This window comes from Arachis hypogaea, chromosome 15 (assembly GCF_003086295.3).
Source record: "Arachis hypogaea cultivar Tifrunner chromosome 15, arahy.Tifrunner.gnm2.J5K5, whole genome shotgun sequence".
Lineage (NCBI taxonomy): Eukaryota > Viridiplantae > Streptophyta > Magnoliopsida > Fabales > Fabaceae > Arachis > Arachis hypogaea.
Genome location: NC_092050.1, coordinates 93,947,679 through 94,018,800, shown reverse-complemented (window position 1 = coordinate 94,018,800; position 71,122 = coordinate 93,947,679). Strand labels below are relative to the sequence as shown.

The 71,122-nt window shown below is 36.5% G+C and overlaps 5 protein-coding genes, 1 long non-coding RNA gene and 2 other non-coding genes across 17 annotated transcripts; 2 read left to right on the top strand and 6 right to left on the bottom strand.

Moving 5' to 3' along the window:
- Positions 1-13,883: 13,883 nt before the first annotated feature.
- Positions 13,884-13,991, bottom strand: LOC112753059 (small nucleolar RNA R71). The gene has a single exon (XR_003177460.1). It is a non-coding gene; the product is annotated as a small nucleolar RNA R71 (small nucleolar RNA).
- A 6,371-nt stretch (positions 13,992-20,362) lies between these two features.
- Positions 20,363-24,339, top strand: LOC112747079 (omega-6 fatty acid desaturase, chloroplastic-like). 2 transcript variants are annotated; one of them, XR_003174759.2, is made up of 8 exons: positions 20,363-20,964; positions 21,398-21,561; positions 21,757-21,840; positions 22,086-22,133; positions 22,236-22,290; positions 23,037-23,089; positions 23,474-23,698; positions 23,866-24,339. XR_003174759.2 is itself a non-coding variant. In XM_072216441.1 (7 exons), the coding sequence occupies exons 2-6, from the start codon at positions 21,402-21,404 to the stop codon at positions 23,038-23,040; spliced, it is 351 nt and encodes a 116-aa protein (XP_072072542.1). In that variant the 5' UTR covers positions 20,363-20,964; positions 21,398-21,401; the 3' UTR covers positions 23,041-23,089; positions 23,866-24,339. The 2 variants fall into 2 exon arrangements, 1 of the variants encoding a protein (XP_072072542.1); XM_072216441.1 differs by lacking the exon at positions 23,474-23,698.
- Positions 24,340-26,137: 1,798 nt separating this feature from the next.
- Positions 26,138-28,978, bottom strand: LOC140179263 (cyanogenic beta-glucosidase-like). Its single transcript, XM_072217944.1, has 9 exons — positions 28,924-28,978; positions 28,660-28,734; positions 28,480-28,557; positions 28,027-28,114; positions 27,721-27,908; positions 27,312-27,386; positions 26,885-27,043; positions 26,557-26,737; positions 26,138-26,455 (listed from the first exon to the last, which is right to left on the bottom strand). Exons 1-7 carry the CDS (start codon positions 28,976-28,978, stop codon positions 27,039-27,041), a joined length of 564 nt encoding a protein of 187 aa, XP_072074045.1. The 3' UTR covers positions 26,138-26,455; positions 26,557-26,737; positions 26,885-27,038.
- Positions 26,355-27,019, bottom strand: LOC112750418 (endonuclease 1). The gene is made up of 3 exons (XM_029292952.1): positions 26,885-27,019; positions 26,557-26,737; positions 26,355-26,455 (listed from the first exon to the last, which is right to left on the bottom strand). Exons 1-3 carry the CDS (start codon positions 27,017-27,019, stop codon positions 26,355-26,357), a joined length of 417 nt encoding a protein of 138 aa, XP_029148785.1.
- LOC112750417 (L-Ala-D/L-amino acid epimerase) lies at positions 28,660-36,224 on the bottom strand. Of its 9 annotated transcripts, none has more exons than XM_072216437.1 (5): positions 35,754-35,995; positions 35,043-35,261; positions 34,155-34,292; positions 33,900-33,982; positions 28,660-28,734 (listed from the first exon to the last, which is right to left on the bottom strand). In XM_072216437.1, exons 1-4 carry the CDS (start codon positions 35,847-35,849, stop codon positions 33,977-33,979), a joined length of 459 nt encoding a protein of 152 aa, XP_072072538.1. In that variant the 5' UTR covers positions 35,850-35,995; the 3' UTR covers positions 28,660-28,734; positions 33,900-33,976. The 9 variants fall into 9 exon arrangements, with proteins under 9 accessions (XP_072072538.1, XP_029148884.2, XP_029148886.2 ...); XM_072216438.1 differs by lacking the exon at positions 28,660-28,734 and adding an exon at positions 29,322-29,653; XM_072216435.1 differs by lacking the exons at positions 28,660-28,734; positions 33,900-33,982 and adding exons at positions 36,022-36,052; positions 36,153-36,224 and having other exon boundaries at positions 34,029-34,292; positions 35,754-35,922.
- A 5,941-nt stretch (positions 36,225-42,165) lies between these two features.
- LOC140179519 (uncharacterized) lies at positions 42,166-42,787 on the bottom strand. Its single transcript, XR_011873006.1, has 3 exons — positions 42,684-42,787; positions 42,354-42,479; positions 42,166-42,274 (listed from the first exon to the last, which is right to left on the bottom strand). It is a non-coding gene; the product is annotated as an uncharacterized lncRNA (long non-coding RNA).
- Positions 42,788-51,037: 8,250 nt separating this feature from the next.
- LOC140179262 (uncharacterized) lies at positions 51,038-53,649 on the top strand. Its single transcript, XM_072217943.1, has 4 exons — positions 51,038-51,360; positions 52,736-52,924; positions 52,997-53,416; positions 53,583-53,649. The coding sequence occupies exons 1-4, from the start codon at positions 51,038-51,040 to the stop codon at positions 53,647-53,649; spliced, it is 999 nt and encodes a 332-aa protein (XP_072074044.1).
- Positions 53,650-58,325: 4,676 nt separating this feature from the next.
- On the bottom strand, positions 58,326-58,433 carry LOC112752992 (small nucleolar RNA R71). Its single transcript, XR_003177396.1, has one exon. It is a non-coding gene; the product is annotated as a small nucleolar RNA R71 (small nucleolar RNA).
- Between the last annotated feature and the right edge of the window lie 12,689 nt (positions 58,434-71,122).

Below are 71,122 nucleotides of genomic sequence, written 5' to 3'. Positions count from 1 at the left end.
GGAGTAATGTGCTATCATTAGAACAAAAGGGGATTCATAGGCTCAAAGGGGTTCACAAAGGTGAGTGCAAGGGTTGGCCATATAGGTTAGTGAGTTTATCATCAAAGATGGCCTCAATCATGCTAAATGCATCCAAACACAAATACAGGACATAAAGAATCATGCAAATCAATGATCACAATAGAAAAGGAGTATAATCACACACAGGAACAACATTATGGTTGAAAAGTGCAACCATCTATTAAAACTCAAATCTCACAAGGTATGTTGTTCTAGCTCGTTTCCATGTTCTACAAACAAAATACTCCAAGCAAGTTGATAAACAAATTTTTCTTCAATTCAATCAATGGTATGCCCTTAAAAAAAATTTCATGGGAATTCCTTGGTATTTCACTAACTTATTCGTTCTATCATGCAACATGCAAATTTTAACTACTAAATATCCATAAACGATAAAGCTAAGAAATATTTATAGTAAACCAAACAAGATGCAATAGAAGTAAAGCTACTCAAAATAAAGAAAAAGTACTACAAGAAACATTGCAAAGTGTCTTTAAGAGAGAAATTTTTACCCTCTTGAAGTCATTGATCCTCCCCCACACTTAATTTGTGCACGGTCCTCCGTGCATGCTCACGATCTGGGAGGATGAAGAGGGGACCACCTTCAGCTGGTGGGCTCAAGAGTGGGATGGTCAACTACGTCATGCTCCTCCCCAGCTAGCTCGGATGAAGCTCTAGGAATCGGGCCGGGGTCTTTTCCTTCTAGCTTTGCCGCTATCCACTCAAAATGTTTGCGCTCCAAATGCTCCATGTGGTGGATATCGTGCAAGATGTCTCGGAATAGATCCAGAAGAGGTCGGAGAAAGGGTAAAGCAGTTGATGAAGTTGGTAGAGTTGATGGTAGTGCTGTGGGTGTCTTCCTCTTGGAGGGTGTAATGTTTGTTGATCTTTCCAAATCACACCTCGGAATGAATTTGTTCCCTCTAGGAGTCCAAAATATAATGTCCATTGGTCGCCTCTCTACCCCCGCTGCGTTTGCTAAGCGCATCACCATCGACGGAAATGGAATATTGATATTCTTTTTCTCAACTAATTTCCAAATCGATTTGCACAATAAAGGAAAGATGGCTATATGCTTCCCTTGCATAATAGCCCAAAGTAGCAAAGCAGTTCTAAATCTCACATGGGTAGTGTGGGTGCTCGGGATGATGTAGTCCGCCACAATCTGCTGCCATATACGAGCTTCGGCAATCAAATCAGAGTATGCAATACTAGTGGGAACAGAATTTCTCTCTTTGCTATACTCCTAAGATGCACCAGGACAGCCTATTCTCTCAAGAATGGGAGTCAGAGATACTCTTCCTTTGAAGACATCCACTTTTATCTTGGAGTATTCATCGTTCTCAAGTGGAATGTGGGGGATGTTCAGAATAGCTTCTAGAGCTTGGTTGGATGTATCCAACATCTTTCCTCGGAGGAAGACTGACTTTGCTTCCCAAGCTTGGTAGTTTGCATAAAATTCCCGCACCATAGTCTCATTGACTTCAATGGGTTCTTGCTCGAGAAACTCCCAATGAAGCGAGGCAATCCTTTGGTGAATCGTCACCTTGTATTGGCTTGGAACCTTCAACGGCCGCTCCAATGGATTGTACGCTTCTTAATAGCCTTGTATTGACCGTCGGCTCTTCGGTTAGCCAAGGTATCCGGTCTATGACCTGGGCAATCCAACCAAATGTGAGGAGGGCAAGTGGTAGTTTGCTCAACCGGCGCAGCAACCGGTTTCTTACCCTTCTTCCTCATCCTAAAAATACAAAGAAAAGAGCTTCGAGATCATAGGACAACAATGAAGTAAAATCAATGAGGAAGCACTAACAATGTTAAAAGAGCTTATGGAAGTAGTGTGATTTACAAGAAACACGGTATGTATATTCCAATGATGCGCGCAGTTGGAACACACACACCGGCCGGATATCACGGCAATCACACCCTTAAAGCAATTCACAGCTCAAAGCTTCACGATTTAGTGCTCAAGTTGCAAATATAAAACAGAGAAATGCAAACAATTTCAAGCAAGAACCAAAAAGGGATTGTCAATTGTTCATCCTCAAGAAGTAGTGATCACACATACAATGTACTCAATTGGAAGTCTAAAAGATGTTTGATCAAGACATCATCAAAAGTTGAACATTTGTAGAGTGGTTACTCAATGTAAATTCCCAGATGAACAATGAAACTTAGATTACACCAACACAATGCATTTACAACCGAAATTTCATATCAACAAACAAGGAAATGCATTGGTGATTTCAATTTTCTAGCATCAAAAGTCATAATAGAAGTTGCACCATTCATACAATATGCCTAACAAGAGTAAATTAAACACATATGATGGCCAAGTCATATGAATCAAACAAAATGTTCATTAAGGCATTTTATCGAACATGTGGTATGCAATGTGCAAGTTCATCACAATTAAGCTTAAATTTGATCATCACCAACCCAACAATCAAGCAACAACACTTTGCAATACAAAGAAACAATAAAGAAAGCAACTAAAGAAATCTAAGCAACATATAAGAAATGAAAGCAATTGCAAAAATATTAACATAAATAGAAAGGAAAAGCAAGAACCTAAGGTATGAAGGTTGAATAGGACAAGATTAAGGGAGGAACAATGGCACTCCTTATAGCCACTGTGAAATCACGACGTTTGGGTTCGTCGGAAAAAGAAGCACCAGAAGAGAGAACTCACCGGTGGTTGATAGAGAAAAAAAAAGGGAAAGAAAGAAAGAAAAGAGAAGAGGAGTAAGAGAAAGAGAGAGAGAAGGGTCACCGGCGGTGGGCTAATGGCGGCGGTGACTGACGGCAGAGACCGGCGGAGCTGGGCAGACAAGAGGGAGAGAGAGCAGCGAAGAAGAAAAAAAGAAAAGAAGAAAGCTGCCTCTCAATAGGGTAGGTTGCCCTGTTATTGCCCAGAACGCGTCGTGTGCGGAAGCACAAGGGCCTGTGTGGACGCACAGATAGCGCAACTAAGAAAGGTTGCGAACGCACACAGCGTGCGATCGCTGCGACCAGAGAGGTTGCAAAAGGACGTGCGGACGCACAAAGACGTGTGACCGTGCAGACAGGATTTTTTTTTAACTTGAGGACAAAATCATATGTGTGTGCGCACACAGGTCCGTGCGCACGCACAGGGGCTAGAAATGGGAGAGGTTGAGCATGCACACAAGCCGTTCCCTCGCTCCCACCAGAGGGGCTCTCAAGTTGTGTGTGGATGCACACGTCTGTGCAACCGCACATATGAAGTATGAGAGGGGTTGTGTGCATACACACGCGGTTGTGCGCATGCACAGATCACAGAGAACAGGGCAGCGTGCACGCACAAGCTGTGCTGGCGCTACGACCATAGGGCATATTAAGTCATGTGCGGACACACAGGTGCGTGCAGCCACACACGTGGCGAAAAATACAGTTTTGTGCGCACGCACAGATGCCCTGTTTCAGAAAATTCTTTTCTCTTCAAAACTAAGGTTCCTACCCTTAGCATATCAACATACCAACCCCAAATCATTCAAACAAGCAAAATTTCATGGTGCACAAGTAATTTAACTCATTCAACTCAAAATTATCAAACCAAACCTAAACTATTCATTATATCACAAGAAAGCAAATAATTCTAAAGGCTATAAACAAGAGATAAAATTGAAACAATGTTACCATGGTGGGGTGTCTCCCACCGAGCACATTGGTTTAGAGTCCCAAGTTGGACTTGCATGGCTTCATTTGTCACTTGGAAACTTCGCCAAGGAGGAAAATCTCCAACTCCTTGGCATTCTTGGGTTGAGTGTGATAAAGCTTCACCCTATGACCATTGACCTTGAACTTAACTTCATTGGGAGGGTGAATCACTTCCACCACCTCATAAGGATTGACATCTACCACTCTAAACAGCCCGTCCCATATTGATCTCAATTTTTCGGGAATCAATCGCAATCTTGAATTATACACAAGCACTTCATCACCTATCTTGAAGTTCTTCCTCCTGATATTCTGGTCATGGAATGCCTTAGCTTTTTCCTTGTAGAACTGGGCGTTCTCATACGCTTCCAACCTAAGACATTCTAATTCCTCCAATTGAAGCTTACGTTCCATTCCCGCCCCCTTTAAGTCATGATTGAAATTCTTCACCGCCCAATAGGCTCTATGTTGGATTTCAACGGGAAGGTGACAGGGCTTCCCAAAAACAATACGGAAAGGGCTCATTCCAATTGGGGTCTTGTAAGCGGTCCTATAGGCCCATAATGCATCTCCCAATCTAGAACTATAATCCTTCCTCTGTGGATTAACCACCTTTTCTAAGATTCTTTTGATCTTCCTGTTGGATACTTCCGCTTGCCCATTGGTTTAGGGGTGATAGGCTGTAGAAACTTTGTGAATGACCCTATACTTTTCCATTAATGCCTCAATTTTCCTGTTACAGAAATGGGTTCCTTGGTCACTCACGATTGCTCGTGGTGACCCAAATCTACAAATAATGTTATTTTTCAAAAATGAAGCAACAGTATTAGCATCATCGCAATGGGTAGGAATTGCTTCCACCCACTTAGAGACGTAATCCACTGCTAACAATATGTACACAAACCCATTGGAATTTGGAAATGGCCCCATAAAATCTATGCCCCAAACATCAAAAATCTCATAAAAAACCATCGGTTGTTGGGGCACCTAATCTCTTTGTGAGGTATTTCCAGATTTCTGGCATTGATGACAAGATTTGCAAAATTGGTTAGCATCCCTAAATAAAGTAGGCCACCAGAATCCACAGTCTAAAACCTTCCTCGCTGTTCGCTGCAGGCCAAATGACCCCCACTCTCAGATGAGTGGCAAAATTGAAGGATAGACTAGAACTCAGATTTCGGCACACATTTTCTAATTACTTGATCCGCTCCACGCCTCCACAGATGTGGATCATCCCAAAGATAATACTTAGCATCGCTTCTCAATTTATCTTTTTGATGCTTTGAAAATTGTGGGAGAAAAATGTGAGCGACCAAGTAATTAGCTATCGGGGCAAACCAAGGGGTGCTTTGGGATATTGCTTGCAAGGTATCTAAAGAAAATGAGTCATTGATAGGAGTGGGATCCAGAGTTAAATGTTCGAGCCGACTCAAATGGTCCGCCACTAGATTTTGGGATCCACTTCTATCTTTGATCTCCAAGTCAAATTCTTGCAAGAGTAATATCCACCTAATAAGCCTAGGCTTTGACTCCTTCTTCTTTAGCAAATACTTCAATGCGGCATGGTCCGAATACACCACCACTTTAGAGCCTAGCAAGTAAGGTCGAAACTTGTCTAAAGCAAAAACAATGGCTAGAATCTCTTTTTCGGTGGTGGTGTAATTCGATTGAGCCGAATCCAAAGTTTTTGATGCATATGCTATAGTGTATGGAGCGTTACCATCGCGCTGTGCTAGTGCGGCACCTACGGCGTGATTCGAGGCATCACACATGATCTCAAAAGGTTGACTCCAATTTGGGCCTCACATAATAGGGGCTGTGGTTAACGCTTCCTTTAACTTGTCAAAAGCCTTTTTGCAATCTTCATTGAAATAGAATTCCACATTCTTTTGTAATAGGCGAGAGAGAGGTAAGGTGACTTTGCAGAAGTCTTTGATGAACCAACGATAGAAGCCTGCATGACCAAGGAAGGAACGGATCTCCCTCACCGAGGAATGGTAAGGTAAACTCAAAATGACATCGATCTTAGCCGGGTCGACGGAGATTCTGTCTTTAGAGATAATATGACCCAATACTATACCTTGCTTCACCATGAAGTGGCACTTTTCAAAATTCAAAACAAGGTTAGTATTGGTGCATCGCTCTAGTACCCTAGCTAAGTTCCCTAAACAAGCATCAAAGGAGCTATCATACACACTGAAATCATCCATGAAGACTTCCATATAATCTTCCAAAAGATCCGAGAAAACACTTGTCATACATCTTTGAAACATTTCTGGTGCATTGCATAAGCCAAATGGCATTCTCTTATACACAAACGTTCCAAAGGGGCAAGTGAAAGTAGTTTTCTCCTGATCCTCAGGAGCTATGTGAATTTGAAAGTACCCTGTGTATCCATCTAAAAAGCAATAATGGGATTTACCTGCCAAACGATCCAACATTTGGTCAATGAACGGCAATAGGTAGTGGTCCTTCCTCGTTGCTTGATTTAGCCGACGGTAATCAATACATACTCGCCAAGTATTCTAGACTCGGGTGGCCACAAGCTCTCCGCTCTCCGTCTTCACCATTGTTACCTCGGACTTCTTCGGCACTACTTGGACCGGACTCAACCATTCACTGTCGGAAATGGAGTAAATAATGTCCGCTTCCAAGAGACGAGTTACTTCCTTCTTGACCACATCAAGGATTGTAGGATTTAGCCGTCTTTTCGGTTGTCGGACCGTCTTAGCGCCTTCTTCTAAGAAAATCCTATGGAGGAACACTTGTGGACTTATTCCCAAAATGTCACTTAGACTCCATCCAATTGCCTTTTTATACTTCCAGATAACCTCAAGGAGTTGTTGCTCTTCTTGATCGGAGAGATCGGTTGCCACTATCATCAGAAACTTATGTTCCTCATCAAGGAACACATATTTAACATGAGGTGGTAGTGGTTTCAAATCTTCCCTTGCTTCTTAGTGAGGTAACTTATCCTCTTGGTTGTGGAGACTTGGTGGTTCACTTTCATCTTCTTCATCACTTAAACCTTTTGGAAGCTCATGGTGGCTATCTACCTCAAGGTCATCCTCTCTCCCATCTTCAATGAAATTTTCACCCTCATCAATAGTTTCCTCCTTCGAAAGAGTGGATTGAGGGTTTATCTCATTAAGCGGCTCACTTCCTTTCGGAGTTATAGCACCAATGCTAGATTTTGGGTTTGATGGGTGTGGCAAGGGTGGAGGAGCAAGGTTACTAGGGGTGGAGTGAGAAGGTGCTAGACGTGACAAAGCCTCGGCAAGAGTTGCCATGCAATTCTCTTGCTTTCTTTGAAATTCTCTTTACTCTTGGATGAGGGCTTGAAAGCTAGGTTCTCCATAAAGGAAGTTAATGGGGATGGGATGGTAGTGGAAGCTAGGTTGTCCCAAGTGAGGCGGTAAATAGATGGGTGGGGAGGAAATTGATGGTGAAAAAGGTGAAGGAGCTTGAGGGTATGATGGTTGCATCTCTTGTCAAGGGTATGGAGCATGAGCATATGGATGGGCAAAAATTGTAGTGAGGACATGTTCCACTAGGTGTGAGAGGTTGATAGACATTAAGATCATAGGGCCCTTGCAACGGTCCTTGTTGCCAAGAGTTGATTGCTTGTGACCCTTCCTCAAATTGACATCCCATACCTTGAGGTGGACCAACGGTGGAATTGCTACCCCTTGCAACATGATAACAACTAGACTCCAAGCCAAAAGGGTGATAGTTCATGATGAATAGGAAAAATAAAACGCAATGATATCAACAAAAGCGATGAACAAATAAGTATCTATGTTCTAATTATATCCACTCATCTAGGGCTAAACAAACAAAAAGTGTTAGTTGCTATCAAAACTAAGATAGAGGCGCCTCCTACCAGTTAGTGCCAAATAGCAAACCAAAAGTCAAATATTCACACTACTCACATATTTACAACAACCAAAATTGTAGCACTCATTGCACTTAAAGTGAAATCCCCGGCAACGGCGCCAAAATTTGACGTTGGCCAAAAGCATAGGGTTGGATTTTTCACACTAAAAGTAGGATTGACGTTGCAAGCATAGTCTAAACCTACCATTGATCATCAATCAAATTGGAGGTTCACAAGATGTGTCACAATTCAAAAATAATTCAAAACCGAGAGTATTTGACTCCCGAGTCGTCTCACAAGGAGTACTTTAGAGCAATGAGTGTGCAAATCCGGTTGTAGTGATCAAGGGTTTGTCATTAAAGAAATGAACACATAAAGTAATAAAAGAACATGCAAAATTGTAAGGATTGAACTAATAAAAAAATTAAAGAACCGACTATGTAATATAAACAAGTAAAGTATAAAAGAGATTAACATAGAAATGTATGAAAGATTGAAAGCATCAAAAAGAGTCTTGGCTTGGAGTAAGCTAAGGGCCCTTTCCTTGTTGGAACCACAACTATAACAATTATGATGGATTAATCTCACTTGATCAATCCACACATCGGAAAGTAAGTTAAATGAGCATAAGTGTTCCCAACCCACAAATCCTAAATTGCTTGCTAATTGCCTTAGCAACAACTTAGCGTTAGTGGGAACGAAAACAATTAACAATCCAAGAATTGAAACTAAATGTTGGACATTCCAACTCTAGAAACCCAATTGCTCACTTTACCCAAGCCAAGAATAAAAAATTTAGCCTAGAATGTTTGACATTTTGTCAAACACTTGGTGGGCATAAACCTTAAACATGGAGAAAATGAGAAAAGGCTTGAAACTAAAAGCAACAATTAATCTCAATCAACAAGAATAACACAAGGAAGCATGAAACAAACATCAAACATCAAATTCATCAACAAGAAATTAAAATTGCAAGAGAGAAGCAAAATTGAACTATAACTTGAATTAGAAGAAAGAGTAATAACAATGTAACTATAAAGAGTAGTAACAAGGGAATACTTACAATGAAGCTAGCAAAATCCAAGATCAAAAATGGAAATGGCACTTGAATGTAAAACCCTAATATAAACCCTAATAGAGATGATGAAAAACTTAGAGAAAAAAACTAACTAAAACTTCCTACTACTACTTCTAAAACTACCTAATAATATGCTATATTATGTCCCTCATTTCACTTCCAATATGAGCTAGAAGACTTCAGAAATGGGCCTCCAAAGCCCCCAAATTGCGAGTCACGTGCTATTTTAATGTAGTCATGTGCGGACACCTGTGCGGACGCACAGATGCATGCGGCCGCACACCTAGCGAGAAATCCAGTCCTATGCGTACGCACAAGTAGCCATGCGCACGCATACTAGGCGGAGCTTGACTGGACGCGCGACGCGCTCGAAGCAATCCACACGCTCTGATTGGGCAACTGTGCATACGCACAGGTAGCCGTGTGCACGCACACGTCTCTGAGCTCATCTCCTTTGATTCTTCATGTTTCCTCCACTTTGCATGCTTTTCTTCTATTTTCTCCAACCCATTCCTACCTTATACACCTGAAATCACTCACAAACAACATCAAGGTATCGAATGGAAGGCAACCGGAATAAAATAGATTAAATTAGGCACAAAAGAGCACATTTTCATAATCAAGCGCAATTTAGAAGGAAAGTTTAAAAGCATGCTATTCAAGGGAATAACTGCAAGTTTATATGATGAAAATTCATTCAATTCTAACCAAAAAGCATCATCAAATATGGATTCATCAGTCACCGCCTAAAACCATGACCATAGACCTTTTTTAGGTCACTCTTTTGTAAAACCATGACCATAGACCGTTTTAGTTCACTCTTCAAAACCGTGACCATAGATACCTTTCGTGGTCATAAACTCCTTTTAGGTCACCTTTATGTAAAATCGTGAGCATAGATCCTTTTAGATCACCTCTAAGACCGTGATCATAAACCCCTTTTAAGTCATCCTCTAAAATTGTGACCATAAAGCCTTTTAGGTCACCCGTTTTCAAAAAATCGTGACCATAGACTCTTTTAAATCACCCTTTTTAAAAAATCGTGAGCATAGACCCGTTTAGGTCACTTTTTAAAATCCTGATCATAGATCCTGATGAGCGGATAATTTATACGCTTTTTGACATTGTTTTTAGTATGTTTTTAGTAGGATCTAGTTACTTTTAGGGATGTTTTTAATAGATTTTGTGTTAAATTCACATTTCTGGACTTTACTATGAGTTTGTGTGTTTTTCTGTGATTTCAGGTATTTTCTGGCTGAAATTGAGGGACTTGAGCAGAAATCAGATTCAGAGGTTGAAAAAGGACTGCTGATGCTGTTGGATTCTGACCTCCCTGCACTCAAAGTGGATTTTCTGGAGCTACAAAACTCGAAATGGCGCGCTTCCAATTGAGTTGGAAAGTAGACATCCAGGGCTTTCCAGCAATATATAATAGTCCATACATTGGCCAAGAATTGACGACGTACACTGGCGTTCAACGCCAGCCTTCTGCCCAATTCTGGCGTCCAGCGCCAGAAAAGGATCCAAAACCAGAGTTGAACGCCCAAACTGGCACAGAAACTGGCGTTCAACTCCACAAATGGCCTCTGCACGTGTAACACTCAAGCCCAAGCCCAAGCACACACCAAGTGGGCCCCGGAAGTGGATTTGTACATCAATTACTTACTCATGTAAACCCTAGTAGCTAGTTTATTATAAATAGGACCTTTTACTATTGTATTTGACATCTTTGGACGCCTGGTTCTTAGATCAGAGGGGCTGGCCACACGGCCATGCCTGAACCTTTCACTTATGTATTTTCAACGGTAGAGTTTCTACACTCCATAGATTAAGGTGTGGAGCTCTGCTGTTCCTCAAAGATTAATGCAAAGTACTTCTGTTTTCTATTCAATTCTTCTTATTTCTCTTCTAAGATATCCATTCGCACCCAAGAACGTGATGAAGGTGATGATTATGTGTGACGCTCATCATCCTTCTTCCTTATGAACGCGTGCCTGACAAACACTTCTGTTCTACATGAATTAAGCTAGAATGAGTATCTCTTAGATCTCCTAACCAGAATCTTCGTGGCGTAAGCTAGAATGATGGCGGCATTCAAGAGAATCCGGAAGGTCTAAACCTTGTCTGTGGTATTCTGAGTAGGATTCAATGATTGAATGACTGTGACGAGCTTCAAACTCGCGATTGTTGGGCGTTAGTGACAGACGCAAAAGGAGGGTGAATCCTATTCCAGCATGATCGAGAACCGACAGATGAATAGCCGTGCCGTGACAGGGTGCGTGAGCATATGATTCACTGAGAGGAGGGAATGTAGCCACTGACAACGGTGATGCCCTTGCATACAGCCAGCTATGGAAAGGAGTAAGACAGATTGGATGAAGATAGCAGGAAAGCAGAGGTTCAGAGGAATGAAAAGCATCTCCATTCGCTTATCTGAAATTCCTGCCAATGAATCTACATAAGTACCTCTATCCCTTTTATTGTTTATTTTAATCTAATAAAAATATCATGTTTAAATCCGCCTGACTGAGATTTACAAGGTGACCATAGCTTGCTTTAAGCCAACAATCTCTGTGGGATCGACCCTTACTCACGTAAGGTTTATTACTTGGACGACCCAGTACACTTGCTGGTTAGTTGAACGGAGTTGTGTCCACACATAGTAAAGAGCCATAATAATGATTCCATACAATAACAAAGAGTACTACATTAATGTGATCACAATTTCGTCCACCAAGTTTTTGGCGCCGTTGCCGGGGATTGTTTGAGTTTGGACAACTGACGGTTCATCTTGTTGCTCAGATTAGGTAATTTTCTTTTTGTTTTCTTTCCAAAATTTTTTCAAAAATCTTTCAAAATTTTCTGCTTTGTTTTCGAAAAAAAAAAATTGTTTTCAAAAATAAATTATTCTATGGCTTCAGAATTTTTAAGAATGAATTCTAGTGTTTCATGAAGCATGATTGAAGCCTGGCTGGCTGTAAAGCCATGTCTCAATCCTTATACCCAAGAGAAGAGCTTCTTTATCTTTCTTAGCCAATTGGCTGTTGAATGTAAGGAATGTCAGGCGTGTCATGTCTGAGTTACATACTAAAGCTTGGCTGGCTATTAAGCCATGCCTGACCCTTTGATTGGAGCTTTAGAGCATAAGATTCCTGGAATTCATATTAAAAATTTTGAATCCATATTTTTCTTTTTCAAAATAGTTTTTCGAAAAATATAAAATAAAAATCCAAAAAAAAAATTAGAAAATCATAAAAATCAAAAATATTTTTCTATTTCTTGTTTGAGTCTTGAGTCACATCATAAGTTTGGTGTCAATTGCATGTGCATCTTGCATATTTCGAAAATTTCATGCATTCATGGTGTTCTTCATGATCTTCAAGTTGTTCTTGGTAAGTCTTCTTGTTTGATCTTGATGATTTTTTGTTTTGTGTCTTTTCATGTTTATCATATGCATTCTTGAATTCTTAGTGTCTAAGCATTAAAGAATTCTAAGTTTGGTGTCTTGCATGTTTTCTTGCATTAAAAATTTTTCAAAATTGTGTCTATGATGTTCATCTTGACATTCATAGTGTTCTTGGTGTTCATCTTGACATTCATAGCATTCTTGCATGCATTCATTGTTTTGATCTAAAAATTTCATGCATTGCATATTTTTCATGTTTTTCAAAAAAAAAAATTCAAAAATAAAAAAAATATCTTTCCCTTTTTTTCTCATCAAATTCGAAAATTTGGATTGACTTTTTCAAAAAATTTTAAAAATCAAATTGTTTCTCATGAGCCAAATCAAATTTTCAATTTGAAAATCTTATCTTTTTCAAAATCTTTTTCAAAAATCAAATCTTTTTCAAAATTTTTGGTTATTTTCGAAAAATTCAAAAAAAATATTTTTCAAAAATCTTTTTCTTATTTTATATCATAATTTTCGAAAATAACAATAGCAATTAATGTTTTGATTCAAAAATTTGAAGTTTGTTACTTGCTTGTTAAGAAAGATTCAAACTTTAAGTTCTAGAATCATATCTTGTGATTTCTTATGAATCAAGTCATTAATTGTGATTTTAAAAAAAAAAAAAATTCAAATCTTTTTCAAAACTAATTTCAATCATATCTTTTCAAAAATATCTTCTTATCTTATCTTTTTCAAAAATATCTTTTCAAAATATCTTTCCTAACCTCCTAACTTCCTATCTTTTCAAAATTTGTTTCAACTAACTAACTAACTTTTTGTTTGTTTCTTAACTTTTTCAAAACCACCTAACTAACTCCCTCTCTCTAATTTTCGAAAATACCTCCCTTTTTTTTTTTTCAAAAATTTCTTTTTAATTAACTAATTATTTTTATTTTTATTTTTGATTTCAAAAAAAAAAAATTTTCGAAAAAAATACTAAATATTTTTCAAAAACCAATTTTCAAAAATCACTAACTCCTTTTCAAAATAATTTTCGAAAATTATACCTCTCCCATCCTATTCTATTTAGTCATTCCTATCCTAACATCTCATCTCACATCTCTTCCATTGGTACAGTTGTGTTTCTTCCTTTACATCACATTCTTTATCTCCCCCTCTTCTTCCACTCACACAGGAATCCCTATACTGTGGTATAAAGGATCTCTATTATTATTATCATTTTTCTGGCCGTTCTTCCTTGTCATATGAGCAGGAGCAAGGATAAGAACATTCTTGTAGAAGCAGATCCAGAACCTGAAAGAACTCTGAAGAGAAAATTAAGAGAAGCTAAAATACAACAATCCAGAGATAACCTTTCAGAAATTTTCGAACAGGCAGAGGAGATGGCAGGCGAAAATAATAATAATGAAAGGAGGATGCTTGGTGACTTTACTGCACCTAATTCCAATTTACATGGAAGAAGCATCTCCATTCCTGCCATTGGAGCAAACAATTTTGAGCTGAAACCTCAATTAGTTTCTCTGATGCAGCAGAACTGCAAGTTTCATGGACTTCCATCTGAAGATCCTTTTCAGTTCTTAACTGAATTCTTGCAGATATGTGATACTGTTAAGACTAATGGAATAGATCCTGAAGTCTACAGGCTCATGCTTTTCCCTTTTGCTGTAAGAGACAGAGCTAGATTATGGTTGGATTCTCAACCTAAAGACAGCCTGAACTCTTGGGATAAGCTGGTCACGGCTTTCTTAGCCAAGTACTTTCCTCCTCAAAAGCTGAGCAAGCTTAGAGCTGATGTTCAAACCTTCAAACAGAAAGAAGGTGAATCTCTCTATGAAGCTTGGGAAAGATACAAACAGTTGACCAAAAAGTGTCCTTCTGACATGCTTTCAGAATGGACCATCCTGGATATATTCTATGATGGTTTATCTGAGCTATCAAAGATGTCACTGGACACTTCTGCAGGTGGATCCATTCACCTAAAGAAAACGCCTGCAGAAGCTCAAGAACTCATTGACATGGTTGCTAATAACCAGTTCATGTACACTTCTGAAAGGAATCCTGTGAGTAATGGGACGCCTATGAAGAAGGGAGTTCTTGAAGTTGATACTCTGAATGCCATATTGGCTCAGAATAAAATATTGACTCAGCAAGTCAATATGATCTCTCAGAGTCTGCATGGAATGCAAGCTGCATCCAACAGTACTCAAGAGGCATCTTCTGAAGAAGAAGCCTATAATCCTGAGAACCCTGCAATAGCAGAGGTGAATTACTTAGGTGAACCTTATGGAAACACCTATAACTCAACATGGAGAAATCATCCAAATTTCTCATGGAAGGATCAGAAGCCTCAACAAGGCTTTAACAATGGTGGGAGAAACAGGTTTAGCAATAGCAAACCTTTTCCATCATCAACTCAGCAACAGACAGAGAACTCTAGACAAAACGCTTCTAATTTAGCAAATCTAGTCTCTGATCTATCTAAGGCCACTGAAAGTTTCATGAATGAAACAAGGTCTTCCATTAGAAATCTGGAAGCACAAGTGGGCCAGCTGAGTAAAAAGATCACTGAAATCCCTCCTAGTGCTCTCCCAAGCAATACAGAAGAGAACCCAAAAGGAGAGTGCAAGGCCATTGACATAAGCGCCATGGCCGAACCTGTGAGGAGAGGAGAGGACGTGAATCCCAAGGAGGAAGACCTCCTGGGACGTCCAGTGATCAATAAGGAGCTTCCCTCTGGGGAACCAAAGGACTCTGAGGCTCATCTAGAGACCATAGAGCTTCCATTGAACCTCCTTATGCCCTTCATGAGCTCTAATGAGTATTCCTCTTCTGAAGAGAATGAGGATGTCACTGAAGAGCAAACTGCCAAGTTCCTTGGTGCAATCATGAAGCTGAATGCCAAATTATTTGGCATTGATACTTGGGAAGTTGAACCTCCCTTGTTCATCAATGAACTAAGTGATCTGGATCAACTGACATTGCCTCAGAAGAGACAGGATCCTGGAAAGTTCATAATACCCTGTACCATAGGCACCATGGTCTTTAAGGCTCTGTGTGACCTTGGTTCAGGAATAAACCTCATGCCCCTCTCTGTAATAGAGAAACTGGGAATCTATGGGGTGCAAGCTGCTAAAATCTCACTAGAGATGGCAGACAGCTCAAGAAGACAGGCTTATGGACAAGTAGAAGATGTATTAGTAAAGGTTGAGGGCCTTTACATACCTACTGATTTCATAGTCCTGGATACTGGAAAGGAAGAGGATGAATCCATCATCCTAGGAAGACCTTTCCTGGCCACAGCAAGAGCTGTGATTGATGTTGACAGAGGTGAAATAGTCCTTCAATGGAATGAGGACTCCCTTGTGTTTAAAACTCAAGGATCTCCCTCTGCAACCATGGAGAGGAAGCAAAAAAAGCTTCCCTCCAAGCAGAGTCAACCAGAGCCCCCACAGTCAAACTCTAAGTTTGGTGTTGGGAGGCCACAGCCAAACTCTAAGTTTGGTGTTGAACTCCCATATCCAAACTCTAAGTTTGGTGTTGGAGAGTCTCAACAAAGCTCTACACATCTGTGAGGCTCCATGAGAGCCCACTGTCAAGCTATTGACATTAAAGAAGCGCTTGTTGGGAGGCAACCCAATGTTTATCTAATTTTTTTATTATTTTTCATGTTTTCGTAGGTTCATGATCATGTGGAGTCACAAAATAATTATAAAAATTGAAAACGGAATCAAAAACAGCAGAAGAAAAATCACACCCTGGAGGAGCATCTGTCTGGCGTTCAACGCCAGAAATGGCAGCAAATAGGCGTTGAACGCCCAAAATGGGCACCAACCTGGCGCTGAACGCCCAGAGTTGAGTGCAAGGGCATTTTACATGCCTAATGGGTGCAGGGATGTAAATCCTTGACACCTCAGGATCTGTGGACACCACAGGATCATCTCAGGATCTGTGAACCCCACAGGATCCCCACCTTACCTCCTCATAATCCTAGTTTTTATTTCCACATCTTCTTCTTCATCTATTCCCTCTTCTTTTGCTCGAGGGCGAGCAACATTCTAAGTTTGGTGTGGTAAAACAATTATGTAAAGGATCTATAGCTCAGTGGTAGAACATTTGACTGCAAATCAAGAGATCCCTGAGATACCTCAGGGGATACATTTTCTTCCACACAGTTATTGGAAGCAACTAAGGGTGGAACATCAAGAGCACTCCATCATCCTTCATGAAATCAGAGAAGAGCTAAAAGCAATGAAGGAGGAGCAGCAAAGGCAAGGAAGAGACATAGAAGAGCTCAAGAACATCATTGAAATGCCATCATCACTAAGGTGGATTCATTCCTTGCTCTTATTTCTTTTGTATTTTTCGTTTTCTCTATGTTATGTGCTTATCTGTGTTTGTGTCTTCATTACATGATCATTAGTAGTTAGTAACTTTGTCTTAAAGATATGAATGTCCTATGAATCCATCACCTCTCTTAAATGAAAAATGTTTTAATTCAAAAGAACAAGAAGTACATGAGTTTCGAATTTATCCTTGAACTTAGTTTAATTATATTGATGTGGTGACAATGCTTCTTGTTTTCTGAATGAATGCTTGAACAGTGCATATGTCTTTTGAAGTTGTTGTTTAAGAATGTTAAATATGTTGGCTCTTGAAAGAATGATGACTAGGAGACATGTTATTTGATAACCTGAAAAATCATAAAAATGATTCTTGAAGCAAGAAAAAGCAGCAAAGAACAAAGCTTGCAGAAAAAAAAAGAAAAAAAAATTAGGCGAAAAAAAAACAGAAAGAAAGAGGCAAGAGCAAAAAGCCAATAACCCTTAAAACCAAAAGGCAAGGGAAATAAAAAGGATCCCAAGGCTTTGAGCATCAGTGGATAGGAGGGCCTAAAGGAATAAAATCCTGGTCTAAGCGGCTAAACTAAGCTGTCCCTAACCATGTGCTTGTGGCGTGTAGGTGTCAAGTGAAAACTTGAGACTGAGCGGTTAAAGTCAAGGTCCAAAGCAAAAAAAGAGTGTGCTTAAGAACCCTGGACACCTCTAATTGGGGACTTTAGCAAAGCTGAGTCACAATCTGAAAAGGTTCACCCAATTATGTGTCTGTGGCATTTATGTATCCGGTGGTAATACTGGAAAACAAAATGCTTAGGGCCACGGCCAAGACTCATAAAGAAGCTGTGTTCAAAAATCATCATACTGAACTAGGAGTCAATAACACTATTCGAAATCTGAAGTTCCTATAGATGCCAATCATTCTAAACTTCAATGGATAAAGTGAGATGCCAAAACTATTCAAGAGGCAAAAAGCTATAAGTCCCGCTCATATGATTGAAGCTCTGTTTCATTGATAGTTTGGAATTTATAGTATATTCTATTCTTTGTCTCCTATTTTGATTTTCAGTTGCTTGGGGACAAGCAACAATTTAAGTTTGGTGTTGTGATGAGCGGATAATTTATACGCTTTTTGACATTGTTTTTAGTATGTTTTTAGTAGGATCTAGTTACTTTTAGGGATGTTTTTAATAGATTTTGTGTTAAATTCACATTTCTGGACTTTACTATGAGTTTGTGTGTTTTTCTGTGATTTCAGGTATTTTCTGGCTGAAATTGAGGGACTTGAGCAGAAATCAGATTCAGAGGTTGAAAAAGGACTGCTGATGTTGTTGGATTCTGACCTCCCTGCACTCAAAGTGGATTTTCAGGAGCTACAGAACTCGAAATGGCGCGCTTCCAATTGAGTTGGAAAGTAGACATCCAGGGCTTTCCAGAAATATATAATAGTCCATACTTTGGCCAAGAATTGACGACGTAAACTGGCGTTCAACGCCAGCCTTCTGCCCAATTCTGGCGTCCAGCGCTAGAAAAGGATCCAAAACCAGAGTTGAACGCCCAAACTGGCACAGAAACTGGCGTTCAACTCCACAAATGGCCTCTGCACGTGTAACACTCAAGCCCAAGCCCAAGCACACACCAAGTGGGCCCCGGAAGTGGATTTGTACATCAATTACTTACTCATGTAAACCCTAGTAGCTAGTTTATTATAAATAGGACCTTTTACTATTGTATTTGACATCTTTGGACGCCTGGTTCTTAGATCAGAGGGGCTGGCCACACGGCCATGCCTGGACCTTTCACTTATGTATTTTCAACGGTAGAGTTTCTACACTCCATAGATTAAGGTGTGGAGCTCTGCTGTTCCTCAAAGATTAATGCAAAGTACTTCTGTTTTCTATTCAATTCTTCTTATTTCTCTTCTAAGATATCCATTCGCACCCAAGAATGTGATGAAGGTGATGATTATGTGTGACGCTCATCATCCTTCTTCCTTATGAACGCGTGCCTGACAAACACTTCTGTTCTACATGAATTAAGCTAGAATGAGTATCTCTTAGATCTCCTAACCAGAATCTTCGTGGCGTAAGCTAGAATGATGGCGGCATTCAAGAGAATCCGGAAGGTCTAAACCTTGTCTGTGGTATTCTGAGTAGGATTCAATGATTGAATGACTGTGACGAGCTTCAAACTCGCGATTGTTGGGCGTTAGTGACAGACGCAAAAGGAGGGTGAATCCTATTCCAGCATGATCGAGAACCGACAGATGAATAGCCGTGCCGTGACAGGGTGCGTGAGCATATGATTCACTGAGAGGAGGGGATGTAGCCACTGACAACGGTGATGCCCTTGCATACAGCCAGCCATGGAAAGGAGTAAGACAGATTGGATGAAGATAGCAGGAAAGCAGAGGTTCAGAGGAATGAAAAGCATCTCCATTCGCTTATCTGAAATTCCTGCCAATGAATCTACATAAGTACCTCTATCCCTTTTATTGTTTATTTTAATCTAATAAAAATATCATGTTTAAATCCGCCTGACTGAGATTTACAAGGTGACCATAGCTTGCTTCAAGCCAACAATCTCTGTGGGATCGACCCTTACTCACGTAAGGTTTATTACTTGGACGACCCAGTACACTTGCTGGTTAGTTGAACGGAGTTGTGTCCACACATAGTAAAGAGCCATAATAATGATTCCATACAATAACAAAGAGTACTACATTAATGTGATCACAATTTCGTCCACCAGATCCCTTTAGATTACTCCCAAAATCGTGACTATATACCCTTTTAGATTACCTTTTATTAAAAAACCGTGATCATAGATACTTTTTAGCACGATTTTTAACCATGGGTACTTTTTTTAGGTCATTATAGCACCAAATTTTCTAACACAACACATCCCCGCCTTATATTCATTTGGCGCATGAACATAATGCCAATTCGATTAGCCTATAATACATCACAGTTAAGAAAAAAACCAAATCATCTATCCAGAAGCCTAGTATACCAAAAACCAGAAGAAGCCCAAGAGCCCCTCTATTGTTCGTGTCCACATAATGACAATTGCACCCACAATATAAGCAAAATTTATATGGTCAATTAGATGGTTTTATACCTTAGCCAAGTGGATTATGTATAGAAAATTGAAGTAGTCCGTATACACTAAAACATGTTCACGTTGGCATCTAATCTTTAATTACCAATACCATAAACTAATCACTAAGGGATCACTTTCAATATGTTCCAAAGGGATCACCAAAAGAAGTTCAAAATTTCACCATGTGTGGAAAGAATTGAGTTAAGACTCAAAGTGGTCCTTCAAGTTACACTCGAGTCTCATAGTAGTTCCTGAAATTAATAGTTACTCATATGCAACCCTGAAATTGTACTCTGGAACTCAGAGTCATCCTTCAAGCATTTTCAGTCAACTAGGCTTCACCGGAAAGATGAGGTGGACTCTCTTTTGACATGTTGGCAAGCCTAAAATGACACAGTGTTGGTTTGGCGCCTAATTTGGGCCAAACGATGTTGTTTTCATGGGCAGAAGTATAACTCAACATTTTCTCTCCCTTCCAAAACAGAAACACAAACACCCGCTACTAGAAAATTAGTTATTACAGACGGATATTTCTGATGGATTTTATCCCACGGAAATCCAGACGGAATTTCAGAGAGATTTTTTGTCGGAAAACAAAAAAAATGAATTAGCATAAATTACAGATGGAAAAAAATCCGTCGATAATTCTATCGGAAAAATTAATTTCTTTTCATGAGAAATGGTTACAGGTGGAAAATCCGTCTGTAATTAAATGGACAGAATGCTGCATTTTATTAAATTATTACAGACGAATTTTCTGTCTGTAATTTAAAATTTTCCATCGAAAATATTAAAATAAGGTTCAGCGTTACTAACTCCTCCTCATTTCACATATTCTTCCCCGCGCCTCCACACCCTCCCCTCCAAATGCTCTATCGGCGGCGCTTCTCAGCCTTGCACCGCCGCCGCACCTTTTGCCGCCGCCACACTGAACCTCCATTGCACTGAACTTCCATTGCCCCGTCACACCCCTTCTTGGCTCTTCTATGTGTGTTGCTCACGTCGTTCCCTTTCGAACCCTAATGTGCATTTCTCCGCCACCGTCTTCGTCGCCTTTGTCTACCTTCGCGATTTTATAAAACTACAGCACCGATCGCTCATTCAGCGGCACTAACTATAACCAATGGCATCCGCCGAGCAGCCATTGAAGAAGCGAAAGCACAACACTCTCCCGGAATCCCCACTGCCACACCACCGCCGCTAGCACCGCCGCCACAATCTCCTCAAACCCTAGCTCGTCCGCGTACTCCTCCTCCTCTGCCTTTGTCACAGGATGAGGTCGTCACCAAGCAGAGGAACAAAGATGAGGTTCGAACCATGTTTGAGAGCTACCGTCGCATCAAGCTCTTCCTGTCAAAGAAGGAAAGTGATTTCATCCATGACCTTGAACAGAGCTTCTTCGCTCTCGTAAATGCTTCCAGAGGTAAACACTACTAAACAACACTTCATAGTTCATTCTCTATCTTTTTGGAGGGTATAAATTTGAAATCAAGGTTAATGAATTTGAGTTTGTTTATACCATTCAGATCCTAATGTACCATTCTTCTCTTCCTCAGAATGGTTGAGTTTGAGGTAATATCTCCATTGTTATAGGTTGTATGAAGATATTGCTTGGCACCCTGTTTGGAAAGATGAGTTTGATTCATCTCCTGTTTTGCAAAATGCAATAATATATTTCAAACTTGGATGTCTATTGCTCACCGGGATGGTACATTATGAGATTTTTATTCTATGTGATCAACTATGCCCTATAATATCATTGTTTTGTTCCTCAAGAACTTCTTCGTTGACTTGAGCAGTGGGCAGTCTCAATTTTAATCTATACTAAATCTTGATATAACCATGCCCTCTGGCAGGTTGATGTGGCACTTTGATTTGAAGAAGTTCAGGACAAATGAAGTAAAGAGGGTCAAGATAAGTTTAGCTTGTGTTTTTGCCTTTATGGCAATTGGATGGCCGTTAATTATTTATAAGACAAGAATCATGCGATGGATCAAATTCTGGTTCATGCCATGGCTGGGTAATTTCACTTAACATGTAAAATTTGATATATGGTTATACCATTGGAGTTGGTAACATAGTTTTCAGTATCATTTCATATCATAAGCTACACTGATTATATTTTGATAAAAGATGATCAATTCAATAGTGTTTATAAATTGTAAAATGGATACTATTAATTTATTCTCATACAATCTGACGATCCCTTTTTCAGGCCTTTTCCTAACATATCTTGGGCTATACTTGATGAAAGGTCATGGACAACCGGCACTTCTCTACCTTGTTCCATGTACCTTAGGTAAGTAAATTAGTAGTAGTAGTAGTAAAAGTACATGGAAAAGTATATAGAAAACTAATGGAAATGTTCCTTATCCATTCTTGTGTTATGTTATTTGCTGAGAATGTTTAATAATTTTTCTATTTTTCTATTTTGCAAATATCTATTTTTTATTTTTGGTTGAATGATTACGTGATTACTTGCTCTTTGTTAGAAATTCCATGTCTCATTCTACATGAGTTGACTTTTGCTTTGTTTATCGCTAGGTTCAAGAAAAATGGCAAAGAGTTACTTCAAACAAGAACATGATCTTGGTATATATTACTGGTTTCTTTCTTTTTTTGGTGATGAATACTTGTTTTGATTGTGTGTTTTATTGTTGCTAATATACAGCAATGATTAATTATTGTCTTCAGAGAAGAGAAAAGCTGAGGCTGCTAGGTTAGGGAGAAATATTCGGATCGTATCCCGGTGAGAATTCATAGTGATTTTCTCTTTGCAGCTATCCCTTATTGATGCTACTGATGTTGAATCATGTACTTGTGTAAAAGACAAAGTTATCTCTTTTGTTGGTTATAGAGCCAATGCTTTTGATTTCGTTGATTCTTTTGGGCCTATTCTAGCAAGCAAATTGTGGTTAATAGTAGTAACTGCATGTTAGCTACCTACCTACATCTTTGACACTTTAGCATATAGTATTATACACTATGGGAAATACTTTGTTTGGAGGTTTGGTATCATGGCAAGTGCTTTTTCTTTTATAATTTTAGTTCTTCTTTAACTATAGTCTCTACATGTATGGCTTTATTTTTGTGGGAAAATCCTTTATTGGAGCTGAAATGACTCACTACAGAATGATTCAGATTGTTGAATCAATAAATTAAATTCAAGAGCTAATGTTGAAATGATTTTTATATATGATTCTATGTATTTGTGGACAAGGGGCTGAACAGTTTTATTGTATTCTACTCGAGTTTTAGTATTATGGTTACATCATTCCTTTCATTTGATGCGAATTAATGGGATAAGAATATCCAATTCAGCTTTAGAGATAGAATAATTTTAAGTTTTCAGGAAGAAACAGGCGTGATATTTTATTAGACAAGAACAATTCATGTTTAGTTTATGATCCTAGTTGCTACTTGTGATACCTGAATATGAACATCAATGATGCATCTCTAGTTGTTGTGCTAAATATTCTCTGGATATTTCTGAAGGTGATTGTGGAGAAGGCAGAAAGAAATGATATCCCAAGTATTGACAATAAAAAGTAAGAGATTCTTAGAATTTATCATATCATCTGGAATTGTCGAATTAGTTTTCTACTAATATTTTTGTTTCTTTCAAAGTAATGGGGTGGTGAAATTTTTATAGCAACTTCTTTAGATAATCAAGAATTTTTCTTGCAATGGTTGTGATTATAACAAGCAAATTTTTTATCCTAGAAGCTTGCTCCAATAAATATTTTTTCTACTATATGAATGATTTTTTCACAAATTTCACATTGCATTGGAAGTTTTTATCTTGAAGTAAACCATTGTTGTCTTAAAACCAACAGACAATATAATTTTTTCAAGAAATATTGTTGTTGTTTAGATTTTCTAAAATTGGTTTTGCATTTTTGACACAATTATCATATATAATTGAATACTAGAACAAGAACAAGAATAAGAACACACTGAATTTCATCACTGAGGTTTGCACAAGTGGGAATCTGAGGGAGTATAGAAAGAGGCATAGACATGTTTCATTGAAGGCACTTAAGAAGTGGTAAAAGCAGATTCTTAGAGGGTTGAATTATTTGCACACTCATGAACCTTGCATCATCCATAGGGACTTGAATTGCAGCAATGTTTTTGTCAATGGGAATGTTGGCCAGGTAAATCTATTTTCAATAAAAAAGGGGTGTACTTCCCATACATCTTTATTAGTTCTTTAGTCTTTACTTTTTTTTTGGTCGGTATTTAATTTGGTAATAAAGAAGAAATTGTATATTGTGATTTAAATAAAATCGCTCATGCACTATATCTTACTCTGTTATTTCAGTTTGGGTGTTTGAGCTGTGTTTGTAACATCCCAAAATTGGGTGAAGAAAGACAAGCTGAGAAAGGAGCCAAGGAAGGAGGATCTAAGGTTCTCGGCCAAGTTTTGCTGCAAACTAGCTACATTCTCCCTTAAAGCTTCATTTTTTAGCTTCAAAAAAATAGGATATTCTTGTTTAATTGATTTAGTTGAATGCATGTGACTGTAAGTTAATTAGCAAGTAGGATATTCATACACTATATCTTACTCTAATTACATGTCGGCACTAAAAACATCTAGCAATTTGTTTAGCTTGGCTTGGCTTGGAAAATATACACGTTAAGAGATTTCTTATTCCATAAGATTTGACTACATGCTCTTTTAATTAAATATTTGTTTGTGATGAATTATAGTTGATGTATCAACACACTTTGATGTATGGTTGTTACGTAATATTATAGTTGATGTATTAATACACTTTGTTTATGTTTTGAATTATATTAACTTGCTTGTTTATAGTACTTTTCTTTTAGTTTGATAATACGATGAATTTGTTTATTTTTTGAAATATTATAAATATTCGAATACAAAATAGATAAAAAATTGTATTTATTAAATTTATATTTATTTTATATGAAAACAGATTTATTTTTGTAATAGAAAAATTTAAAAAAATTATTTTACCTTACCGACGGATTTACAGACGGATTTTCTGTCTGTAATTAGAGTGTAAGATGGTTTCCAAGATTCAAATTACAGACGAAAAATCTGTCGGAAAATTCGTCTGTAATTACAGACGGAAAATCCGTCAGAAAGTTCGTCGTCTTAGGGAAATGGATAGAGAATTTACAGAGGGAAAATTCGTCGGTAACTGGTAAAAATCCGTCGGTAATTTTCCGAGAGAAAAAAATTTGTCGGTAAATAATTTCCGACGAGGCTTTTACAGAGGGACAAAATCCGTCGGTAATTTTGTCAGTAACCGAAAATTCGTCTGTAATAAAGACTAAATTTGTCTGTAAATCTGTCTGTATTAATCCATTTTCTAGTTGTGACCTTCCTTCAAAACCTATCTTCAATGGCGCTACTCTGAGTGACATTACTATAGCATCTTCCTTCAAAACTCGACTGGTCTCCATAGTTGGCTTTTCTGTCGTCGTTTGTGAGTGTTTTCAAAAAAGGATTTCTCTAATAGCGATAAGCAAAAAGGATCTCTCTAGCCATAGAAGATGCTCTGTTTGTGGTAAATCTTGTTATTTTGTTTTTCTTTAGTAGTTACATAGGATTATTTGATTAATTCCTGTTTCAATTTTTTGATTTTGTGTTAGTGATAATGTGGTTTAGGGTTGAAATGCATTTACTGTTGACTATAGGGTTTATGTTTTACTTCTTGTACTATATTGATATTAGCATTAGGATGATGTTTCTCTTTCTAAATAAATATTTGAATTGTATCATATATTGATATGCTACATTAGTGAGGATATTATCCTAACTTGTATCATTATAGCTCCTAAATTTTAAAGCTGTATTGCTTAATAATTGTTGTCTTTGTTGGTGCTAATTCTTATTTTAAACTTGATATGCATCATTTATGGGATGAATAGGTATATTTCCTGCACGAGTTTTGTAACTTAAGCAAGAGCTTACAAATGGTCTAGTAGCTTCGGTTCTTTAGGTAATTACATGTGATATTGTGATCATGGAACTCACAACTAGAAAATTGTTTAATACAGATAGTTTTACGGACATATTTGGTCTTTATTACAGACGGATTTTTGGTTACCGACGGATTTTGTCCCTCTGTAAAAGTCTCGTCGGAAATTATTTACCGACAGATTTTTTTCGTCGGTAATTTACCGACGAATTTTTACTAGTTACCGACAGATTTTCCCTCAGTAAATTCTCCCCTCTATTTCCCTTGGGTGTCAACCTTTCCGACGGATTTTTCATTGGTAATTAGAGACAGATTTTCCGACGGATTTTCCGTCGGTAATTAGAGACAGATTTTTCGACAGATTTTCTGTTAGTAATTAGAGACAGATTTTTCGTCGGTAATTTAAGCCTTGGAATACCATTCCAAACTCTGAATACAGACAGAAAATTCGTCTGTAAATTCATCAGTAAGATAAAATAGAATTTTTTTAGATTTTTTCATTGCAAAATAAACATATTTTCATACAAAATAAATATAAAAAACTCAACTTAACTTATATAAATTATATATTGTTTTTTTTTCCTTTAGGGTATATGAAAAATAGATTATCTATATAATATTCTTTGCATATAACTCAACTCATTCAATAATGTACAGTTATACATTCATATGGAGTGAAAATTACATTCATGTCTTAGAAACATTAGTAGAGTAGCATCATTAGAATTTTCTAAAATTTCTTCAACAATACAAGCTAAGCTAGAAACCACTCATATGGTATAGAACTTTATGGTTTCTATGTACACTTTTTAGAGGAGATGATGAACACATTCAGGAGCTGCATACCCCATTGTTCCTACTACCTGATTGACATTCTGTAATGCAAAAGCTGAGAAGTGAAATTTTTTACAGTACCAGCAACACACATATCCTTCACTCCATGCTGATCATGGCAGTCCCCTATGGTAAGAATAGCAAAAACAGAGAGAATTTTGTATTAACATTTTTAGAGCAGAAAGTTTGATATAAATAGAAGCCTTTAATCTTTAGTTGATACTCACTTGAGTAAGAAAAAGAACAAGAATCATCTGGTGTGTCAATAAAGTGAAGTGGACTTGTCCACCTATATTTGTACCGGTGCCTTATTTGGTCTGGCCATACACAAAGGGCTGATAAGTGTCCTTTAACATACTCAGGTAACAAATGATGAACAACTTCTGTTGCCTCAGGCTCTAAAAGTGACTACAAAATAGAAATCAATTACAATTTAATTATTTGTATTTAATTCATTAGCCAATACTAATTTTTTTCGTGGAAACCACATGTATCTTCCAAGAAAGGCGATTTTGCTCGAACCAGTAGTCGCCTTAAATCAGAATTGAAGTTTACCTGTGCAATTTTGCAGGTTATCATATGACCCTCTTTACTCCAAGCATTGGCACCAGGTGCTGAATTGAAAGCAGCTCCTAACAACAAAAGAAGTGCTAATGGAAGAGAACCCCACAAACCTCCAAGCCTATCCATCTCTTTTGAATATGTTTTCCTATACTGAAACAAAGAAAAATAATCTTGCAAATGAATAATAAGCCTCTAAAACCTTTTTGTTTTATATATTTATAGTTTGTTAAGAAACACGTTAAGGGGTTTTCATTGAGTGCAAGATTTAACTATCTGCTTATTTAATTTAGGTACTCTCAAAGTTGACCTTAAACAGATTATCAAACAACACATAATGCACAACTATAATTTTAAGTAGTTAAAAGTATCAACCTTGAAAACAAATCAAGGTAGCAGTAACCTAAGATTTCACTAGAACCTGAGTCAAGTACTGAAAACACTCGAACATCAGAATGCCAAACATCAGCTCCTGCTATTTCCTCAAACCTTAAACCTGCACAGAAAAAGGAGTCTCAATGTATATTTAGTAGTTATTTACTAAATAGAAATTTTAAAACATCGGGAGATATCCAAGGAATGTATATTTAGTAGTTATTTACTCAATGTATGTTCTTTGAAGATTTCAGTTGGCAGTGTAGTTGAGATTAATTAAGTTGTAAATAGGTGCACTTTGAATACTGAAAAGCCTCCATCGGGCATTATTTTTTTTATTAGTTTATGTGTTAATTAATAACTATGTTACTGTATGCAAAAGTAGGCTTGGCTTTATTAATTAAATAACAATCTTTCTTGGTTCCTTTTGTTTGCCCAACAAGTAAAAGACTTGCATTTGCCAATTATCACTTGAAGCACTTCTTTTACGGACCAATCGCCACTCCATGGTTGATAGTGTGTGGCGAGGTAAGGCTTATCTACACCAACACTATAACTCCATGGTTCGTTAAGTGTAATCCAATGTTTCACTCTATCTCCAAATTCTTTAAAGCATAACTCCGAATAATCTTCAAAATCCTTTCTGTAAAAAAGTATATATGTACATACAAATCAATATATAATTGTTTCAACTTTCAAGTGTAGTAGCTTAAATTGCAGTTATGTGTAGAAATTCTTGTAGTAGTGACATCACTACTTACGTAATATTAGGGCTGTAGAAGCCACTGTAGTCATCTTGTAAGGCTTGGGGAAGATCAAAATGGAAAAGGGTCGCAAATGGTTCTAGACCTACTTGTCAATAATATCAAAATAAATTAATATATGAATGAAAAAAAAGAATTTAATTTTTAATAATGAATTCGATTTTTAAACTACAGAGACTAAAATCATACTTAACCCTTAAATTAATTAGTTAGAGAAGTTTGTTATTGTAAATTCTACCCTATAAAATATATTTTTTGTAGTCGATTTGTGAGTTTGAGACAGCTCGTAAATTTTTTGCCAGACAAAGCTTTATAAATAAATTTCAATTGTTAATGAACTCAACTATGAGTTGAATTTAATTTACGTGAGTTGAACTTGATTTTAACATGGCTCAATTCAGTTCAACTCATTTCTATCTTTAACAATAAATATAATAATTAAGACCCTACCATTAGTGAGAAGCTCATTGATAATGTTGTTGTAATATTTTATTCCTTCTTGATTTATGCCCGAACTAATTTTTCCTTCTGCATAGAATATTGATGAAGAGATGAGATATTCAATTAGATGAAACCCATAATTAATTAAGGATGTTCATTAGTAAATATAATATAATAGTGTCTACTTACTGGCAATACTCTGAACCAAGAAATAGAGAATCTGTAGGCATCCGTATTCATATACTTCATGATCGCAACATCTTCCTAATAATATTAAATGATTGATAATATATATGGATGGTTTCCCTTTTTTAATAATAATAATAATAATAATAATAATAATAATAATAATAATAATCTATACCAATATATAATAGAGATACACAGATTTAATATCTAATTCTTTTTTCCTCTCTTTTGTTTCTGTTCTTTTTTATTAAAAAATGGGTTTACCTGTAATAGAATTTAAAAACTGAACCACTCCTAATAAAAAAAACTGACACCACATACTCAGGATATAATGGGGATACACAGGTTTGGTATCTAATTCTTTTTTCCTCTTTTGTCCCTGTTCTTTTTTATTAAAAAATGGGTTTACCTATAACAGAATTTAAAAACTGAACCACTCCTAATAAAAAAAACTGACACCACGTACTTAGGATACATAAATAATTATTAATTTTATTTTTATCTTTAATTTTTCATGATATTTTTTAAAAATTATTAAAATATAAATAATTAATATAAATAACGTATAAAGAAATAGAATATAAAATAACTGATATATTTTTAAGTGATCAATATATCTATACTAATATATAATGGGGATACGGAAGTTTGGTATCCAATTCTTTCTTCCTATTTTACCCCTGTTTTCTTTTTATTAAAAACTGGCTTTATCCCACGACATTAACTTAAAAACTGATTTCAATAAAAAAAACTACTACTACATACTCAATTCTTTTTATTTTATTTTATTTTTTCAAAAACTGGCTTTACTCCACGAGAGATTTAAAACTGATTCACTTTCAACCCACGACAGAGTTTAAAGCTGATTCACTTTTAATAAAAAAAAATTTATGCGCCTTCAATCGTACTTTACCCAAGAGAGTTAAATATCTGTTTCACTTTCAATCGTGCTCTTGCAATCGTTTTTCTTCTTTGCATCTTGCTACCTTATGTTCTGACAAATATAATTGAAAAATTGAACGAATTAGCAATCACATTATATCAACTAATATAATTCCTATTCCAAATCCATTGCCAAGGATTAACTACAATTAGACAAATGGTCAGAGCCACCCATCATCATCGTCGTCATTTTATTTCAGGTAACATAAAACTTAACATGTATTATGATAATTTAATTTTTTTGGGCTATAAATTCAATTTTTGCTTAATATCTGTATTCTACTCTTTGAAAAATCTAGGACTGAAAACGCATGATAATGGAATTAGTCCAAATAACAGACGTCATAGTAACATACACAACTAGAAAATGGATTAATATAGACAGATTTACAGACAGATTTAGTCTTTATTACAGACGGATTTTTGGTTACCGACGAAATTACAGACGGATTTTGTCCCTCTGTAAAAGCCTCGTCTAAAATTATTTATCGACGGATTTTTTTCCGTCGGAAAATTACCAACGGATTTTTACCAGTTACCGACGGATTTTCCCTCTGTAAATTCTCCATCGATATCCCAAGGACGACGAACTTTCCGACGGATTTTCCGTCGGAAATTACAGACGGATTTTTCGTCTGTAATTATAGACGAATTTTCCGTCAGAAATTGGAGCCTTGAAAGCATTCCAAACTCTAAATATAGACGAAAAATCCGTCTGTAAATCCGTCAGTAAGATAAAACATTTTTTTTTTATTTTTCTATTGCAAAATAAACCAGTTTTCATACAAAATAAATATAAATTTAATGAATACAAATTTTCATCTAATTTTCATCTAACTTGTATCTAAACATTCATAGTATTTCAAAATAACCAGTATTTGATATTAGCAATAGAACCAAACATGATGTTTAGTTTTTACAATGTATCAAGAACAAAGACAATAAAACCAGGTTAATTATCAAATTTTCATTGAAATTTTTTGGTTTTTACAATGTATCAAGAACAAAGACAATAGTGCCAAGTTAATTATCAAAATTTCATTGTGAAATTTTTACATAAATACACACATAGTGATTAAAACAAGGCCAGCCATTCTTGATGATATCCCAAATGTCATATCATTTCCATCATACATTTACGCCAGCAAATTCTTTGGCCATGCTAGTGGGTACCATTTTCACAGGAGACTACATATGTAGAGGACAGAAATTAATTAAAAATATTGGATTCATCATAAACTACTACATTGTATCAGTATCTTGTTTTATATGGGGATTTTCATTTTCTGTTTTCTTTTACCTTTGTTGTTCTTTTACAACAACAACAACAACAAAGCCTTGTCCCACTAAGTGGGGTCGGCTACATGAATCAAACGACGCCATTGTGCTCTGTCATGTATCATGTCTACAGAGAGACCGTTTACATGTAGGTCTCGTTTGACCACCTCATGGATAGTCTTCTTAGGTCTTCCTCTGCCTTTCGCCCTTTGTCCATCTTCCATCTCATCCATCCTCCTGACTGGATGTTCTATCGGTCTTCTTCTCACATGTCCAAACCACCTGAGACGCGATTCAACCATCTTTTCCACAATGGGTGCTACTCCAACTCTCTCCCTTATATCTTCATTCCTTATTTTATCCAATCGCGTATGACCACTCATCCATCTCAACATCTTCATCTCTGCCACACTCAGCTTATGTTCGTGCTCCCCTTTAGCCGCCCAACACTGCGTACCATACAGCATAGCCGGTCTTATAGTGGTGTGATAGAATTTACCTTTAAGTTTTAAAGGCACTTTTTTGTCGCATATAAAACCAGATGCACTCCGCCATTTTGACCAACCTGCTTAGATCCTATGATTTACATCTTGTTCAATCTCTCCATTGTCCTGAATGATGCACCCAAGATACTTAAAACTTTTAACTTTTCGTAGGGTGTTTTCTCTAATCTTCACCTCTATATTGGGGTTTTCCCTTCTCAGACTGAACTTACATTCCATATATTCCGTCTTGCTACGGCTTATGTGCAGACCATACACTTCTAGAGCTTCTCTCCATAACTCCAACTTCTTATTTAGGTCTTCCCTTGACTTTCCCATAAGGACGATATCATCGGCAAAAAACATGCACCATGGCACAGGCTCTTGGATGTGCTCTGTGAGTACTTCCAAGACTAATGTGAAAAGGTATGGACTTAAGGATGATCCCTAGTGTAATCCTATACCAATAGGGAATTCCTCTGTCACACCACCTTGGGTCTTCACACTAGTTGTGGCCCCATCATACATGTCTTTAATTGTCCGAATATATGCGATCCTTACTCTCCTCTTTTCTAAAACCTTCCATAAGACCTCCCTTGGTACCCTATCATACGTTTTTTCCAAATCAATAAACACCATATGTAGATCCCTTTTATTACTACGATATCTCTCCATCATCCTTCTTAATAGGTATATCGCTTTAATGGTAGATCTTCCTGGCATAAATCCAAATTGGTTCTCTGTTACTTGTGTCTCTTTTCTCAACCTCCGTTCTATCACCCTTTCCCACAACTTCATAGTATGACTCATAAGGTTAATCCCTCTATAGTTTTCGCAACTTTGTATATCCCCCTTATTCTTGTAGATAGGTACCAAGGTGCTCTTTCTCCACTCATCAGGCATCTTCTTTGACCTTAAAATCTCATTAAAAAGCATGGTTAACCAGTTGATGCCTTTTTCTCCAAGACCCTTCCAAACCTCAATCGGGATTTTATTTGGTCCTACTGCCCTGCCATTTTTCATCTGCTTTAGAGCCTCTTTTACCTCGAAGTCTCGAATCCTTCGAAAGTAGTCAAAATTTTGATCTTCTTCCCTTGTGCATAATCGACCAAGGCTCGGAAGAGTCTTCTGTCCCTCATTAAATAACTCGTAGAAGTAACTCTTCCACCTTTCATTAATCTTCTCCTCTTGAGCCAACACCTCTCCATCCTTATCCTTTATGCACTTAACCTGATCCAAATCTCTCGTTCTTCTTTCCCGGCTCTTTGCGATTCTATATATACCTTTTTCTCCTTCTTTCGTGCCCAAAGACTGGTAGAGACCCTCATATGCTCTTGTTCTTGCTTCACTTACAGCCACTTTTGTCTCTTTCTTAGCCGCCTTATATTTTTTCCAGTTATCTGCATTACGGCATAAAGACCACTCTTTAAAGCATTCCCTTTTTATCTTTATCTTTTCTTGTATGCTCGCATTCCACCACCAGGACTCCTTGTCTCTTAGTCCTATTCCTTTAGATTCACCAAAACTTTCCTTTGCTGTTCTTCTAATAACTTCTGCCATCTCCATCCACATCTCTTCCGCGCTTCCATTTCCATCCCACTTTGCCTCTTCTCCTACCCGTCTTAAGAAGCTTCTTTGTTCCTCACCTTTCATCCGCCACCACCTCGTCCTTGGGTTCTTCGTATGATGTCTTTTCCTCAACTTTTGCTCGACGCAAAAATCCATGACGAGCACCCTATGTTGTGTTGTCAAACTCTCTCCCGGGATAATTTTACAGTTAATGCAAAATTTCCGGTCGACTCTCCTCAACAAGAAGAAGTCGATTTGAGAGCTTGTCATGCCACTCTTATAGGTTATAAGATGCTCTTCTCTCTTTTTAAAACATATATTTGCGATGAGAAGATCAAAGGTTGAGGAAAAGTCCAAAATAGTTTTACCCTCGGCATTGATCACCCCGAAACCATGGCCTCCGTGAATACTCCCATATCCAGTCACTTCTCTCCCAACATGGCCATTTAAATCTCCTCCTAAGAAAATCTTATCTCCCAAAGGTATGCCTTGAACCAAACTCTCTAGATCCTCCCAAAATCTTACCTTTGTTGTTCTTTTGGTGCAAACTTATCCACTAGTAGTTTTAGCTTCCTATATAATCCTATTTCTACTCTTTTATCACAGAAATAAATATTTTCAGCATTTTGAAACAGTTTCATAAAATAGGAGATCATCAGCCATTCAGTCCAAATAAACTATATCATGCAACGTTCATTTGATTGAATTTGTAATCCATAGTGTGAACATTGGAGAGAGAGAGAGAGAGAGAGAGAGAGAGAGAGAGAGAGAGAGAGAGAGAGAGAGAGAGAGAGAGAGAGAGAGAGAGAGAGAACTGGAAATAGCTCATAACTATGCATACTAATTGGACCAAAAAATATATATTTGCAAAAGGGAAAAAAATAATGAAGAAATCCAAACAAATAAATTTTAAAATGTCAACAAGTGAAGAATATATAGTTTTTTATTTTATTTTTTTTCACTAATTACCTTATCTTCCTTTCCTAGTTTGCCCTTCTTTTTTGCAACTATTATCCCACAAATGTGCTTCATATCTGCCGATCCATCTATGCCTAATAGAAGAAACTCAAAAGGAAAAAATGTTAAAAAATATATATATTTAAATAAAAAGGCAAAAAATAAAATAAAGAACAAAAAAGCAAAATAAAAGTATGTTTTAAATAGTTGATAAAATTAATAATGAAATGAAAGTGAAAGTGAAAAATTTGACTAATCTTGTGACACCTCTGTACTGTGAAGTTCTTTGACCAAATGTCTCAATGGATTTCCTATGAACAGTTTGCTTACTACTATTATTGTGTCCTCTCTTATTATTCTTTTCAACTTCCACCATGACCTTGCAAGAATTTGAAGAAGAACCTGCTGAAATCTGATTATGATTATGAGTTGTTGAAACACTTACATGGCTTGATGATGATTGAGAAGTAGATGAACAACCAGGACTCATTGAAAGACTTAAAGTCTTCAAATTCCCACCTCCACCATTAACATTCACATTAACACTTTCCACCATTTCATTATTATTATTATTATTATTATTATTATTATTATTATTATTTCCATTAACCCAGTTTCTTTAACATTACATAAATCCCAACTGAATGAAAATAGCTTTATTGCTATAGTAGTATTAAGAGGAAATTATGTACTATGAAGGAAAAAGGTTGAATTATCCTTTAGAAAGCACCAGGACAATATTCATTTTCCTTTGTACATTTTGATATTGATTCCTGTGCAGGAAAAGCTAGCAACTTTCAAACAATCTAAGCTACCTTGAAACAACACATTTTCTCAAAAGCAACCAAAGACAAGAATCAAAGCAGAAATTTTAGGCGCAAAAAGCAGGGCATAATGGCAAAAGTCAACCAAATAAATACAACAAAATACAATGCCTAATTGAAGACTAAAACTTTCTCAAATTTTACAAGTCTCGTTTCATTTCCTTAATTACCAATAATAAGAAGGATCGTAGTTAATTCAAAGCCATATGAATTCATGTAGCAAAGGTGCATGCAAAACGTCCCTTTCAAAAGTACAAAAGAAAAACATTAGAATGAGTAGAAAAAATTAATATGATGATGAAGATGAAGAGTTTAACTGAATGTCACTCACAGAAGCAAATTCATGGCCAGGAAGAATAGCAGCAATCTCCTCCAACATGGAACCTAGTGTCAGTGAAGGACATCTCCTGAGAAAGGCACATGCCTCAGAAGCCTTGGCCATGGCAGTTTTTTGGTCCTCAGCAGTAACAAAAGGCAGAATTGGTGCCTCACCCCAACCCACATAATTGGGAACACCATAACCACTGTAATACATCTGACCTACCAAGACCTGCATTACGTATCCAAACAGAATAACATTTATTCTTCATAGTAAAAAGACAAGAATCCACAGATTAGAAAACAAAAATACTTTAATACTCTCTCCAGTTACATTGATTTATTAATGTACTAAAAGAGGTAGAACACAACACAGAATGATAACGGTTCATTTATTGGCTAAGTACACAGAATGATAACCCTTTTCAAGTACACAGAATGACTCAGCCATGCATTTTATACTTAATTTTCAATAGAGAAACAAGATAAGCATTAGCCAGAGGAGAGGTAAAAAATTATCAAAAAATTAAGACATCATATAATGTTAGAAGAAGTGAATCAGCTTTATTATACCAAATTCAATTATAAATGAGTCATTGACTTTGGAGATTTGATACATTGAATTGTTCTATATGGACATAAATAGAAGAAACTATTAGCCCCTAAAAATGCTTAGAACCTAAAACTAGATTAAGAAACACTCATAATTAAAAGTAGAAACTACCTGGCCAGCAATCATTCCAAGTCCCGTGCTTTGCATTAAAGACTTTACACCCACGCCATCACCAAGTTTTTGACTAGCTGGTCGGAACTCTTCCATAGATTTCTCAGGGTTAGTTCTTTTTAAAGATCATGTCAATAAGAGCAGATTGAATCAGATTAGCCTCCTGCTTCTATTGGTGGTAAAATTTATCAAAACCTTCAGAAATTTTAAGTGAAAGATAGCGAGGTTTTAATCTTAGCAAGTAACCTCAAACAAGAAAAGCTTATACCTTTCTTTCTTTTCAATTTTTGTTCAGTCAACTGTCAAACAAGAACACATTCAAATAATTAGAATAAAGCAACAAAATTTGGTTTAATGAGGAGAAATAAGCTACAAGACATGTCCTGAATATTAACTCACCTCCAAATCAACATATGAGGGATTTCTTCCTATTGATTTAAGAAATTTGTCAAGACCACTTGCATTTAGAGCTGCAATTTAAAGAATCAGACTTTATATATCAGTGTAACTGCAGCAATGCATAATGGACCCAACAAAGGACCTATTAACTTCTGTCTTATGTCAACTAAACTCAATATGCTAAATTTTCACAGCTAATCCAACAAATTGTGTCAGATGAAATACTTTTCAACCCAGAGCAATGGAACTATGGCAGCCTCATCGATTTTTTAGAATTGCGATTGCAATTAATACTTAATTACATCATGCTGTTAAAACACCTTTACTCTCTGCAAGAGTTGCTATACTTAACAATAAATAGTGAGAAATATCTCAAGACATATGAAGTACAAATATATGTTAATAAAATAATAGAAATATAGAATCCCATAAAGCTTACCCTAAATTTGGTTAGGGCACCCCAAAGGACAAATGTCTCATTGCAATCATGATGCCTATGATTCCCTCTCAACCTGCCAGGCCGAATCTCTCCTATATGAACCGAAGCACAAGTGAAAGCTCCACCTGCAGAGAACCAACCACCATTTCCCTTTCAAATTCCAATGGCCACAAAACATAAAATCACATCGTACATCTAAGCTTCCATTAAAACACTCAAATACATCAACAAATCCACTAAACACTAGGAAACAGATCCATAACAAGAATGAAAAATCCTCATTAAAAAAAACAAAGCTAAAATGCAAACTATTCTCGAAATGAACGAGACACCAAATTACTCCACCCAAAAATTCTCAACTTCAATTTGACTCTGCTCCATCGCATAATCACATTATAAACATGCTAATCATGATACAATTTGACATACCGATCTCTAACTAAAAGACAATGATGAGAAACACCGAAGTTAGAGGGGGAAAAAGAAAAACCTAAAATGCCAGAAGCTCGAGCTAGTGAGATAGGGTCGAGGAGCCAACCGCGGGTGTCCTTAGCGACTGGGGAGGGGACGGAGGAGCTGAACCTAACAAGGTTGGCCATTCTATCAGCTTCGCGGGTTGATTCCGTTAGCGGCGGAGAGAAGAAGGATCCCGTTGAAGGAGAGGGGAAAGCTAGGTTTAGCTAAGGGAGTTCTCCGATTTGAAGTTAAGCTAGGTTTCTTTGATTTGTGTGTTGTGAGTGGAGTTCGAGTAGATGCTAGGTTTAACTAAATATTATCGACAGAAATTTCGTCTGTAATAATTTAATAAAACTAGTATTTTTGTCTATTTAATTACAGAGGAATTTTCCGTGTGTAATCGTTTTTTACAAAAAAAAAAAAAAAAATTTAAATGATTTATCGATGGATTTTTTTTTCGTCTATAATTTATGCTAATTCATTTTTTTTGTTTTTTGACAAAAAATTCTTCTGAAATTCTGTCTATATTTTCGTGGGATAAAATCCGTCAGAAATATTAATAACTAGTTTTCTAGTAGTGATAATTGATTGGTATTCTATAACAAAATTAATTAAATTAATATACACTGTTTATATATTTCTGATGCTTATTATTTAACTTAACAAAGATTACATATAACAGAGCACTCCTTAATAAAAAAAATACAAAAAGTTACTAGAATTTGGTGTCCAATTTTTCTTAGACTTCATATATCCTTACATAATCTATTTCATAAAATAAATTTAGTGGACAAAATAATAATTTTTTTAATATTCCATCTTTATCATATAATATATAAATAATTAAAAAATTAAAATAAACAATGTATTCATAAAACTAATAATAACAAATAGAATAAAGAGAAAAAATATTAACATATCGCTTATTTTTTGTCATGTGTATTTTTAAATCTGAGTGATTAAATATATTTTAAAAAGTAATAACTATGAAATAAAAATAAATTTATTGCTCTAAATTATAAAAAGAAGTATTGAGTACTCTTTAACTAAAACTTTTATTATAAATTTATTACAAAAAAAATTATATTTATGCTTTAAATTAATATAGATACTTGAGATAAAATATTAAAAATAAAAAAAAATATGCATTTGCATTCTTATATTAAAAAATAAATGATATAAGATAATTACAAAAAGTTATCAAATATAACAATTTTATTATCAAAATAGTATTTATATATTGTGTTAAATTAATGTAACATAATAATTTTTAATATACTTTAATTTAATTTTTTTAGTTTTTATTTTAATTTATATTTTCATATTTTAAAATTTTGGTAATAATATATATTTTTTATAATTTTAAAATAAAATCAGGAGAAATCTGACTTAAATACAAACATAATAATAAAAGAAAAATACAGGAATATTGATATTTCATCTCATGTATTTAAAAATACATGGCATAAATAAAAATTAATCTTTTTTACTATAAAATTATTATCCATTTAAAAATTTAACAAATGCCAAAATTTGATCACGGTAAAATGGGTCATAATTTTATAAAAAATATAAATATTATATTAAATATTACAAACAGTAATTGGATAAATAATTTTCAAATTCTAAAATTAAAAACATAGATAACGCTTTACATATTTATATGAGTTACTGAATTAATTTTTATTGAATAACTATCTTAAATATCAATTATAAAAAAATGCCAATGAGACACATAACATTATTTATTATTAAAAAATATATTAATTTAATAATATTAAATATGTAATAAATTTCTAATGTGAAATGTTAACATATAAACACAAAAAATAAAGATAAATTAGAGTATAACAAATAAAATATTTTTTAATAAATATTTCTGCAATCTTAACGGACAAAATACTCATCATATTGTTAATTTATCATAATAAATTAAAAAAATAAATTTAAAAATGTCACAAATTAATGGGCGATATTCAAACTTTGAAAAAAATCAATAGAAAAAAAAATATAATAGAAGTATATTATTTTTAAAATATTCTCTGTTTCAGAATAAAATTAAACAAATTTAAAATAATTAAAATCACCTTTATACGCGACATAAAAATTAACTTTAATCATGATAACTAATTTTACTCTTATGAATTCAAATTATGCTTATTATCTGTATTACTCTTTAAAAATATAGGTCTGGAATCTCATTATAATAAAACTGTTCAAGTAAAAGATGTGGTGATGTCCTAACTGGTTAGTACCCTATATATTTAAAACATGTAATAACGTTATTTTAAGTCATTTTGCCTATACATTAAATCTTAATATAGAAGATTAACAAACTTAATTAACTTAATTTACACAATTTGATTTGATTTCTGAGAACTAATTTTTAATTCTTTTAAGATAATCTGCAACATATTAAGTTTGTATTTTTTTGGTATAAATGTAGGTCGAGATACCACTGCTACTAATTGAATGCCTCAATCAATCTCTTATAATGAACCAGTTACAAACAATGCTAAAAACTATGCAAATATGAATAATTAGTATTCACTTACTCTACTTATATTTTTAATATTTTATCTTCATTGCATAATATTCATTTAAAATATTTTTTGTATTGAATAAATTAAGAGGTTTGATATTGTACACTACTATATAAAATGTCTAATGTCAAACAAAATTATGAATTCTATAATAAAAAAAATAAAACAAATAATTAACAAATACTATAAATTTTAAATAGGCAATACATTCATAAGACTAATAATAACAATAACTTTGTAATAAAATTTTGGTAACAACATATATTTTTTAAAATTAAATAGTAAAATTAGAAAAGATCTACCATAAATACAAAACAATAACTATTGAAAAATAGTACAAAAATATGTCTTATTTTATCTCATGTATTTATTAATGTATTGTACAAATTATATGGATCCTTTTTATTATAGAATTTTTATTCAATTAAAAATTTAATAGATAGTAAAATTTGGTCATGGCAAAATGTGTTCTAATTTCTTAAAAAATATATAAATACTATATTAAATATTACAAGTCAATAGGTAACTAAATTAAAAATTCTCAAATTAAAAACATAGATAACATTGTATATATTTTTTTGAGTTATCGGACAAATTTTTATTGAATAACTAATTTAAGTACAAACTAAAAAAATGCTACTACAAATATTATTTAATGGCAATAACCGTAATACACATAACATCATTTAGTGATGAAAACTAAATCTTAATTAAATTACAGTAACTAGATAATAAGCCCTTGATGATAAAAAAAAACTTATCAAATTAAAATTTAATAATGTATGGAATATAACATAAACACCCGAAAAAAAATAAATTACAATGAATAAACTAATTTTTAAAAATATTTTTGCAATTTTAGCGGACAAAATCCTCATCATATCGTTATTTTGTCATAATAAATTTAAAAAGTTAAAATTAAAATATTATAAATTAATAGACAACATTTAAAATTTTTAAATAAATACAATAGAAGCATTATCATTCTAAAAATACTTTTTGTATATTTTAGCATAGTTGAGAATAAAAATTTACTCTATCGAATATTTCACCTCATATATTACCTAAAACTTTAAACTATGACCATTTTATATTACCTCTTTATTGTGTGGTTTTATAATTTAACATTTTAAAGTGTTTTATAGTAATTTTAATTTCAACAAAATATGATATAAATAAGATCACGTTAATATTAAAATAAAAAAATACTTATCTAATAAATATAAAAAGTAAATAATATATTAATAAAAAATAAAATTAATTTCTTAAAAACAATAGAAAATCGGCTGAACAGGCACGTTAGTGCCTGTTGAGCCGCTAGTTAATAATAATCCTGATGTAATTTTTGACTTAAAATCATCCTTAATGTTGAATTTCATTTTAAAATCGTCCTTTCTAATAAAATTTTTTAATTTATTCATAAACTACCCCTACTATATTAAAATAAATTATAAAATAATAAAAAAAAAGAAAACGGGTTTGGGTGGGGGGGAGGAGAAGGGTATACGAAGGAGGAGGGGAGGGAAAGGGGGAAGGGGGAAGGGAAAGGGAGGAGGGGGGACGGCGACGGCAGCTCTGTGGTGGTCGTGATGGAGGAGAGGGGAGGAGGAAGTGGAAGAAGCCAGAAAAGAAGAGGAAGGGGACGTGGGTTCGGGGTGGGGGGAAGGGGAAAGGACGCGGGGTGGGGTGGGGGGAAGGGGAGTGGGAAGGGGAAAAGGGGGAGGGGGGACGGCGACGGCGGCTCTGTGGTGGTGGTGATGGAGGAGAGGGGAGGGGGAAGTGGAAGAAGCCAGAGAAGAAGAGGAAGGGGACGCGGGTTCGGGAAAGGACGCGTAGTGGGGGTGGGGGGAAGGGGAGAGGGGGAAGGGGAAGGGGGGAGGGGACGGCGGCCGCCTCACAACCTCACCGCCTCGCCGCCTCAGTCTCGCCGCCTCCGCCTCGCCGCCTTAACCTTGCTGCCTCCGCCTCGCTACCTCTGCCTCGCCGCCTCTGCCTCGCCGCCTCCGCCTCGCAACCTCGCCGCCTGTTTTCTTGCTTCGGCTTTCTTGTTTTCTGTTTCCTGCTTTCTTGCTTCTACTTTCTTGTTTTCTGTTTCTGCTTCTTGGTTTGGTGTGTTGCTGTTGTTTGGTGTTCTTGGTGTTGGTGGTTGGTGTTGGTGGTGGTGTTTGTGTTGGTAGTGGTGGTGGTGGTGGTTGTGGTGTTGGTAGTGGTGGTGTTGGTGGTGGTGCTGGTGGTGGTGTTGGTGTTGGTGGTGGTGGTGGTAGAGGAGGTGATTGTGTTGGTCGTGGTGAGGGTATTTTTGTCCAAAAAAATTAAAAGGACGATTTTAATACAAAAAAATGTTAAGGATGATTTTAAATCCAAAATTACAATGGGGACGGTTTCGATTCGGACCCTCAACGTCATGGACCAAAACAATACTTATCCCTAACAATAATTTACCTGTATATAGGATTTTATTTTATAAAATATATATGTAATTTCTAAAATAAATTATCAGTTAGTAGAGAAGTTTTATATAGGTGAGGCAGAGACTGAGCTAATAGTCCAACTAAGTTTAAGGATCATACCCGAAGTTTAGACAAATTATACTGTACAGTTCTGATAAGAATTATGGCCAAGAGGGAACCAAGAGAAGTCTGATGCAGAAGACGTTCCTTGTGCCATAGAACACCAGTCAAAATCTATCCAGGAAAATAGCACATTAGCATTTAGGACATACTTGCAGTTTTACATAGTTTAGTGCCAAAAGACAACACCTACCAGTTTATGAATGCTTGCATTAAAAGAAGAGTCTTGACTGAGTATAAGGAGTATAATCAGCAACATGTAAATTTGATTAGCTGTTCTCCTTAGAGCATTGTATAGAGCTTTCAGAATAGGCATTAACTGTTAATTTCATTAGATAGATAAAGATCACAATAAGTGGCAGTGACATATATCATATCGATAATCAAGTAAACACATGAATCATAACGTAATAAGCCTCCACAGGATTCTACTTCAAAGTCTTCTTTTGTCTTCTAGACATATAACTAATTAATTCATTCCCACTTCCTCCATATGAGAAACTTTAAGTTTGCTACCACATACCAAGGTATCCATGTCAGTCCGCACCAAGACATACTCTAAAAAGGTAGAATTTCCTTGCAACAGTGAGTACAGAAGAAGAACAACAACCTCATTAGCCAAGCATCTGTGGGGGAATAAAAGTGATAAGGTTTTAGAAACTGATGTGTTTAGAAGCACGAGTATATAATTAAGGACGCTTAATGCAAAAATGGAAGTCAATAACCAGGAGACTCTAGGGTTTCTAACCAAGAAACTGATGCACCGAGGACACCAATATCTTCTTTTGCTTTTCTTAAATTCAATTATTAGTAACCAATTCAAACATTATTAACAAGTTCAACATGATCCATGCTAACTGCTAAGTTTCTTCATATATGGATAATCATAATTCATTCTTCTCTCCCTTATCATGAGTCATGACGTATAACCAATGTAATCCTTAATCTGATTTATCTTTTTAGGGATATGTATAGCCATATCAATCTCATAGCAGGGACATCTATATTGTTATATACTTTATTACTATTATTTTATGGCACATGCTATTTTAGTAATAGTCCACATTCAACTTCTGACGATAACTAAAATCTTGATCTTCGTGTGTTAGTTAGTAGTTATATATCAACTCACAGATTAGGAATCTTATTTCAGCAGTGTTACATTAATTAACATAGTTAGCAGGTAGATGAATTTTTACACAATATTTTAAATACTTATTATAACTATCTCAGCTTGGAATAATAATAATAAATTACAATTCTTTTTTTCATTATATGATCCTTCTCAGCTTAATTCATAGGATGCACATACCATAACTTTCCTCTGATTTATAGTGGCACAATCATTTAAAGCTTAGATGTTGTCAGATCCCTCCAACCTTAGCCACTCATCAGTGGCTAATGCACGTCTATTACTCTATAACAGAAACAATTCCAATCAAGAAAAATAATTAAATAACCAACACTTTTTTCTTAGTTTAAAAATATTAACTCTATGAATACGAAGCAACAAACCTGGCCAACTTGTTTCATAAATTCAATTATTTCTGGGCGAGGACCGACGCCGGTGGACCAAACTACCATTTCATGAGGTATGGAAGCAACTTGACCGCTTACTCTATCTTTGGCCGAGATTTCTCTCTCACTTACTTTGATAACCATAGATCCTAACTTCACATCTATGCCATCCCTTTTGAACTTTGTTTCAGCAGATTCTATGATTCTCTTGTACAAAGTTGGGGGCAGGCATCCCAGTGTCAGAGTTTTAAACTCAACAGAATCAATTTTGTATTTCAGAATCTGCTCAGCAATTATGGGCTTTGCAATATTCTTTGCAATCTCACAAATTGCCTAAACAATAGAACAATTAACACACTAAGACAAACAACCAACCAAGGTAAAAAGCAAAAATGAAAAAGGGTCAAAGCTTATTCAAAATGCAAGTACCTTATCAAGGTAAGGGTATTCAAGAAACTTGTTTAGCCAATCAATCTTTAGCAAAAACACAGAAACAAAAAACAATGCATCAATAAAAACCTAAACCCCAAAAAATTCAACCAAAATGAAACTAATCAATGCATTCAGGAACCTAGATTTCACAAGCAATTTTATAAGAACATAAAATAAAGAACTGTAACCATTACAAGTTCTTATCATAGAACAGGAAATAGAATTAGAGTTAGTGATGGAACATAGGATAATATAATTAGAGTTAGCGATGGAATTGAATGAAAGAAAAAAGCGATGAAAGAGAAAGGAGATTAAGGTTACCTGCACAGCTGAGGTGAGATCAAAGAGAGAAACACAGCAACACATGGAGAAGAGCAAGCACTAGTGGCGAGATCGAAGAGAGAAACGCACATTAGAGTTCGAAAGGGAGCGACGCGAGCAAGGCTAACAGAAGGGGTGCGATGGGGAAGAACCGGAAAGGGGTACGACAGAGCCTCGGTGCGATGGCGATGCAAGGCCGATAGCGCTGCCCATGGAGCATTTAGAGCATGGTTCTGAAAACTGAACCGGACCGACCGGTTCAACTGGAAAAATCTGGAACCGGTCACCTAACCGGTCCGAGTAAGGTTAGAAACCGTCTGGCAGAAAATCGGTAAAAAAACCGGTCGAACCGACGATTAACCGGTGAACCGGGAGAACCGGTCGGTTTTTTTACGGTTTATTGGTTTGAAAATATAATCCTAAACGGCGTCGTTTTGCTCTTAAAAAAATAAAAAAAAAGGAAAAAAAATAAAACCCAACAAAGTAACAAACAGCACTACGTCTACGTCCCTACCCCTCTCTCTTCTCTCTCACTCTCACATTCAAATCCCTAACCCTATCAGAGCCCCCAGCCGCCGCTACCGTCAGCCCCCATTCGCCGCTACCATCAGCCCCCAGCCGCCGCCACTCTTCTCTTCCTCAACGTCTCTGTGCTCGTCGCGAAGCCACTCACCTCACCTCCTCAACCCTAATTTCCTCTTCTAACTTCCTCCAACAAACTCCACCGTCACTACCACAATTGACGCCGAATCGGAGCTTCTGTCAGCGAAACTGCCACCGTCGCAGATCGAAGCAGCTTCCAGCGGCGTCGTCATCTTGAACTCTGAACTTTGAAGCTTCTGGCATCGCGAACGTCTACTCAGCCCTGTTCTTCTCGCCGTCGCCAACGTGTTTGTTCCCCTCGCCGTCGCCAACGTGCTTGTTCCCCTCGCCGTCGCCAACGTGCTTGTTCTCCTCGCCGTCGTTCCAGTGCCTCCAGAAGCTTCCTTCCTCCAACAACAAGTTTACCTACAACTGCGACAACCACACCTTCAACTTCCTCGTCTATAATGGCTTCATTCGGTTTCTCTATTTTTCTCTCTAGATCTGTTTTCTCTGATTCAATTTTGTGTATATATGTATACATTTTTGTGTAAATTGTGTTGTTTTGAATTTGATTTGTTTTGTTTGAATGGTGCAGTACTGAAATTGATCTGGTTTTGAAACTTTAATTAAAATAAAAAAAGAAACTGATGATCCTCTTCTAGCTCACTGTCACCACGGTCGTTCCTCCCTCGCCGTGTCTCCAGTAAGCCGCAGCTTCTTTAGTTTCAATTTCTAAGATTCTGGCTTCTGAGTTGATTTTTTGTACTAGATTCTGAATTGGGATTGTGTTCTGAGTTGGGTTGTTCCTTAATGCGAGTCTGAATTTAATTTGAATTGTTTCACTTAGTTTTTCTGTTTCTGGATTTCTGTTTCTGGATTTGGAGGTTGAGTTGTCTGTAACTCTGTATTCTGAGTTTTTGTTGTTGAAAAGCATTGAATTTGTTGAATCTAGTTAGGGTTTGGTTAGTTATAAGAGGCTTGTTGCATAATAAGAAATTTCATCAATGTGTTATTCAATTGAATTGTATATTGGCAGCCCAAAAAGGGATAATTGAATTGTATAAGAGAATTGATGTTTTGAATAACGGTTCCGCTATGTTACCAACAGCATATCTGCCAACTTCTGCCAACTCTTATTTATAATTGTGTTTTATGAAAGTGTGTTCGTGGATGTGTCTAATAAAAATGTCTTTTTTATAGCTGTGTTTAATAAAAGTGTCTTTATAGATATATTTTCTGGATGTGTCTCTTTATATATGTATTTAAAATATATTAATTATTAGACACATCCACGAACACACTTCCATGAAACACAATTATAAATAAGAGTTGGCAAAAGTTGGCAGATAATATGTTGGTACCCTATACTTTTCCTTTGAATAATTAGCCTTGGCTTGACAATGTTGCCTGCAAGATCTTTAATTTTTTGCAGCTTGAGTGGAAATTTTGCCTCAGTTAGTTGTTTTAAAGTTATCAATAAATTTAACTCAATCTGAATATTATCAATGAATTTTTCATCTTCAATTTTTATTATATCTTAAATTCTATTAAAATTTTTTTACTTAAAAATTCATGAATTTTAATGAATTTAAATATATAAAATTATATATTAAATTTTTAATAATTTTATTTAATATTTAATTAAACCGGTTGAACCCCGGTTGAACCCCGGTTGAATCACTAAACCAGTGAACCAGTCACCTCACCGGTTCATTGACCGGTCCGGTTCTCGCAACCTTGATTTAGAGCCTTAGAGGGGATGAGTGTGGAGGCGCGGAAGTGTAATGTCAAATGAATAGGAGATCGTGATACCAAAACCATTATTTTTAATATTTCTAACGGAATAGTTTAAATTACAAACATATTTTTTGTTTGTAATAATTTAATAAAATGCAGTATTTTTGTTCATTTGATTACATACAGATTTTCCGTCGGCAACTATATCTCAAAAAAAATAATTTTTCTGACAGAATTATGAATGAATTCTCTTTTCCGTCTGTAATTTATGCTAATTCATTTTTCTTCATTTCTGACAAAAATTCCTCGCAAAATCTGTCGGTATTATCGTGGGATAAAATCTATCGGAAATATCCGTCTGTAATAACTAGTTTTGTAGTAGTGACTAGTTAGAGCTTTTCGACTAAGATTATAGCACTGATATTATGTAATCTTTCACATTGTAATAATTTGCAACTGGAGTATGGTATTATAATCGTTTATAATACTTTTCTGACTTGTAGCACTGATGTTTAACTCTTAATTATTTTTTATTTGATTTATTCTTATTTTTTATTTGATTTATTCTAACTAGGTTTGCAGGTTTTATGAACCCTGTTGGTTCTCAGATTTTAATTTTTACGCATGTTTTTAGGGTTTTAATGAATGAAGGCGTCTTTGAGGTCATCACCCAGGTTTTGCAAAGTCAAGATAAGAAGATGGTGCTAATTGGGTATTGATTCTCCTTTGTCACCTTAATCTGTTTATGATTCAGTTTTGGGTGTTCAAGCATTTTCTATGTTTAATTTCTAATGTGAACTTATTATGATGGTTGCAAAGTAGATATCCTGATTCTCTTCTTGAATCAAGTTCTTAATCTTTTGCGATCCTATGTTGTTCGGCAGGAAGGAATAAGACTTCTTGGACTTCTGGTATGCTTTGTATGTGAATGGGGTCACATTTTTCTTATGACATGAATGTATAAAATTACTCATAAGGCATTTATTAGACATATTATCCGATACTGGTTAAAGGAATGATAACAAATTTTAGGGACAACATGTGTTACCAGTTTCTTGAGATCCTTCATAGTCTATTGGATTTATGTACATTATCTAGACCACAGGTACCTGTTAATGATATTTTCTTTAATTTCAATTGTTTAACCGTATTTGATTACTATGGATATGATAATAATTGTTATATATGACATATTTAAGGGTTGTGAATGTTTTTGGGTGAACTTTTCAAATTTTTTTAATTTACTTACAAATTAATAGTGAGGTGAACTTTTTGATTTGATTACAAGTTTTATAGATATGGAAATATAGTGATTTGAGTTAACACATGATTGATTCAAAAGCCTTCAGCCACAAATAACTAAAGTGTATTGGTACAAGAAAGTTACTTATATTTATAGTAGGTTGAGGTTTTAATTTCGTCTTGAGTGTATCAAAAACCTTGTGTTGGATTAGCAATTTGTTTATTTATTCATTATCCTGACATGACATGACTATTCCTGATTTTTAAGTTTAAAATGGAGGGGTCGCTCCATGCAATCCTTATAGTATGGGTGTATTCAGTTTTAGATTGTATTTCTCTCTGCTAAAGTAAAATTTTGATCTTCTTAGTTGGTAATGTAGTTTGTCCAGGGTTGATGTTGCTATCATATACCAAAAAAATTACTGTCTGGAACTGATGCAGTTAAATTAATTCTTGCTAGTTCGGAATCTAAATTGTGTATCTTCTAATTATTGGAGGAGAAGTTAGTTAGTAGTCTTTTTTGTATTTGAAGTCGACTTGTTAAAAAGATAAGTTTGGATGTTGAGTAGTAATTTATTACACATCCTCTGAATTGTTGGAAAAACTTCTCTTTCACATAAGGTGGAAGTCCTTTTCTAGGTTAATAACATGTATTCCTGGACTTTTTTTTATTAATTATTTCATTTTTTTCTGGCAAAGGGACATAGTTATTAATATTTTTTTTAGAAGCATTTGGGTCAACTGGTTGAAGTTGTTGCATCCAGAATGGCAGCAGTGACAACATCAATATTGAGGGCGAGAAACGAGACGACACAATGATGCAAAGAGGTTAGCGAGCGGTGCAGCAACGAGATGGAGGCCGGCGAGAGGCAACAACAGAGAAAGTTGAGGCTTTGAGCTCGCGTTGGCCATAATCGAATAACTTTGAAGATGGAGACGAGAACGTCTGCGAGGTTAGAGAAGAGAAGCAAAAGGGATGTAGATAGGGTCTTTAATTTTGGGGATTAGGGTTTTTTAAAATTGATTCAGGGACTAAATTGCTCACAAAATGTTTTCTCGTCCACGTCATCTATCCCTTACTTTGCCAACGTGTTAAAAGGGAGTCCACCTCATCTTTCTGGTGGAACCTAGTTGACAGAAAATGCTTGAAGGACGACTCTGAGTTCCGAAGTGCAACTTTAGGGATGCATATGAGTAATTATTAATTTCAGGGACCTTTATGAGGCTCGAGTGTAACATGAGGGACCACTTTGAGTCTTAACTCAGAAAGAATTATTGTAACTTTTGTGCCTGCATGCTCCTACTATAATGATCCAAACCAAGTTTAATTATGGCATGCAACTCCATTGAGAATGAGTGCATAAAGACATTAGGTGCACTTACATGTTCCATATAATACCCTATCACCTAAGCTACTCCCGATAAGCAAGAAAAATAAAATCAACATCTAAATGCGCGATAGTTTTGAATAGCATCAGGGTGCAATGGCTGTAGCAATTTCAGCACCTACGTTGTTCCCAACATAAGCGAATGACACATTTATGCCAACAAATAAAAACCTTGCAATCATTGACTGCGCAAAAATTGAATGGGATACAACATCAATACCTTTGTCTCCCACATGGCAATTTGCAACCCTCAAGCCTCTGTCATGGTCTGGCTCTGTGTTGTTTCTATGCTAGGAAAAAAAACCCATAATAATTTGCAAAAATTAAGTATAAAATTCTAGCCAACCACTTAACATTACTCACTCACTATAGGCTTAAGTAATCTTTTATAAGTATTAGACCAACAACAAATCTATTCAGTAAAAGGTAAAAGTTATATACTTGGAATTCTTCATAAAATGTTTATTTTAGCCCCTCTTCGAAGAATTTTATGCTTGTTGATATGACTAGTATACGTCAGTTACGAGTTATAGCTCGGCAAAGACCATAAAGGTCGACCAAAGCATAACCGACATCTGACCATAACCGATATCCGACCAAAATATCATAACGTCAGATATGCAATTAATTCTCTTGCCGAGCACCATTACTCGGAGCGACAACGGTCATCTTCGTCTCCCCAATATAAAGGAATGACAGGAAGAACATAAGAGGTACGCAACTCTAAAAAGCAACCCTTATTATTTACTCACTTACTTACTTGAGCGTCGAAGTACCTTTTGCAGGTACCCACCCCCTGTGTTCTCCATCGCCAATGTGTTCCTCATCCCACAGCAGGAATTCACCAACATTCACTGGAGGACGAGTTATACCTCAGCAAAGACCAGCAAAAATATTTGGCGCCCACCGTGGGGCCAAAAATATAAAGTTTTTTCTATTTATCGACCTCATTACTGTCACATTTATCCATGGCTGATGCACCTCCATCCACACCATCTGAACTTCTCCAGATGGTAACTTATCTACAATAAGCCAACCAACGTATGGCGAAGGCAAAACAACGCATGACGGAAGCAAACCAGAAAACGGCAAATCAGATTGCCGAGTTAGCAAATGCTCGTATTGAAAACAATAATGATCGTCGTGAACAACCAGAGGAGGAAGAGCACTAATCTGATCCAACACATGTCTCCGAAACTATTTGGATTGTAGAAGCTCGGCCTCCACGGAATGAAGATGCTCGGCTTTCGTAAAATGAAGAAGCTCAACCAAAAAATGAAGATATCGAATCCGATAACTCTGTAGGGCCACTCATGGCCGATATTATTAATTTCGAACTACCCAGAAAGTTCACTTTGCCACCAACCTTAACCCCTTACGACGGTTAGGAGATCCGAAGAAATACCTCAAAAGGTTTAGATCCATAATGATCGTCAATGGTGCTTCCGATTCCGTCTCATGTCGCTGTTTTCCATCTTATTTAGATGGTCCTACACTTGATTGGTTTTGTTTTTTGCCTGCAGATTCTATTTCTTATTTTTGGGAACTCGCGATGCTCTTTGAGGATCACTTTGCTGGATCTGCCATCTATCTACATGACTCCGACTACTTGAACACAATCAAATAAGGCCAGAATTAAAGTTTGAAGGACTACATGACTCGTTTCACAAAGTTGGCCATGAGCATACCATATTTCCATCCCGAGGTGCATTTGGACGCCATCAAAAGCAGACTTCGATTGGGAAAATTTCAAGAAGCAATCCCAGTAGCCAAACCAAAGACCCTGGCGGAGTTCCACGAAAAAGCAAAGGGACAAATGGACATTGGGGAACTGCAACAAGCTCAGAAGGTCGACAAACCTCTCTATAAAGACGAGGATAAAACTCGGGACAGCAAGTGGACTTTCAAACGGATCCCTCGCTACGATTCATATGCTCAGTTCAACACAGGCGTGATGATATCATCAAGGAAATTGACGTTCGGATTTTCTATCGATTTAGAATTTTTATAAAATATATTGTGTTGGTAGTATAGCTTCTAAACCAACAGAGAATCCTTTCGTATAAAAGTTTTGGTTGTCACTTAAGCAAACCCAATAAAAATAATAAACCGAAGCATTCGAACCTCGGGTCGTCTTCTCAAGGAATTGCAGGGAAGTATGACTTATTATTAGCTATGGAAAAGGTAGAATTTTGGGTTTTTAAAATAAGGAACAAGTAATTTATATGACAAGAAAAATAAATTAATAATTAATAAAATTCTTGGCAATGTATGAGAATTAGAAGTCCTATCCAAGTTATCCTTATCAACGGTGATGAGAATTGGGATTTTATCCCACTTAGTTAACCTTTGCTAAACAAAGGTAGGTCAAGTGGACTAATCAAATTGATCCTCAGGTCCTAGTCAATTCCTAAGGAAAGACTAGAGTTATTGGAATTCAAATCAATTAGCAAAAATAACAATTATCAATCACGATGAGTTTGATAACTCAAGAGTCTCCAATTAATCAATTAAAGCCAAGAATATAAAAAGCTAAATAAAAATAATAAATCTGAAATACCTCAATTGCATTAATAAAAGAAAATCAATCTGAACATAAAGAGTTCGTAAACTAAATTGATAAATTAAGTAAAAAGAACATTGAACCTGTGATTGAATAAGCAATCCTAAAATAAGAGAAATCCTAATCCTAAATCCTAAGAGAGAGGAGAGAACCTCTCTCTCTAAAACTACATCTAATCCTAAAATTGTGTATATGTATGTCTTAGTTCTTTGGATGCATTCTCCCACTTTATAGCCTCTAATCTGTGTTTTCTGGGCCAAGAACTGGGTCAGAAACAGCCCAGAATTCGCTGGTTGCGAATTCAAACACGCTGATTTTCGTAGATGCGACGCGTCCGCGTGATGCATGCGTTCGCGTCACTTATCCTCAGAGCAACTATTGCAAATTATATATCAAATCGAAGCTCGGGACGTTAGCTTTCCAACGCAACTAGAACCGCCTTATTTGAACCTCTGTAGCTCAAGTTATGACCATTTTAGTGCGAGAGGGTCAGGTTGACAGCTTTGCAGTTCCTTCAACTTCTTGTATTCCTTCCACTTTTGCATGCTTCCTTTCCATCCTCCAAGCCATTCCTGCCCTGTAATCTCTGAAAACACTTAACACACCTATCAAGGCATCGAATGGTACTAAGAGAGGATTAATAATAAGCAATTTAAAGGCCAAAGAAGCATGTTTTCAATCATAACACAAAATCAGGAAGGAAAACGTAAAACATGCGAATAATATGAATAAGTGGGTAAAGAGTTGATAAAAATCACTCAATTAAGTACAAGATAAACCATGAAATAGTGGTTTATTAGAGATTCTCAACTCCAAGCTCATCAAGCCTCCCCGAGAAGCCGGCAATTATCCCGAAGCAAAGAACCTGGACAAATTCCAATATTGCACCTTTCATCAAAAGCATGGACATACAACCGATGAATGTGTCATTGCCAAAGATCAACTTGAGCGATTAGCTCGGCAAGGACACCTCGACAAGTACGTTGGAGGCCACATACAGAAACAAAATACACAGAACTCTGACTCACCTCTTGTGGGTTAATCTTCTAGTGAAAAAGACAAAGCTCATACTACTCCACCTGATCAACCTCGTGGAGTGATCAACTGCATATCCGGAGGCTATGCTAGAGGAGGACAAATGAGTTCCACTCGAAAGCGCACTTATAGGGCCATGCTTGTAGTAGAGAATACAACCAATAATCAAGAACCAACACTAACCATACCAGAGCTGACTTTCCATTCATCCGACTTTAACTCCAGTGACCTTAACTTGAACGACCCAGTCGTCATTATTCTTCAATTAAGAGACCTAATAGTTCGAAAGGTACTATTGGACTCCGGAAGCAGTGCTGATGTCTTGCTCTATTCTACATTCGGGAAGATGAAGCTAATCAACAATATACTCCAGCAATCCGTTGGGAACCTAGTCGGCTTCTCAGGCGAACAAGTTCCTGTCTTGGGTTCAGTGTGGTTACAAACCACACTTGGTGAGCATCCCCTATCTAGAACACAAAATATCTAGTATCTTGTGGTAGATTGCTTTAGTCCGTATAACCTCATACTTGGCATACCTTTTTTAAATAAATTCAGTGCCATTGTATCTACGGTTCATCTTTGTGTGAAGTTTCATATGCAGGACAATATTGTTGCCACAGTTCACACTGACCACCATTAAGCTTGGCAATGCTACAACACAAGTCTAAAACATCCAAGGTGAAACAGAGAGGCACAAGTCAATGCCATCCATAAAAATCAATCTCCATTGGCCGAACTAGATCCTCGTGCCGAATTTCAGGACCGACCTACACCAAATTAAGAGCTAACAAAAGTAAACTTAACTAACGATCAAACAAAATTCACTTTTGTATGATCAACCATTCATGGAGCTGAAAAGGAAAAGCTTGTCCAGTTCCTTCGGCAAAATGCTAACCTTTTTTCCTGGACTCCAGCAGATATACCAGGGATTGACCTATCTGTGATCACTCATAGGCTGGCCATAAACCCAGTGGCCCGACCTATATCCCAGACAAAACGCAACCTCGGCATAGAAAAGCGACAAGCATCGGTGGAGGAAACTAAGAAACTCATTGAGGCAAACTTCATCCGACAAATTAGATTCACAACCTGGTTAGCTAATGTTGTTATGGAAAAGAAAAATAACGATATATGGAGCATGTGCGTCCACTTTATTGATTTAAATAAAGCATGCCCTAAAAATGCATACCCCCTACCTTCTATTGTTACTTTAGTTGATAATTCTTTCGGTTTTGGCACTTTGAGTTTCATGGATGCATACTCTGGTTATAACCAGATCGTATTGCATCCATCAGACAAAGAAAAAAAGCCCATTATAACAGAATATGTGATGAGCGGATAATTTATACCCTTTTTGGCATTGTTTTTACATAGTTTTCAGTATGTTTTAGTTACTTTTTATTATATTTTTATTATTTTTTATGCAAAAATCACATTTTTGGACTTTACTATGAGTTTGTGTGTTTTTCTGTGATTTCAGGTATTTTCTGGCTGAAATTGAGGGACCTGAGCAAAAATCTGATTCAGAGGCTGAAAAAGGACTGCAGATGCTGTTGGATTCTGACCCTCCTGCACTCAAAATGGATTTTCTAGAGCTACAGAAGCCCAATTGGCGTGCTCTCAATTGCGTTGGAAAGTAGACATCTTGGGCTTTTCATCAATATTTAATAGTCCATACTTTGCCTGAGATTTGATGGCCCAAACTGGCATCTAAACGCCCACCAAAGACCCATTTCTGGAGTAAAACGCCAGAACTGGCACCAGAACTGGAGTTAAACGCCCAAACTGGCACCCAAGCTGGCGTTTAACTCCAAGAACAGCCTATGCACGTGTAAAGCTCAATGCTCAACCCAAGCACACACCAAGTGGGCCCCGAAAGTAGATTTCTGCACTATCTGCACTTAGTTACTTATTTTCTGTAAACCCTAGTAACTAGTTTAGTATAAATAGCACTTTTTACTATTGTATTAGGATCAATCTTTTGGAGAGCTTATGCCATATTTCACGTTTGGAGAGGCTGGCCACACGGCCATGCCTAGACTATTTTCACTTATGTATTTTCTACGGTGGAGTTTCTACACCCCATAGATTAAGGTGTGCAGCTCTGCTGTTCTTCATGAATTAATGCAATTACTACTGTTTTCTATTCAATCACGCTTGATTCTATTCTAAGATACTCACTTGTACTTCAATAGAGAGAATATGATGATTCGTGACACTCATCATTATTCTCAAACCTATGAACGCGTGCCTGACAACCACTCCCATTCTATCTGAGCTCAACGTAGTCATCAGAAAATAGCTTGAGTGCGTATCTCTTGGGTCTCTAACACACGGACCGAGTTCGTGAGATTAGTATCTTCGTGGTAGAGGCTAGAATCAATTTGCAGCCATTCCTGAGATCCGAAAAGTCTAAACCTTGTCTGTGGTATTCCGAGTAGGATCTGGGAAGGGATGACTGTGACGAGCTTCAAACTTGCGAATGTTGGGCGCAGTGACAGTGTTCAAAAGGACAAGGGTCCTATTCTGATGCTAGCAAGAACCGACAAATGATTAGCCGTGCGGTAGCTGTACTTGGTATTTTTCATCCGAGACGAGAAATCCGACAGTTGATTAGCCGTGCAGAGATCGTACCTAGTTTTTTTCATCCGAGAGGATCATACAGCTTGCCATGGAAAGAAGAACGCATGATTGGAAGAAGACAATAGGAAAGCAGAGGTTCAGAAGAAACAAAGCATCTTCAAACACTTATTTGAAATTCCCACCAATGAATCACATAAGTATCTCTATTTTATTTTATGTTTTATTTATCTTTTAATTATCAAAACCTCATAACCATTTGAATCCGCCTGACTGAGATTTACAAGATGACCATAGCTTGTTTCAAATCGATAATCTCCGTGGGATCGACCCTTACTCACGTAAGGTATTACTTGGATGACCCAGTACACTTGTTGGTTGGTTGTGCGGAGTTGTGAAAAGTGTGAATCACAATTTCCCACACCAAGTTTTTGGTGCCGTTGCCGGGGATTGTTCGAGTTTGGAGAACTGACGGTTCATCTTGTTGCTTAGATTAGGTAATTTTATTTTATGTTTAAGCTTTTTAATTTTAGTTTTTGAAAAATTCAAAAAAAAAATTGTTCTTCAGAATTTTTTAAGAATGAATTCTAGAGTCTTATGAGATATGTTGAAACCTGGCTGGCTGTTAAGCCATGTCTAATCTTTTGGACCGAGATTTCCACTTTCCATTGTAGAAAGGACATGTCTGTAATTGATATGCTAAAGCTTGGCTGGCCACTTGGCCATGTCTAATTCTATTGGACCGAAGCTTTAGACTAACATTGCACGAATCCTGGAATTCTTATTAAAAATTTTGAATTTCTTTATTTTCTTTTGCCAAAATAATTTCAAAAAATACAAAAAAATTTAATAAAACCATAAAAACCAAAAATTTTGTGTTTCTTGTTTGAGTTTTGTGTCAAATTTTAAGTTTGGTGTTAATTGCATCTTTTTAATTTTCTTAAAATTTTTGAAAAGTCATGCATTGTGTTCTTCTTTGATCTTCAAGTTGTTCTTGATGATTTTCCTTATTTAATCTTGTGATTTTCTTGTTTTGTGTCTTTTATTATTTTTCATATGCATTTTCGAATTCATAGTATCTAAACATTAAAAATTTTTAAGTTTGGTGTCTTGCATGTGTCTCTTTTCTTAAAAATTTTCAAAAATATGTTCTTGATGTTCATCATGATCTTCAAAGTGTTCTTGGTGTTCATCTTGACATTTAAAGTGTTCTTGCATGCATTATTTGTTTTGATCTTAAATTCTCATATTTTGTTTCATTTAGTTGTTTTTCTCTCTCTTCATTAATTCAAAAATAAAAAAATAATATCTTTCCCTTGTTTTACTCATAAATTTCGAAATTTTGGGTTGACTTAGTCAAAAAATTTTCAAAATTTAGTTGTTTCTTGTTAGTCAAGTCAAAATTTCAATTTAAAAATTCTATCTTTTTAAATCTTTTTCAAAAATCAAATCTTTTTCGTTTTTTTTCAATATTTTTGAATTTCTTAAATTAATTTTCAAAATATTTTTCTTAATTTTATTTCATATTTTCAAAATCATGGCTAACATTTAGTGTTTTGATTCAAAAATTTCAAGTTTGTTATTTTCCTGTTAAGAAAGGTTCAATCTTTAAAGTCTAGAATCATATCTTTTAGTTTCTTGTTAGTCAAGTCATTAACTTTAATTTCAAAAAAAATCAAATCTTTTTAAATTCCTTCTCAAATCTTTTTCAAAATAAATTTCAATCATATCTTTTTCAAAACATAATTTCAAAATCTTTTTCTAACTTCTTACCTTTTCAAAATTTATTTTCAAATCTTTTTCAATTAACTACTTGACTTTTTATTTTATTTTAAAAGTTTACTATTTCTTATCTTTTTCAAAACCACCTAACTACTTTTCTTTCTCTAATTTTTGAAAACCACTAACAACTTTTTCAAAATTCTTTTTAATTAACTAACTGTTTTAAATTTTAATTTTAATTTATTTCTTCTCTTGAATTTCTAATTCTAACTAATAATTAAAATAAAAACAAAAATATTTTTCTTTTCTTTTAAATTAATATTCGAATACTCTCTCTCATCTCTTTCTATTTATTTATTTAATTACTAACACTTCTCTTCTTCTTAAAATTCGAACCCTCTCCCTCTTTCTGTGTTCGAATTCTCTTTATTCTCTCTCTACCTCATTCTTCTATTCTTCTCTTCTTCCACTCATATAAAGGAATCTCTATACTGTGACATAGAGGATTCCTATTCTTTTCTATTCTCTTCTCTTTCATATGAGCAGGAACAAGGATAAGAACATTCTTGTTGAAGCTGATCCGGAACCTGAAAGGACTCTAAAGAGGAAGCTAAGAGAAGCTAAAGCACAATACTCTGGAGAGGACCTAACAGAAATTTTTGAAAAATAAGTAGAGATGGCAGCTGAAAATAACAACAATAGTGGAGATGTAAGAAAGGTACTTGGTGACTTTACTACACCAACTTCTGGCTTCTATGGAAGAAGCATCTCAATTCCTGCAATTGGAGTAAACAACTTTGAGCTTAAGCCTCAATTAGTTTCTCTAATGCAGCAGAATTGCAAGTTTCATGGACTTCTATTGGAAGATCCTCATCAGTTTTTAGCTGAATTCTTACAAATCTGTGACACTGTTAAGACCAATGGGGTTAATCCTGAGGTCTACAGACTTATGTTTTTCCCCTTTGCTGTAAGAGACCTGAACTCTTGGGAAAAATTGGTCAATGCTTTCTTGGCCAGATTCTTTCCACCTCAAAAGTTGAGCAAGCTTAGAGTGGAAGTCCAAACCTTCAGACAGAAGGAAGGTGAATCCCTCTATGAAGCTTGGGAAAGATACAAGCAATTGATCAGAAGGTGTCCTTCTGACATGCTTTCAGAATGGAGCATCTTATGTATATTCTATGATGGTCTGTCTGAATTATCCAAGATGTCATTGGACCACTCTGCTGGTGGATCCCTTCATCCGAAGAAGATGCCTGTAGAAGCCCAGGAACTCATTGAGATGGTTGCAAATAACCAGTTCATGTATACTTCTGAAAGAAATCCTGTGAATAATGGGATGACTCAGAAGAAAGGAGTTCTTGAGATTGATACTCTGAATGCCATATTGGCTCAGAATAAAATATTGACTTTGCAAGTCAATATGATTTCTCAGAATCTGACTGGAATGCAAGCTGCATCCGGCAGTACTAAAGAAGCTTCCTCTGAAGAAGAAGCTTATGACCTTGAGAATCCTGCAATGGAAGAGGTGAATTACATGGGAGAATCCTATGGAAACACCTATAATCCTTCATGGAGGAATCATCCAAATTTTTTATGGAAAGATCAGCAGAAGCCTAATCAAGGCTTCAATAATAATAATGCTGGGAGAAATAGGTTTGGCAATAGCAAGCCTTTTCCATCATCTTATGAGCAACAGACAGAGAATTCTAAGTAGAGCCTCTCTGACTTAGCAACCATAGTCTCTGATCTATCTAAGGCCACTCTCAGTTTCATGACTGAAACACGGTCCTCCATCAGAAATTTGAAGGCACAAGTGGGTCAGCTGAGTAAAAGAGTTACTGAAATTCCTCCTAGTACTCTCCCAAGCAATACAGAAGAGAATCCAAAGAGAGAATGCAAGGCCATCAATATACCCAACATGGCCGAATGCACAGAGGGGGGACAGGCAGTGAATTCCAGTGAGGAAGACCTCAATGGACGTCCACTAACCAATAAGGAGTTCCATATTGAGGAACCAAAGGAATCTGAGGCTCATACAGAGACCATAGAGATTCCACTGAACTTACTGTTGCCATTCATGAGCTTTGATGAGTATTCTTCCTCTAAAGAGGATGAAGATATTACTGAAAAGCAAGTTACTCAGTATCTATGAGCAATCATGAAGCTGAATACCAAGTTATTTGGTAATGAGACTTGGGAGGATGAACCTCCATTGCTCATCAATAAACTGAATACCTTGGTTCAATAGAAATTACCTCAGAAGAAACCGGATCTCGAAAAGTTCTTAATACCTTGTACCATAGGCACCATGACCTTTAAGAAGGCTCTGTGTGACCTTGGTTCAAGTATAAACCTCATGCCACCCTCTGTAATGGAAAAACTAGGGATCTTTGAGGTACAAGCTGCAAGAATCTCACTAGAGATGGCAGACAATTCAAGGAAATAGGCTTATGGACTTGTAGAGGATGTCTTAGTGAAGGTTGAAGGCCTGTACATCCCTGCTGATGTCATAATCCTAGACACTAGGAAGGATGAGGATGAATCCATCATCCTTGGAAGACCCTTCCTAGCCACAGCAAGAGCTGTGATTGATATGGACAGAGGAGAGTTAGTCCTTCAATTGAATGAGGACTACCTTGTGTTTAAGGCTCAAGGATCTTCTTCTGTAACCATGGAGAGGAAGCATGAAAAGCTTTTCTTAATACAGAGTCAAACAGAGCCCCCACACTCAACTTCTAAGTTTGGTGTTGGGAGGCCACCATATCCTCTGAGTCTCTGTGAAGCTCTCTAAGAGCTCACTGTCAAGCTATTGACATTAAAGAAGCACTTATTGGGAGGCAACCCAATGTTATTTAATTATATTTATTTATGTTCCATTGTCATTTTATGTTTTCTTTAGGTTGATGATCATGTGAAGTCATAAAAACAGCTGCAGAATTAAAGAAAAATCAAAAACAGCATCAAAAACAGCACACCCTGGAGGACAGGCTTACTGGCGTTTAAACGCCAGTAAGGATAGCAGAATGGGCGTTTAACGTCCAGTCTGGCAGCATTCTGAGCGTTAAATACCATAATGGGCAGTATTCTAGGCGTTTAATGCCAGAAAAAGGTGTCTGGTGTCTGGCTGGCGTTAAACGCCAGAAAGAGGCAACAGACTGGCGTTTAACGCCAGGAAAGGTAGCAGAGCTGGTGTTTAACACCAGAATGGTGCAGGAAGCAGAATTCCTTGACACCTCAGGATCTGTAGACCCCACAGGATCCCCACCTACCCCACCTCTTCTTCTCTCCTCTTCACACCTTTCCATAACACTCTTCCCCAAATACCCTTCACCAATCACATAAATACCTCCTCCCCAAACACCATTCACCTATCAAATCCTAGCCTCTTCCCCATATTCTCTTCACCACTCACATCCATCCATCATAAACCCCACCTACCTCACCATTCAAATTTAAACCATTTCCCTCCCAAACCCACCCCTTCATAACCGTATCCCCTCTCTCTTACCCTATAAATACCCCTCCTTACAACCTTCAATTTCACACCTCATACACACTTAACCCCCTTGGCCGAATTCACTACTCCCCTCCATCTCCTTCATTTCTTCTTCTTCTACTCCTTTCTTTCTTCTTTTGCTCGAGGACGGCAAACATTTTAAGTTTGGTGTGGGAAAAAGCTCTGCTTTTTGTTTTTCCATAACCATTAATGGCACCTAAGGTGGGAGAAACCTCTAGAAAGAGGAAAGAGAAGGCAATTGCCATGGGTGATGGAGAGATTCATCTCAAAGGTCCATCAAGACCACTTCTATGAAGTTATGGCCAAGAAAAAGGTGATCCCCGAGGTCCCCTTAATGCTAAAAAAGAGTGAATATCTGGAGATCCGACGTGAGATTCAAAGAAGAGGTTGGAAACCTCTCACCAACCCCATCCAACAAGTCAAAATCTTAATGGTTCAAGAGTTCTATGCTAATGCATGGATCACTAAGAACCATGATCAAAGTATGAACCCGAACCCAAAGAATTGGCTCACAATGGTTTGGGAGAATTACTTGGATTTTAGTCTGGAAAATGTGAGGTTGGCATTTAACTTGCCAATGATTCAAGGAGATCCACACCCTTTCACTAGAAGGGTCAACTTTGATCAAAGGTTGGACCAAGTCCTTAGGGACATTTGTGTGGAAGGAGCTCAATGGAAAAGAGATTCAAGAGGCAAGCCGGTTCAACTAAGAAGGCTTGACCTCAAACCCGTGGATAGGGGATGGTTGGAGTTCATCCAACGCTCAATCATTGCTACTAGCAACTGGTCTGAAGTTACAATAGACTGGGCTATCATGATCCATAGTATCATGATTGGAGAGGAAGTAGAAGTTCATGAGATCATACCTCTAGAACTCTACAAGGTGGCGGACAAGCCCTCTACTTTGGCAAGGTTAGCCTTCCTCATCTCATCTGTAACTTATGCAATTCAGCTGAAATTATCATAGAGGAAGACATCCTCATTGATGAGGACAAGCCCATCACTAAGAAGAGGATGGAGCAAACAAGAGAGCCCACTCATGGACCTCAACAAGAGCATGAGGAAATTCCTCATCAAGAAATCCCTGAGATGCCTCAAGGGATGCACTTTCTCCCATAAAACTATTGGGAGCAAATCAACACCTCCTTAGGAGAATTGAGTTCCAACATGGGGCAACTAAGGATGGAGCACCAAGAGCACTTCGTTATCCTCCATGAAATCAGAGAGGACCAAAGAGCCATGAGGGAGGAGCAACAAAGGCAAGGAAGAGACATAGAGGAGCTCAAGCACTCTATAAGATCTTCAAGAGGAAGAACTAGCCGCCATCACTAAGGTGGACCCATTCTTTAATTTTCTTGTTCTTATTTTTCTATTTTTCGAATTCTATGCTTTATGTTTTGTCTATGTTTGTGTCTTTATTACATGATCATTAGTGTCTAGTGTCTATGTCTTAAAGCTATGAATGTCCTATGAATCCTTCACCTTTCTTAAATGAAAAATGTTTTAATTTGCAAAAGAACAAGAAGTACATGATTTCGAATTCTATCTTGAAATTAGTTTAATTATTTTGATGTGGTGGCAATACTTTTTATTTTCTGAATGAATGCTTAAACAGTGCATATTTTTGATATTGTTGTTTATGAATGTTAAAATTGTTGGCTCTTGAAAGAATAATGAAAAAAGAGAAATGTTATTGATAATCTGAAAAATCATAAAATTGATTCTTGAAGCAAGAAAAAGTAGTGAAAAACAAAGCTTGCGAAAAAAATGAAAGAAAAAGAAAAAGCAAGCAGAAAAAGCCAATAACCCTTTAAACTAAAAGGCAAGGGTAAAAAGGATCCAAGGCTTTGAGCATTAATGGATAGGAGGGCCCAAAGGAATAAAATCCTGGCCTAAGCGGCTAAATCAAGCTGTCCCTAATCATATGCTTGTGGCGTGAAGGTGTCAAGTGAAAAGCTTGAGACTGAGCGGTTAAAGTCGTGGTCCAAAGCAAAAAGAATGTGCTTAAGAGCTCTGGACACCTCTAACTAGGGACTTTAGCAAAGCTGAGTCACAATCTGAAAAGGTTCACCCAATTATGTGTCTGTAGCATTTATGTATCTGGTGGTAATACTGGAAAACAAAATGCTTAGGGTCACGGCCAAGACTCATAAAGTAGCTGTGTTCAAGAATCAACATACTGAACTAAGAGAATCAATAACACTATCTGAATTCTGAGTTCCTATGGATGCCAATCATTTTGAACTTCAAAGGATAAAGTGAGATGCCAAAACTGTTCAGAAGGAAAAAGCTACTAGCCCCGCTCATCTAATTAAAACTAATCTTCCTTGATGATTTTGGAATTTATTGTATTTTCTCTTCTTTTTATCCTATTTTGTTTTTAGTTGCTTGGGGACAAGCAACAATTTAAGTTTGTTGTTGTGATGAGCGGATAATTTATACCCTTTTTGGCATTGTTTTTACATAGTTTTCAGTACGTTTTAGTTACTTTTTATTATATTTTTTTTAGTTTTTATGCAAAAATCACATTTCTGGACTTTACTATGAGTTTGTATGTTTTTCTGTGATTTCAGGTATTTTCTGGCTGAAATTGAGGGACCTGAGCAAAAATCTGATTCAGAGGCTGAAAAAGAACTGCAGATGCTGTTGGATTCTGACCCTCCTGCACTCGAAATGGATTTTCTGAAGCTACAAAAGCCCAATTGGTGCTCTCTCAATTGCGTTGGAAATTAGACATCTTGGGCTTTCCAGAAATATATAATAGTCCATACTTTGTCTGAGATTTGATGGCCTAAACTGGCGTCTAAACGCTCACCAATGACCCTTTTCTGGAGTAAAACACCAGAACTGGCACCAGAACTGGAGTTAAACGCCCAAACTGGCACCCAAGCTGGCGTTTAACTCCAAGAACAGCCTATGCACGTGTAAAGCTCAATGCTTAGCCCAAGCACACACCAAGTGGGCCTCGGAAGTAGATTTCTGCACTATCTGCACTTAGTTACTTATTTTCTGTAAACCCTAGTAACTAGTTTAGTATAAATAGCACTTTTTACTATTGTATTAGGATCAATCTTTTGGAGAGCTTTTGCCATATTTCACGTTTGGAGAGGCTGGCCACACGGCCATGCCTAGACTATTTTCACTTATGTATTTGCTACGGTGGAGTTTCTACACCCCATAGATTAAGGTGTGCAACTCTGCTGTTCTTCATGAATTAATGCAATTACTACTATTTTCTATTCAATCATGCTTGATTCTATTTTAAGATACTCACTTGTACTTCAATAGAGAGAATATGATGATCCGTGACACTCATCATTATTCTCAAACCTATGAACGCATGCCTGACAACCACTCCCGTTCTATCTGAGCTCAACGTAGTCATCAGAAAATAGCTTGAGTGCGTATCTCTTGGGTCTCTAACACACGGACTGAGTCCGTGAGATTAGTATCTTCGTGGTAGAGGCTAGAACCAATTGGCAGCCATTCCTGAGATCTAGAAAGTCTAAACCTTGTATGTGGTATTCCGAGTAGAATCTGGGAAGGGATGACTGTGACGAGCTTCAAACTTGCAAATGTTGGGCGCAGTGACAGTGTGAAAAAGGACAAGGGTCCTATTCTGACGCTAGCGGGAACCGACAGATGATTAGCCGTGCAGTAGATGTACTTGGTATTTTTCATCCAAGACGAGAAATCCGACAGTTGATTAGCCGTGGAGAGATTGTACCTAGTATTTTTCATCCGAGAGGATCATACAGCTTGCCATGGAAGGAAGCACGCATGATTGGAAGAAGACAATAGGAAAGCAGAGGTTCAGAAGCAACAAAGCATCTCCAAACGCTTATCTGAAATTCCCACCAATGAATCACATAAGTATCTCTATTTTATTTTATGTTTTATTTATCTTTTAATTATCAAAACCTCATAACCATTTGAATCCGCCTGACTGAGATTTACAAGATGACCATAGCTTGCTTCAAGCCGACAATCTCCGTGGGATCGACCCTTACTCACGTAAGGTATTACTTGGACGACCCAGTGCACTTGCTGGTTAGTTGTGCGGAGTTGTGAAAAGTGTGAATCACAATTTCCCACACCAATATGGAAAAATGCCAAGTTGTTATTGACATGCATAGCCCAAAGACGATCAAGGAAGTTCAGTGATTGACAGGGAAACTAGTCGGTTTATCCATATTTTTGCCCTGCTTTGCCTCCAAATCTTTTTATTTTTTTCAATCTTTAAGAAAAAGAAACGAATTTCTCTGGGATATTAACTATGAAGCCACATTTTCAAATTTAAAAGAAATCCTTTCAAAACCACCTATTTTACAAAAACCAAAAGTTGGAGAGAAACTTTATCTGTATTTATCTATCACTGACTGTACTGTTAGTTCTGTCCTCGTTACAGAAAGAGACAAAGTCTAACAACCTATTTACTTCACAAGCAAATCACTTTAAGATGCCGAGCATTGTTATCCAAAAATAGAAAAACTCGCACTCGCATTGGTCTTCTCAGCAAGGCGCCTCCGACCTTACTTTCAAAGTCACATCATCAATGTTCGTACAGATCAACCGCTCAGACAAGTGCTCACTAAGCCGGAATTAGCTGGAAGACTAATCAAATGGTCAATTTAATTGTCAGAATTCGATATCAAATACTAACCCCGAGGTTCCATCAAATCACAATACTTGTCAGACTTCATTGCCGTACTTTGCCAAGCTCCGATGACACAAGCACGTACTAGACTTTATATGTTGATGGAGCTTCAAATCCTCATGGTTCAGGAGCAGGAATACTCCTTGAAGACCTAAAGGGAACAGTTCTGGAACACTCTCTCCGATTTTTATTTAAATCAAGCAACAATCAAGCTGAATATGAAGCACTTATTGCTGGCCTCAGGTTAGCCATTGATCTGAATATTTCTACTATAAAGGTTTACTGTGACTCTCTCTTAGTTGTTCAACAAGTAAATCAATGTTTTCAAACAAAAGATCCTCTCTTAATGAAATATTTGGACATTGTCAGACAACTTACAAAACAATTTTCAAAATTTGAAATTCACCACATCCTCAGAGATCAAAATCATCGGGCAGACATCTTGTCTAAATTAGCTACTACACAATCACACACTGCTACCCTTTTACAGTCTATTTTGCTGAAGCCAAGCATCAATACAATGAATATTTGTCAGATTACTAACGACAATAATTGGCAACAGTGAAAGAGTATAACCGCCGACTTAGAAATTTCTTCTCGGTAAAAGAGAAATAACCTCGTTGCAAGTATAGTTCCAAACCGATAAGTAACACCCAATCAAAGTTTAATTTTGGTTGTCACAAGTCCAACCCAATAAAATAACTGAGAGTTTGGGTCTCGGGTCGTTCTCCCTAGGAATTACAATCAAGTGCTCAATTATTGGTTATGAGTTTCATGGGGGGTTGGGTTGATGAAACAAAAAATTTAAAAACGCAAGAAACTGAAATCAAACAACTAAAGAAAGCAAATACTAAAGAGAGACATTCATGGCAAGGATTGAGAATCAAGGCTTTCTATCCTAGTCATTAATTATCATACAACAATTAACAAAAGCTAATCCTATTTAATCATCTTCAACATAGGAAGAAGGTATAATGTTATCTTCACTTGAGAGAAAGTCAAATAAGACTAGTTAATCTCAATCCAAAATTCCTAATCAACTTACTAATTGAATTAGCAAGAGATTAGAGTCAATGGAAACAATATTAACTAACAACTCTAGATCACCAACATAAGTTGGGTATCAATGACTCAAGATTGCCTAATTTCTCTTTCTAAGCCAAGAATGCTCAAAAAGCTACTCTAACATCCAACCAAGCATTTTGTCAAACACTTGGAAGGCATAAAAGGAAAGCATCATAAAATTTCAAGAATAATCAATTCTACAACTACCCAATGCGAGAAATCAACAATAACAACTAAAGAAAACAACATTAAACATGAAATACCTCAAATTGCATTAAAGGAAATTGAAATTGACAAGAGTGCTCATAAACATAAAAATGATATAAAAAAGAAATTAACAAAAGGAACTAAGAGAGCAAAGATATAGAAACAATAAATTATAAAGAAAACAAGATGGAAGCAAGAATTAAACCTAAATCTAAAAGAGATCTAACCTAATTCTACCCTAATTCTAGAGAGAAGAGGGAACTTCTCTCTCTAAAAACTACCAAAAGCATGTTTCCTACACCAATCTAATTGCTCCCCCTTGACCCATCTTGAGTTCTGCATCAAATAGCTTCAGAAATGAGTTGGACTTGGGCCTAGAAAGCTCAGAAATCACCCCCAGCAAATTCACTTTAATGAGGTCACGTGATCAGTGTCACGCGTGCGCGTCGCTGGCAGATTTCCTCCTCACGCGTACGCATGGGTGACATGTGCGTGTGGCCTTGCAAATGTCCTTCTCACGCGTACGCGTAAATGACGTGTGCGCGTGGCCTTGAATCCTCCAAATTCTCATTTCTTCATGAATTCTCCACTTTGCATTCTTTTCTCTTCACTTCTTCCATCCAATACATACCTTATGAACTTGAAATCACTCAACAAACATATCAAGGCATCGAATGGAATTAAAGTGAATTAAAATTGGTAAATTAAAGGCCTAAAAAGCATGTTTTCACTCTTAAGCACAAATTTAGGGAGAATTACAAAAGCATGCTATTTCATTGAATAAATGTGAGATAAGTTCATAAAATCCCCCTAAATTAAGCACAAGATAAATCATAAAATTGGGGTTTATCAAACCTCCCCACACTTAAACTAAGCATGTCCTTGATAAACCCATATTTTATGATATATTTTGTGCTTAATTTGAGTGATTTATTCAATCCTCTACCCACTTATTTATATTAATTGCATGGTTTTACTTCTCCTTCCTTATTATGTGATGTATGTGAAAAACATGTTTCCTATGCTTTAAAATTAATTATTTTAATTACCTTTATTTCCATTCGATGCCGTGATCAGTGTGTTGAGTAGTTTCAGATCTTCTAAGGCAGGAATGACTCAAAGGATGGAAAGGAAACATACAAAAATGGAAGGAAAGTACAAAACAAAGTCTTTGAAGAAATTGGCATCCACGCGATTGCATGGACGACACGATCGCATGCCAAACGCGAAGAAGCAGTGACGTGGCCGCACGACTGACGCGACCGCGCGCCTTAAGCAGAACGCACATGACGCGGTCGCATGACTGACGCGACCGCGTGGCAAGAAAAGCTCCGAATGACGCGACCGCGTGACCCACGCGGACGCGTGACAGAGGCCACGCACCAAAAATTGCAGAAAACGCTCCCAGCAATTTCTGAAGCCCTTTTTGGCCCAAATCCAAGTCCAGAAGGCATAGACCAGAGGTTATGAAGTGAGGGAATGCATCCATTCAGGGGGAGCTCGCCAATTTTTACTTTCCATGAATTAGATTTAGTTTAGAGAGAGATTCTCTCTCTCTTTAGGCTTAGGATTTAGATTTAGGATTTTTATTCACTTTCAGGATTATCTCTTTTGATCAGGTTCAATATTCCTTTTATTTACTTTTACAAGCTATTTTATGAACCCTTTCATGTTGCAGATTACTCTTTTATTAATGCTATTTGAGGTATTTCAGTTTAATATTGATTACTCTTATTCATGCTATTGTTATTTTTACTCTGAAGACATTTTTATACCAAGTAGATTTATTTTTCTCCTTTTGGTCTTGGTTAAGAAATCAGTAACTCAGGAGTTATCCAATTCAACAGCATAATCGATAATTGTTATCTTTGTTAATTGCATTGAACTTCCATAATCCCAATCTTTTCTTAGGAAATAAATAGGATTCGAAGAGCAAACCAATTAATCCCTTGACCTTCCTTTATCTTAGTAAAGGTTAACAAAGTGGAATTAGGATTCAACCATCATCATCATTGATATGGATAGCTAGGATAGGACCTCTAATTTCTCATACCTTACCAAGAGTTGCTTTACAGTATTTATCTATTTTCAATTGCCATTTAATTTACTTGTCATTAAATTACTCGTTCCTCATTCTTGAAACCCCAATTTTACAATCTCCATAACCAATAATAAGAACATACTTTCCTACAGTTCCTTGAGAAGACGAGCCGAGGTTTAAATACTCGGTTATCAATTTTAAAAGGGGTTTGTTACTTGTGACAACCAAAATGTTTGTATGAAAGGACTTTTGAAGGTTTAGAAACTATACTTGTAACGAGGATCTATCCGCAAATTTCTAGACCACGCAAAAGTTCTCTCATCAGTCCTCATGTTAAACTCAATAAAGAGACAAAGGATATCAACGTTTATTCAATGCAAACTATTTATATGCAACCTATCTACATACAATCTATCTATATGCATGCCACTACTTGGTCAAAATAAATAAACTTCCAAGAATACATATATGAACACAAGGGCTAAAGGTGTTAACAACCAAGTCAAATCCACAATTGATTTGAGTTATTGAACATAGTTTACAAACTTGCAAGAAAGGAGATGATCATAGGTGAAAATATGTAATTCAGCAATCAAACCCTCACCGGATGTGTATCTGCTCTAGTCACTCAAGTGTATAAGGTTGATTCACTCAATTCTCCCCTAATCATGCTTTCTAAGATTTGTTTTTCATCAAACAATCAACAATTATTTCATGCATGCATACAAATATCATGAGGACTTATCCATAGGATGATTGTCACGAGTCATCCTCAATTCATGAGGTGAAGAACGAAAATGCACAAGAGAATGGAATCACACGCATATTGAAATAGCACAGTAATATTATTAATCCATGAGAATCAGCAGATCTCCTAACCCTAAATTAGGAGGTTCAATTACTCATGCTTTTACAGAAAATAGTGTAACGTTTGAATGGGGAGGGGAGGGGGGAAGATCCTCCTAAACATGGGTGATCTCCTCCTTAAATACTAATCTCATGACTAAGGATTATAGAAATAAGATGAACTAGCTTGATAGTGCAAAAATCCACATCCTGGGCCCACTTGGTGAGTGTTTGGGATGAGCTTGGGGTGACTCCATGAGTTGGTACTCCCTTTGGGGTGTTGGATGCCCACTTTGCCTCCCTTTTGGGCGTTGGACGCCGGCTGCTCGCTTTTGGGCATCCAACGACAGGAATGAGGTTGGTAGCTGGCGTTGAATGCCAATTTTGGACCTTCGATTCTAGAGATAAGTATGAACCATTTTATATTGCTGGAAAGCCCTGGCTGTTAGCTTTCCAATACCGTTGAGAGCGTGCCATTTAGACTTCTATAGCTCCAGAAATGCTCCTTCGAGTGCATGGAGGTCAAAATCTAACAGCATCTTCAGTCCCTTTTCTGTCTCTGAATCAGACTTTTCCAAAACTCCTCAATTTCTGTTAGAATTTACCTGAAATCATCATAAAACACAAAAACTCAAAGTGGAATCCAAAAATGTGAATTTTGCACTAAAACCTATGAAAACATAATAAAACTTGAACAATACATAACTAAAATGATATGAAAATGAATGCAAAAAGCGTATAAAATATCCGCTCATCAAAACACCAAACTTAAACTATTACTTGTCCCCAAGCAACCAAAAACAAAGTAGGATCTGTTGATGAGCGGGGCTTGTAACTATTCACTTCTAAACAGTTTTGGCATCTCACTATCCTTTGAAGCTCAGAAGTGTTGATGTCCTTATGAATTCAGAATCTAGATGATATTATTGACTTTCTTAGTTTAGTTCTTTATTATTCTTGAACATAGCTTCTTTTAGAGCCTGGCCGTGGCCCTAAGCGCTTTGTTTTCCATTATTACCACAGGATATATAAACGCCACAGACACTTATATGGGTGACCCTTTCGGATTGTGATTCAGCTTTGCTAGAATCCTCAGCCAGTGGTGTCTAGAGTTCTTAGGCACACTCTTTTGCTTTTGGAATCACGACTTTAACTGCTAAGTCTCAAGCTTTTCACTTGACACCTTCACACCACAAGCATTTAGTTAGGGGAGGAGCTCAATTGAACTTTTTAGGCCAAGAATTAGTTTCCTTTAGGCTCTCCTAACCATTGATGCTCAAAGCCTTGGATTCTTGCTCTTGCCTTTTGGTTTAAAGAGCTATTGGCTTTTCTTTTTTTTTTCTTTCTCTTTTCTCTCTTTTTTTTCGTTTCTTTCTTTTTTTTTCTTTTTTTTGCTATTTTTTCTTACTTCAAGAATCAATAATTAGATTTTTCAGATTATCAATAATACTTCTCCTTTTCCATCATTCTTTCAAAAACTAACATTCCTTACTCCAACATCAAATG

Coding starts and splice junctions, on each gene's coding strand:
- LOC112750418 (XM_029292952.1), bottom strand. CDS start 27,019: ATGGATAGGCTTGGAGGTTTGTGGGGTTCTCTTCCATTAGCACTTCTT. Junction 26,738..26,884: donor TAACCTGCAAAATTGCACAG/GTAAACTTCAAT, acceptor TCTATTTTGTAG/TCACTTTTAGAGCCTGAGGC. Junction 26,456..26,556: donor TTGTTCTTTTTCTTACTCAA/GTGAGTATCAAC, acceptor TTCTTACCATAG/GGGACTGCCATGATCAGCAT.
- LOC140179262 (XM_072217943.1), top strand. CDS start 51,038: ATGACTCGTTTCACAAAGTTGGCCATGAGCATACCATATTTCCATCCC. Junction 52,925..52,996: donor CGGCAAGGACACCTCGACAA/GTACGTTGGAGG, acceptor TTAATCTTCTAG/TGAAAAAGACAAAGCTCATA. Junction 53,417..53,582: donor CCTGTCTTGGGTTCAGTGTG/GTTACAAACCAC, acceptor TTTCATATGCAG/GACAATATTGTTGCCACAGT.
- LOC112747079 (XM_072216441.1), top strand. CDS start 21,402: ATGTGGCACTTTGATTTGAAGAAGTTCAGGACAAATGAAGTAAAGAGG. Junction 21,562..21,756: donor CTGGTTCATGCCATGGCTGG/GTAATTTCACTT, acceptor TCCCTTTTTCAG/GCCTTTTCCTAACATATCTT. Junction 22,134..22,235: donor CAAACAAGAACATGATCTTG/GTATATATTACT, acceptor TATTGTCTTCAG/AGAAGAGAAAAGCTGAGGCT.
- LOC140179263 (XM_072217944.1), bottom strand. CDS start 28,978: ATGTGGTGTCAGTTTTTTTTATTAGGAGTGGTTCAGTTTTTAAATTCT. Junction 28,735..28,923: donor GTTTTTAAATTCTATTACAG/GTAAACCCATTT, acceptor TAATATTATTAG/GAAGATGTTGCGATCATGAA. Junction 28,558..28,659: donor CTTGGTTCAGAGTATTGCCA/GTAAGTAGACAC, acceptor TATTCTATGCAG/AAGGAAAAATTAGTTCGGGC.
- LOC112750417 (XM_072216435.1), bottom strand. CDS start 35,849: ATGGAAGAGTTCCGACCAGCTAGTCAAAAACTTGGTGATGGCGTGGGT. Junction 35,262..35,753: donor TTGGAATGATTGCTGGCCAG/GTAGTTTCTACT, acceptor TACGTAATGCAG/GTCTTGGTAGGTCAGATGTA. Junction 34,293..35,042: donor CTGGCCATGAATTTGCTTCT/GTGAGTGACATT, acceptor ATCAGATTTCAG/CAGGTTCTTCTTCAAATTCT.